This window comes from Bubalus kerabau, chromosome 17, assembly GCF_029407905.1.
Source record: "Bubalus kerabau isolate K-KA32 ecotype Philippines breed swamp buffalo chromosome 17, PCC_UOA_SB_1v2, whole genome shotgun sequence".
NCBI classification, from domain to species: domain Eukaryota; kingdom Metazoa; phylum Chordata; class Mammalia; order Artiodactyla; family Bovidae; genus Bubalus; species Bubalus kerabau.
This window is the reverse complement of record NC_073640.1, coordinates 49,234,569-49,305,699: the sequence shown is the minus strand read 5'-3', so window position 1 is coordinate 49,305,699 and position 71,131 is coordinate 49,234,569. Positions and strand designations below refer to the sequence as shown.

The 71,131-nt window shown below is 46.2% G+C and overlaps 3 protein-coding genes, 1 long non-coding RNA gene and 1 pseudogene across 4 annotated transcripts; 2 read left to right on the top strand and 3 right to left on the bottom strand.

Annotated features, from left to right (window-relative positions):
- Positions 1 to 4,391: 4,391 nt before the first annotated feature.
- Positions 4,392 to 5,381, bottom strand: LOC129630790 (free fatty acid receptor 2-like). Its single transcript, XM_055551269.1, has one exon. It carries the CDS (start codon positions 5,379 to 5,381, stop codon positions 4,392 to 4,394), a length of 990 nt encoding a protein of 329 aa, XP_055407244.1.
- Positions 5,382 to 40,316: 34,935 nt separating this feature from the next.
- LOC129630633 (free fatty acid receptor 2-like) lies at positions 40,317 to 41,911 on the bottom strand. Its single transcript, XM_055551140.1, has one exon. It carries the CDS (start codon positions 41,280 to 41,282, stop codon positions 40,317 to 40,319), a length of 966 nt encoding a protein of 321 aa, XP_055407115.1. The 5' UTR covers positions 41,283 to 41,911.
- A 4,181-nt stretch (positions 41,912 to 46,092) lies between these two features.
- On the top strand, positions 46,093 to 53,880 carry LOC129631221 (uncharacterized). The gene is made up of 3 exons (XR_008703937.1): positions 46,093 to 46,192; positions 53,491 to 53,563; positions 53,682 to 53,880. It is a non-coding gene; the product is annotated as an uncharacterized LOC129631221 (long non-coding RNA).
- Positions 53,881 to 55,006: 1,126 nt separating this feature from the next.
- Positions 55,007 to 55,738, top strand: LOC129630632 (nucleoplasmin-3-like; annotated as a pseudogene).
- Positions 55,739 to 69,093: 13,355 nt separating this feature from the next.
- FFAR3 (free fatty acid receptor 3) lies at positions 69,094 to 70,074 on the bottom strand. Its single transcript, XM_055551368.1, has one exon. The coding sequence runs from the start codon at positions 70,072 to 70,074 to the stop codon at positions 69,094 to 69,096; it is 981 nt and encodes a 326-aa protein (XP_055407343.1).
- Between the last annotated feature and the right edge of the window lie 1,057 nt (positions 70,075 to 71,131).

Sequence of the window (71,131 nt, the reverse complement as noted above, 5' to 3'; positions counted from 1 at the left end):
TCCTTCACCGTCTCCCGGAGCTTGCTCAAACTCCATTGCATCAGTCACCTATTTGTCAAGTAGATGTGTGATAACTTATAAGGCCTCCTCCTGGCTGTTTGGTTCTTGAGTGGCCAGTTCTAATGAAAGAGGAAACCGCCTCACTTTCACGGAGTTCCCAGCCTGGTGTTTGCTACTTTATGGTTCTTAACTCTGTTGAGCATATTATCTCCTTGATCCTAATAACCGTCTCCCTTCAGTGGTAGGCGCAGATGCCACATCGATCATCTGAAAATGGAAATCAGATGATTTCACCCTCTTGCTTCAAACTCTAGAATAGCTTCAAAAATTCTTGCAATAAATTCATGATTTTATCTGGAGCCTCAAACACATATCGCCTGGCCCCTGCTGGCTTCCTTGACTTCTTCTTTCACTCTCTCCCCATTTCACAGGATTCCAGCCCAGTGGTTCTCAAAGAGTTGTCCCTGAAACACCAGTGTCAGCATCATTTGGGATTGTTCGAAATCCAGATTATCATCCCAGACCTACTGATTTGGAAACTGAGGGGAGGGAAGACTAAGCTAGGCTTCAGCAAACTCTCCTGGGGTTTCTAAAACATGCCTGAGTCTGCAGACCACTGCTCTGTCCCCACACTGAGATGGGGGCCGCATCTCTATGCCCCTGAGAAGCTTAGGTTTTCTCCCTCCTTACGGCTTTTGAAGCAGGGGTTCCTATTTCTAGAATGCTCTTCCCATGGGCCTTTGTATGGCAACTCCTTCTTGTTCGGGTCTTACGTGACCATCATTGGCTCTGAAGAATCTTTTAAACCTTCTCAATCCCTCAGTATACTTTCTCCCATATCTCTGTTTTGGCCCATTTGTAAAAACCATTTGCCACACTCTGAAATTACCTTATTGTTTGTTTACTTGCTTATTAACTATTTTTTCCCACTAGAATGGAAGTCCCAAGAAGGTAAGTACCTTGTCTCTTATACACTCTGCACCCCAGTCCCTAGAAAAGTATCTGGCTTCCAATAGCTATATAAATAGGTTAAAAATCAGTACATATTTGGTAAGCAAATGATAGTAATTTCTCAGTAAAGATATGGGCTATATATGAAGTGACTTGATAGAGATCAAATGCTTGTCAGTGAGTAGCTAAAATTTCACCCTGAAAGGCTCAGAAATCCATAAATTTTCTTGCACTTTTTAGCAAGAGCAGCCATGGCCCTAAAACCCTGGGAATCTCTGAGTTGGAAGGAGTCTGGCAATTAACTGGTTCAGTCCTTATTGGATATGGAAGTTTGCTCCATATCTAAGATGAGTGCCTTCTACTTCAAAATTCCTGGAGACTTGGGAGTGATTACCTTGTTGAGCCCTGACTGTTTAAGATGTAGCTGTCTGCTTCTTTTGCCCATGATCCTTGTTCTTCTCTGTGAGGGTACAAAAAAATCCATCCTCCATAAAATGAACTTATCTTGTCCCAGCCACATATTCAGCATTCTCTTACTTGCTTTTCACATGTCAGTGAAAAAAAAGCAGGTACTTTGGAGTTGGGAAGACCTGAATTCAAATTCCCTTTCACTATTGACCTTGGAAAGTTCCCTTAATTGTCTCAGGCTCCTTCTCTAGAACAGTGCCTGGCATTTAATGTGTGTTATTATTATGCTTTAAATCTCCAAAGCACTACAGTTAATTTTTCTGGGCCTGATTCCTTGGATTAATGTCCTTTTAAAAAATGCACTTCTTAGTACTGAACATGCTACCAATTAGACCTCAGTAAAGTGGGATTATCATCAACTTATTTAGACTCAATTTCTTTTAATGCCACCCAAAATAAAATCAGCTTTCTTTTTTTTTTTGGAAGGTATAATGTATCACATGTGCATAGTAAGCCTATAGTCAGCTGAAAATCCAAGAATTTTTTGTGACACGTTACTGTCAAACCACCCTACATAGCTGACTATATAATATATTATTTCCATAACTTTAAATGTTCTACTTACTATGCTTCTTTTGAGTGGGAGTACATCTGTGTTTCACACACATTGATATCTTATTTTTTAAGTTTTATATTTAGTTATTTAATTTTGGCTACACTGGGTCTTCCTTGCGGTGCTCAGGCTTAGTTGCCCCAGGGCATGTGGGATCTTAGTCCCTGACCAGGGATCAAACCCGTGTCCCCTGCATTGGAAGGTGGATTCTGAACCACTGGACCACCAACCTGTGAAAGTCCCCCGCGTTGATATCTTAGAGTTAATTAACACTCCATAGTTTCTCAGCAGTTTTATCTGTGCAATCTCACTTGAATCCTCAGACTCACCCTGAGAGGCATATGGCATCCTCATTAGTATGATTTGGAAACAGTGGCTTGGAGGTTGTGACTTGCTCAGGGTCATCTAGCTACTAAGCAGAATCAACAGTGAGACCATAGTTCTTATGACACCAGTACGGTATTGCCTTGAAGAAAAATGGAAAATGAGCTCTCAGTTGAGTGGGAGTAATAAGGGAAGTCTCTCTGGAGAAAGTACATGTTGAGTGGTGTCTCACAAGAGAGGGAAAAACAAGCAATAAGAAGATGGCACGGTATGGGTTTGAGGAAAAGGGGACTTACAGGCAGGAAAAGGTCTCTGAAGAATAATTTCTTGGGACCCTGAGCAGTGTGGTTTCTGACCTGAGCTGCCTTTCATGATCACCTGGGAAGCATCTTAAAGCTCACCTGCTGGGGCTCCACCCCCAGCAATTCCAGGTCAGTAGTGTGAGGTGGCTACTTGTAGAATTTTTATACCTCTACATGTTATTCTGATGCGGAATGCGTGCATGCTAAGTTGCTTTGATCGTGTCCAACTTTTTGCAACCCCATGGGCTGTATGTAGCCCACCAGGCTCTTCTGACCATGGCATTCTCCAGGTAAGAATACTGGAATGGGTTCCCATTCCCTTCTCCAGAGGATCTTTCTGACCCAGGGATCGAACCTGTGTCTCCTGCAGCTCCTGCACTGGCAGGTGGGTTCTTTACCCACTGAGCCACCAGGGAAGCCCCCTGTTGGGGAGCCTCTGTTGCAGACCACTAGGTGCTGGAGGAACCATTAACCCGGGAGCACAGTCTAGGGATCCTTCTTGCAGAGAAATGAATGAGGCAGGTGGAGTTGGGAAGGAAGAGAGGATACAGGGCAAATGTAGGGTGATGAGATGTGAATTCTTGGGAGGAAAAGTTTGGACGAAAGGAAAACGCTGCAGGTTTCTAAGCAGAAGGATAACATGTTTAAAGCCTCTGAGATACACTGATAGCTTTGAGCAGGGACTCACCCCAGTCCTCTTTCTGAATCCAATTTCTATTCATCAGTCTAGGCAGGAATCCATCCATACTTATTCTGCTTACTCATTCCACTCTGATGACATCTTTATCTTAACAGATTCTGTGGTTTCAGAGGCAGCACCCTCACCCTACCACAGAGTCTAATTCTCCATCCCATTTTTGCCCTCTTTGTGCTTGCAGAAATGTCACAAAAATTGTGGACACTCTCTTCAGAGTTTTATAATCTTTATTTTCAGTCATTTTTTTTTTTCTGGCCACACCCTGTGGCATGGAGAATCTTAGTTCTCCATGCAGGATCTTAGATCCCTGACCAGGGATTGAACCTGTGACCCCTGCAGTGGAAGCACAGAATCTTCACCATTGGACCACCAGGAAAGTCTCTAATCTTTATTTTTAATCTGGCAGACCAGATTGTCTTTTCCTGTGCTAGCAAGAGTTGAGCTCTAACTGATGGGTACCAAGCTAGGTTCTGACCTGCAGAAAGCACCATGGAAGAATACCTCCCCAGACCTCAGGTGGCTCCCAGTTTATTGGGGGAGACAGGTACACACACGAAGACAGGATCATACTTACAAAGCAGCAGGTCAGATGGATATTGTCCACACCTCAGTCATTAGAGGTCTAAATCCCCGTCCTCCCTCCTAGTCCCCTTGGTTCAGAGCCTTCCTACATCTTTGACCTTGTTTAGTATTTCTCTTCCATCTTTTCCACGGGCTTCTTTCCAGCACCACCAACTAGCCCAGCGTGTAGGTATTGTCGCAAAGCTGGTAGCAAGATTGCTTTAGCTTCAGCTACTAACCACCTCACAAGGACTGCTGGAATCTGTATTAGCTACATTGCTTCAGAAACTCTGGTCTGATAGTGCTTCTTGCCCAACTGTTTCTTCTTTAGTCCTGGAGCTATGCTCCTTTGGGAAGGAAATTCAGTCAGGAAGGGATATGGAGCTGGTGAGAGAGATTTTTACAGTCCCCAGGAGTGGATTGGGTCTGGGCCGGGGGGAATCCCTGAATCAGGGCCAGGAACTCGTGTTCTCCCTCTCCAAGCCTGCTCAACTCCTACGAAACTCAGAGTTCCTCCGAAGGTCCAGGAACATCCCTAGTCCAGGGTGAAGTCCGAACTCGGGGCTCCCTCTGCTTGACTCACGCCCGGGTCCTCATTCACTGCCTCCGCTGTTTCTTTGCATCTGCGTCCCAGCAGGGAGGAGCCCCGATGGTGCAGTGCCTGCAGCCCTTTCCCAAAGGACCTGCGTACGACTGAGGAAGAGAAATAGAAAAGCAAGGGGTCCAGACTGGCATTGAGGATACCAAATACGACAGCTTCCCTCCGCCACTTGGGGCTTGCTTTCATGTAGAACCCCACCAGGTGGGATATGTTATAGGGCCCAAAGCACAGCAGGAAATTAAGGAGCGACACGATGGCCAGCCCCATGGCTCGGCGCCGCTTCTGAGCCCCCATATGGGGCTGGGAGAGCATGATCCACACAAAGCGCCAGTAGCAGAAGGTGGTGACCACCATGGGGAAGAAGAAGAGGAGGAGGCATATCTCCAGCCGAATGGGCAGCAATAGCCTCAGCTGCTCTTGGGTGAAGTTCTCGTAGCAGGTGGTCTCATTCTCCTTTGGGGCCCTCTGGGTTGAATTCAGGTACTGAATAATGATCACCACGGTGCCGTGACCAAAAGACATGACCCAGGCGATCAGAGCAGCGATCACTCCGTACACGGGCCGGCGGGACAGCTTGTACTGCACGGGGAAAGCCACTCCCAGGTAGCGCTCGACGCTGATGCCTGCCAGTAGCGATGTGCTGCAGTAGATGCTGCTGTAGAAGCCGAAACCCGTGAGGGCACAGGCTAGATTAGACAGCTCCCAGCGGAAGTCAGACGCGGCTTCGATGATCTTGAAGGGCAGCAGCAGCAGCAGCAGGAGGTCGGCCAGCGTCAGGCTGAGCAGGAGAATGTGGACAGGTGCGGGGTGGGGCTGGCGCACGCGTCCCAGGAAGGCCCGCAGCGCCAGGAGGTTGGCAGGGAGACCGGTGAGCAAGATAATAATGTAGGCCGTGAGGATCAAGGAGCTGTTCAAGTTTGGCATGGCTGTCCTGGAAGAGGATGAAAAGGGGCAGGGGGCAAGGTCAGGTGAACCAGATTACAGACTGCAGACCCTGGTCTGGTTCAGTCTGTGGACATCTTCCCTGGCATGCTCCCTTTCCCAGGCCAGGGCTTTCTGTCCCCACCACTGCTTGTTCACACCACCTGCCAGAACTGCCCAGAGCAATTATTGACTTTGCTTGGGGCGGGATATTAAGCAGCAGTTAATACGTTTGCCATCATGTGTCTCTGGGGGAGACCAACCCTTGGCTGCCCAAGGGAATTCCCCCTGTGGTTCTCCCAGCCTCTCTCCTTCTCTCCTCCCGGACACAGGAAGTTACTGTTAGCAGTCTGCAACCTTCCTCAAGTCCTTTCCCCAGTCAGAGACCTGCAGGGAGAAAAGGCAAGCCTCACCCCAGCAAGGAGGGTATTGGAAGACTTCTGTCAGGAGAACTCGGGCTCTGAAAACCCAGGCCCTGTGACCTAGGGCTGGTTCCTCCTCAGGACCCTGCCACTGGCCCAGGAAGCAGGTGCCCAGCCCCCCATCCATCCCCTTACCTGTTTTCCTCTCCTTTTGCAGAACACAAATTCTTCTCCACCTCTCCCTCCCCAGTCCAATACGGACTTGGACTCGGGGACTAGATTGCAAAGAGGAAGCCGGAGAAGTGTGGGGAGGGGGCAGAAGGAGGAGGAGGGGTGAGCCCACAATATCCTATGGTCTCTTGTCCCCCAAGAGACTTCAGAGAATATTCAGAAAAGCACACGGGCTGTCACTGCTCCTGAGCCGGGTGTTTTGATAACAAACAGAGCAACTCTTCTTAATGGGGTAACAGTTTCCGTTTGGCTTGTCAGCCTCACTGCCCGCACGCTGTCTGGCCCCTCCATCCTCTCTCCAGGGTTAGCGTCTGCTCCACAATTTCTTGCCCCCGTTGGCTGCTGTTTCTGGGTTTGATCCTCTCACAGTCAGTTTCCTCCAGCCACCCCCAATGCTTTCCCCCCCATTTCTGATCCTGGCATCACTTCCCAGAGTGCAAGCATTAAGCAAGCTGCCTTGCCTTGTCTTCCTTCAGGATAAATGGCTTCTTGGGATTAGTCTTGAAGGAGAGGCTGAAAGCTTCTGGGAAAGAGGAACAGAGCATTAGCCATGGCTACCACTCATTTCACACAGCAAAAAGTGGTAAGAAACTTGGCTGGTAGAAAGCTTTTATATCAGCAATGGTCATGTGACTGAAGAGGGGAAGCTCAGTAATTGAGTGCTGTCTCCTCTTGAACCCAAAGGAAAGGATGTGAGCATCTTTACTCCCCACCACCTGCCCAGAGATCCTCACTCTGATTTCCAAACCCAGATTTTCTGTCCTTAGTTCCTGAATTTTTTTTCAATCCCAGGCATTTTCACCCCCATTTCCCAAGTCAGATTATTGCATCGTCTTCTCTTTTCTAGGAGATTTCTTCTGTAATTCTACTCAGTCTCCAAAAAGAGTTTTATACTTCCTTTTCTTCTTCAATTTTCCACTTTCTGTAGAGTTTCCTGCCCTCTGCCCCCAACAAGTTTCTTTAGCCTTCCCAGTTGAAACTGATTGCTTTCTCCTAGCCTATGTCTTGTTGGGGTGGAAACAGTGTGGGATTTAAAATCACGCAGTGAAGTGAAGTGAAATGCACTCAGTCATGTCTAGAATCTTTGCAACCCCATGGACTGTAGTCTGCCAGGCTCCTCTGTCCATGGAATTCTTCAGGCCAGAATATGGGAGTGGGTTGCCATTTCCTTCTCCAGGGGATCTTTCCAACCCAGGGATCAAACCCAGATCTCCCGCATTGCAGGATTCTTTACAAGCTGAGCCACCAGGAAAGCCCCAAATGAAGATGTGGGTGCAAATCCAAGTCCCTTCATTGTGACTTTGAGGCAGATCAATTTTCTGAACTTTGGTTTCCTTCATATTTGAGCAAGGACGGAAATACTTACATCCCAGGACTTCTGTGAGGGGTCCCCAAGGCAGCGTAGATAAAGGATACAAGCCAGTGCTTTACACGTAATGGATGCCCATAAGCAGACGTGATCCCTTCTCCCAAGCCAGTTGGACAGCTTCCTAGAGAGTGAGCCACCTGGTAGACTATCGGGAGGCTGAGGACACAGACATGCCATCTGACTTGGGAAAGCAGCAGGAACTCAGGGAACTCTGTGCGCCTGCATGGCCCTTCCTTGGGGAGTGGTGTTCAGGCTGCATTCCCTTCCCCTGTATAGTTCCTATTCCTGCGGGCTGACTCGACCTCCTAGCCACCAGTGTTCCTTTCTCACGATTTCTCCCTCTCTGACTTATATAGCTCTGGCTTGGAATCTCCTCAAAGGCCTTCTGAAACACACACCTGAGGAAACAAAGATAATCAGAATGTGTTTTCTCTTGACACAGGTAACAGGTCTCTGGTTTCCCATCTGTGGTCTTATCCCTGCTCAGAGAATCTCTGTTCTTTCCTTAGGGCTTGCATTTACTCCTTATTTAGTCATTAGTTTTGTGGCCTAGAACTCCAGGTCCAGGTATTTAAAAACATTTTTTTATTAATCTTTTTAAATTGGAGTATAATTATCATCAACAAAACAAGAGAGTTCCAGGAAAACATCTACGTCTGCTTTATTGATTATACCAAAGCCTTTGACTGTGTGGATCACAGCAAACTGTGGAAAATTCTTCAAGAGATGGGAATACCAGACCACCTTACCTGCCTCCTGAGAAATCTGTATGCAGATCAAGAAGAAACAGTTAGAACTGGACATGGAACAACAGACTGGTTCCAAATCAGGAAAGGAGTATGTCAAGGCTCTATATTGTCACCCTGCTTATTTAACTTATATGCAGAATACATCATGTGAAATGCCAGACTGGATGAAGCACAAGCTGGAATCAAGATTGCTGGGAGAAATATCAATAACCTCAGATACACAGATGACACCACCCTTATGGCAGAAAGTGAAGAGGAATGAAAGAGCCTCTTGATGAAAGTGAAAGTGGAGAGTGAAAAAGTTGACTTAAAATTCAACATTCAGAAAACTAAGATCCTGGCATCCGGTCCCATCACTTCATGGCAAATAGATGGAGAAACAATCAAAACAGTGAGAGACTTTATTTTTCTGGGCTCCAAAGTCACTGCAGATGGTGACTGCAGCCATGAGATTAAAAGACACTTGCTCCTTGGAAGAAAAGCTATGACCAACCTAGACAGCATATTAAAAAGCAGAGATGTTACTTTGCCAACAAGGTCTGTCTAGTCAAAGCTATGGTTTTTCTAGTAGTCATGTATGAATGTGAGAGTTGGACCATAAAGAAAGCTGAGTGCCAAAGAATTGATGCTTTTGAACTGTGGTGTTGGAGAAGACTCTTGAGAGTCCCTTGGACTGCAAGGAGAGCCAACCAGTAAACCCTAAAGGAAATCAGTCCTGAATATTCATTGGAAGGACGGATGCTGAAGCTGAAACTCTAATACTTTGGCTACCTGATGTGAAGAACTGACTCATTTGAAAAGACCCTGATGCTGGGAAAGATTGAAGGTGAGAGGAGAAGGGGATGACAGAGGATGAGATGGTTGGATGGCATCACTGACTCGATGGACATGAGTTTGAGCATGCTCCGGGAGTTGGTGATGGACAGGGAAGCCTTGTGTGCTGCAATCCATGGGGTTGCAAAGAGCCAGACATGACTGACTGAGTTCATGGGCCCTGAACTCAGTGACTGACTGATAATTGCTTTACAATATTGTGTTAGTTTCTGCTGTACAGCAATGTGAGTCAGCTGTATATATGCATATATCCCCTCCCTCTTGAAGCTCCCTCCCACCACCACACCCATCCCACCCCTCTAGGTCATCATAGAGCACCGAGCTGAGCTCCCTGTGCTATGCAGCAGCTTCCTACTAGCTATCTGCTTTACACATGGTAGCGTATATATGTCAGTGCTACGTTCTCAAATCGTCCTAAGTATCTTAATATTTCACTTCTCTTTCTCTTCAGTTCTCCTCTGCTCTAGAACCGAGGAGTTCTATCTTTTCATTTAATTCCTTCCCCCCCACACACACACGCATTTCCCAGATTAACTAGGGAACTAAGGAACAGACAATTCTCTGTTGCTTGCTACCAAATTTATTCATGTCGTTTTGCTTTTATGATTTCCTATAAATAGTCACAAGGATCTGGATTTAATTGCACAGTGGAAGCAGTGGAAAACAGGTGCTGAGTGGTTAAAACTGCTTCTTGTCTCTGCCTCTCTTTTCCCCACCTCACACTTCTCCCATACCAGTATTGTGTGTCACCTGTGTTGAAAGCTCCCCATAAACTCCCTTCTCTATGTTCACAGTAGTTATGAAGGTGGCATAATGAAGGAAATTTTTGAATTCTTGATTCACGATGCTCACCTATGTCACAAGAGAAGGAAATGCAACCTCTAGGGTGAATTCAAGGGGTGAGCTTTCACAGAAGTCATATCTTTCACAATCTCTCCCAAGTTCAGTTTTCTGTCATCTTCACGTTTATTATAATAGGAAGTTAGACCCATTATCTAAAGTTACCTAGAATTACCTTCTCCACTTCCTTATTCCTTAGTCATCCCTCAGTTCAGTTCAGTTCAGTTCAGTCACTCAGTCGTGTCTGACTCTTTGTGACCCCATGAATCACAGCATGCCAGGCCTCCCTGTCCATCACCATCTCCCGGAGTTCACTGAGACTCATGTCCATCGAGTCAGTGATGCCATCCAGCCTTCTCATCCTCTGTCGTCCCCTTCTCCTCCTGCCCCCAATCCCTCCCAGCATCAGAGTCTTTTCCAATGAGTCAACTCTTCGCATGAGGTGGCCAAAGTACTGGAGTTTCAGCTTTAGCATCATTCCTTCCAAAGAAATCCCTCAGTCCACTCTAATCTGAGTTACATCCCTGTTTTCCCGTAGGATCTGCTCTTAAGTAGTGACTCTCTGTTACTAAATTCAGTGAACATTTTCTTCCTATTTGATTAGCTTTCCACACAGTTTCCACACCCTCCTTGAGATATTCTCTTTCCATGAGTTACAATATGTTGTGCTCTTCTGGTGTCCCTGCCTTTTCTTTGGTCACTTCTTAATTTCCTTGACTAGCTCACCTTTTCCTACTCACCCTCTAAAGTTTGGAGTTCCTTAAGACTTGGTTCTAGGTTCTTTCCTATCCTCGTCCATGCTCTCTTTCTAGTCTGTTGCATCCATTTCTACAGCATCAATGACTGCCTTCATAACACCCAATTTTGAATCTCTGTCCTGGGCTTCTTTGAGCTTTCACATCCACACTGTAACTACCTAGGACGCCCTGTCATTTGGATGTCTCCCAGGCACCTCAAATTCATTGTGTCTGGACCTCACTTTAGACATTATCCACCAAATTAAAGCTTCTTCCAGCATTCTCCATTCTCCATGCTAGGTAATGGGATCTCTTCCCATTTCATCCCTGAGCCATAATCTTAGGGGCAATCTTAAAGTCAGTCTTAACACCATTTTCTTCCTTGTGCCCTGAATGTAGCTCAGCATACTTCTCAAATGCCTAACGAAATCTGTCCATCTCTCTCCATCTCCATCATTCCATCTTGGTGTAAGCCACCACCATTGGTTACCTTCAGCAGAGGTCATGACCAGCTCGCTCAGAGCCACTCACTGTCCAGAAAGTCAATTTCAGTCATACTGCATTTAGTAGGTTCTTTCTTTTTTTTTAAAGATTGAAAGTACTTTAAAAATATAATTTATTTATTTGGCTGTGCTGGGTCTTCGCTGTGGCGCAAGGTACTCTCTAGTTGAGGTGCAAGGGCTTCTCATTGTAGTGTTGAGAACCTCTCCTCTCTAGTTGGGGAGTGTGGGCCCTGAAGCATGCTGGCTTCAGTAGTTGCGGCTCTTGGGCTTACAGAATTACAGGCTCGGTAGTTGTGGTACGCAGGCTCAGTTGCTCCGAGATATGTAGGATCTTCCTGGATCAGGGATTGAACCCGTGTCTCCTGCATTGGCAGGCAGATTCTTTACCACTGAGCCATCAGGGAAGCCCATAGTGGGTTCTTTCTTAAAATGTCAAGCCAATTATACCACACTCTTTTAAAAAATCCTTTCAGAGGCTTCTTACTGCTTCTAGAATAAATATCAGAACCCTTCACAAAGGCTATAAGGCCCACCTGACATGGCCCTTGCCAACTTCCAGCCCTAACTCATATCACTCATCTCTCTGCTTGCTCTGTTAGCAGCACTATCTTTCACTTCTGTGAATGTGACATCTTTCCTTCTGCCAGGGCCCCTAGCCTCTGCCTGAAATGCTCTTTATTCCTCATTACCCACTCCAGCCTCCCTACTCAATCCTTAGTCTTTCTGGTATCTTCTTCTTCCTTCAGAAAACCCTCCCTGACCTCCTAGATTGAGTTAGATTCCCTATTTATATGTTCTCATCACATATAAAGCCTTTAAGAGGCTTTATATTTTATGTATGCATCTACCTGTTGAAAGACATTTGTTCTTTCCTTCAGTTTTTGACTTGTGTTAATGAAGCTGCTCCGTATTTCATTGTTCATGTCTTTATGTGAGTATGTTTTCAGTTCTCTTGGGCAATACCTGGGAGTGTATTGGCAAGATAGTATGGAAAAGTGTTTGTTTGACCTTTAAAGAACCTGCCAGTTTTCCCAGCTGGCTGTACCATTTTTATTCCCACTGGCAATGCGTGATCATCTGGTTGTTCCACATCTCACCAACACTTTATATTGGTTAGTCTTAAGTTTTAGGCATTCTTGTTAGTGTGTTGTGCTATCTCATTGTGGTTTTTATTTGCATTTCTCTGCCAACTGTTGATGTGGAGCATCTTTTGAGTACTTCTTGGCAATTTATTTATCTTCTTTTGTGAAGTGTCTGTTCAAGCCTTTTGCTCATTAAAAAAAATTGGATTATTTTGATGAGTTCTGAGAATTCTTTAGTATCTGGGTACTAGTCATACATTAGCTATATGTATTGTAAAGATTTTCTCTTACTCTATGGACTTATCTTTTTGTTTTCTTAATTGTCTCTTGAAGAACAAAAGTTCTGCATTTTGATAAAGTCTAATTTATCTAGTCTTTCTTTTACAGTTTGTGCTTTTATGTCCTAAGAAACTTTTACCAACCTATACAATTCCAGACTTCCTTTCCCTGTTGAATTGCCTGGGCACTTTTACTGAAAATGAATTGGTTGTATGTATATGAGTGGACCTATTTTCTTTCTTTTTTTTTTTTGGACCTATTTTCTTAAATATCTTTTCTGCTCTTAGTGATCTTTATGTCTTTCCTTCCACCATTTCCACACAGTCTTGATTACCATAGTTTTATAATAAGTCTTAAAGTTGGTTGGTGTAAGTCTTCCAACTTTGTTCTTCTTTTCTGAAGTTGTTTTGTCTTTCCCAGGTCATTTGCATTTCCATATAAGTCAGTTTCTACAAAAAAGTATGCTGGGATTTTGACTGGGCTTGTGTTAAAGCCATAGGTCAATTTGGGACCATTGACACTGGAACAATATTAAGGCTTTCAATCTATGAACGTGACATATCTCTCCATTTGTTTAGGTTCATTTCTCTTGGCAGTGCTTTCCAGTGTTCAACATAGAGGTTTTCCACATCTTTTCTTAAATTAATTCATAAGTATTTTTCATGCTGTTGCAGATTTCATTTCTTAAAAAATTTTGTTTTTCTCATTGTTCGTTGTTCTCATAGCACCATTTACTATTTCTTCATAGCACATATCTCATTTCTTCATAGCACATATCTACACTTCTTTGTGAGAGGATTTGCTTAATGTCTGTCTCCCTTTTTATCCATAATGTCAGGGAATATGGCTGTTTTGCTCCCCATTGTATCCCCAGGGCCTGGCATAGAGCATGGCACATATTAGACACTTAATAATTATTTCCTGGGTGACGTGTGGATGGGTAAGTGGAAGAATTGGAATAGAGAGGAGTTGTTTTCAAAAGCTCATAGATATTTGTCCTCAGATGCCTCCATTTATCTTCTCCTGGGACCAGCACAAGAGATTCCACCCAGTAATCATTTGGGAGCTCTCTTGTAGATAAAGGGACTCACAATACTTTTGCTCCCTGGAAAATGGCAACCCACTCCAGTGTTCTTGCCTGGGAAATCCCATGAACAGAGGAGCCTGATAAGGTACCATCCACAGGGTCACAAAGAGTCAGACATGACTCAGCACTGCAGCAGCATTATTTTGCTGGAAGCTACAGGGATCCTTCCTCACCGTCAACATTGATAATTCAGGCTAGTGTACCTTTATTATGTAGATCTTGCTTAGCAAATAAGAGGAGGGTGTAGATATAAAATATCCAAAAGTTAAACGGAATGCAGGATTTTACCAGTAGCAGCACCGACAATAAGTAAGGAGCTGTTGTTTCATTCACTCACTCAACAAACTTGTATCTACTCCCTGCTGCTGCTACTGCTGCTAAGTCGCTTCAGTCGTGTCTGACTGTGCGACCCCATAGACGACAGCCCACCAGGCTCCCCCGTCCCTGGGATTCTCCAGGCAAGAACACTGGAGTGGGTTGCCATTTCCTTCTCCCTAGGATGTGGTGGGATCTGTGCCAAGCACTGGGGTTATCGGGGGTCAAAAAAATAGGCGTGGTCTCACACTCATGGAGGGCGGTCACATTCTAGTGGAGGGAGATAAGCAAACAAGCAAATAGGAATAAAGGAGGAATCACACAGTTACTATGAATGAAATGAACCGGAATGATGACAGAGAGAGTGGTCACGGGTGGCAGGAGTCAGAGAAGCCGTTTCTGAGGTTACCGTTGAGCTGAGCCGACATCTGCTAGGTTGAGCTGAATTCAGTGAAGGGGCTGTGTCAAGTTCGGCAGAGGAGTGGTCTAGGTGGAGAACCCGCAAATGCCAGGCAGAAAGCACCCTAACGTGTTGGGGAGCAGAAGAGCCAGTGTGATTGGAGCATGGTGAGCCAGGCGAGACTATGCAGGGCCTTACTGATCACAGTAAGAAGTTGAAATTCCATTCATAAGCTGTGGAAAGTCACTCACGGGGGCCATAAGAGGAGAGTGAGGGGATGAGATCTGAGAAGCTCAGGGAGGCTTTATGTGAAGAAGGGTCTTCAGGGGGATGAAGCTGGAAGCAGAGAAATCAAATAGAAGTACATAGGAGTCATCTGGGGAGGACTGATGATGATGTGGATTCAGGAGAAAGTACCAGTGGAGGTAGAGAGGATCCATTGAAATTTGGGATTTTTGTTGTTGTTGTTGTTTAGTCTCTAAGTCATATCTGACTCTTTGCAACCCAGTGGACTGTAGCCCACCAGGCTCCTCTGTCCATGACTTTAAATAAACAACAATAAATGGAGAGCTTCAGGATGCCAGGGAGAATGGAACTTCCCTGGGGAATGAGAGGGAAGATGATTCTAGACCAGCACATCCAAAACAGACTTTGAGATTTTGTTGCTCTGCTGTGCCAGTGCAGTTCAACCTACTCTCATGTGTGAATTACCCTTTAGAGCCCTGAAGTGGCCTTATGATAGTATGGAGGACAGGCTACACCCTTCCCCACTTGCATCTCCTCTTCAGCTGCCTCTTATCCAGTGCTTTGCTGTCATCTCTCTAGTGATGGCCTCCAATCCTGCACCCTTTACATAGCCATCCTGAATACTGGCACACTCCTGAAGAAGAGAAATAAGAAGGAGCAGGTCAGGACCAGCATGTTGGGAGTTGTCTGCAGACCCTGTTTCTGTTGGCCTCTGCTGGGGGCATTGTGGGTTTTTACCACATACCACTGGTAACCACACACCAACCTCCCTCTGCAGAGACCTCTCCCTCCTTCACACTCTTCACATTAACACCTGCTTGGTGTTAATCAGACTGCACTCTTGGGCAATAATACCAACTGTGATGGCTGAATAATGATCCCTCCAAGAGATACCCACAACCTAATCCCATGAACCTGTGAATATTACATTACATGGCAAAGAAATGGATTTTACAGGTATAATTGAGAGTGCTATGATGGAACTCCAATGTTCACAGCAGCACTATTTGCAGTAGCCAGGACATGAAAGCAACCTAGATGTCCATCAACAGAGGAATGGATGAAGAAGATATGGTGTATATATATATATACATATATATATATGAATATTACACAGTCATTAAAAAGAATGCATTAATGCCATGTGCAGCAATATCAATGAACCTAGAATTGTCATGCTGAGTGAAGAAAGTCAGACAAATATCATATGATATCACTTATATGTGGAATCTTTAAAAAGGGTACAAATGAAATTATTTACAAAATAGAAGTAGAGTCACTGATGTAGAAGGCAAATTTATAGTTACCAGGAGGGAAAGTGGGGGAGGGATACATTGGAAAATTGGGATTGACATGTACATACTACTATATATAAAGTAGATAACTAATAAGGACCTACTGTATAGCACAGGGAACTCTACTCAATACTCTGTAAGCCTATATGGGAAAAGAAACTAAAAAAAGAGTGGATATATGTATATATATAACTGATTCACTTTGCTATACACCTGAAACTAACACAATGTTGTAAATCGACTATACTCCAATGGAAAAAAATTTTTTTAAGAGTTCTGTGATGGAGAGATTATTCTAGATTATGTGGGTGAGCCTTATACATCACAAATGTTCTTATAGGAAAGAGGCAGAGGTGGATTTCTGACATAAGAGGAGAAGACAGTGTGATCATGGAGGTAGAGATTGGAGTCATGTGGGCAATAAGCCAAGGAATATCAGCAGCCACTAGGAGCTCAAAGAGCCAGATGATGGGTTTTCCTCAGCCCATTGATACTGGTTTGGGATTTTTAGCCTCCAGAACTGTGAGAGAATAAATTTCTGTTGAGTTAAGCCACCCCGTTTGTGACAGTTGGTTAGGGCAGACATAGGAAACCAGTGCACCAGCCAACATTTGCTGCCCATTCAAATGATACTATGCACCAGGCACTGTGCTACGAGTTTGGCATTTAATCCATAAAAACCTTTCTGTAAGGTTGGCATGCTCATCCCCATTTTACAGATGAGAAAACTGAGGGGATAAAGAAGTTAAGTAATTTGCCTGAAGCCACATAGCTGTTAAATAGAAGAACAGAACTCTACACTGGGGATTTAGGTAGTCTGGCTGTGGAGTCCACAGGGACCATCACTGTGCTATGCTCCCCACTGTACTGGGAGGGTCCAGGTTAGAACCAGTTTCCCTGGCAGCCCCCAGGAGTCCTGTAAGTCCCACACAGGAGGACACAAGGATGCAGGCCAGGGTGTAAGGTCATGTTATCTGCATCCCACAGGGAGTGTCTGCATGGTTGCCAGCCTTCCTGGGCAGCTGTGGCTCCTTCCCTGAAACCATAAAGGAATGACATTCACCCTAGTTTCCTAGGGTTCACCTGCAGCTCTCAGCCTTTCATATGTTCTCGTTCCTGCTGTAACCCCGGATCCCACAGAGTACAGAGGGGAGACGCCATTTACTGTTGCTCCCTACTAAATGTGCTGTGTCATTTAGCATTTGTGAGCAAGAATGTTTACAAGGGCTGGGATTTAACTGTGGAATAGAAATAACGACTTGGGAGAGGACTCTTCCTTCATTCCTGGAATCTTGAAGAGGTTGTCTGACCTTTTCCTTCCTCCCCGACCCCTCTTCTCCATGGCTGTCCCTGCAGAGCTGACCTTCAGAGGAAGAACAGGACTAAAGAGCTGCCTGCTCCCACTCCCCTTGGCCACACACAGCTTCCTGCCCAGACCACCGGGGAGCTTTCATGGGCTAATGCCACCCTTGGAAAAGACCAGGAGGCTGCTGCCTGCATCCTTGGACTGCCTTTCAGTATTGACCCTGAGTTAAGAAGGAGAGATAGGAGAAGTAGAATGGGGACAAATTCTCTTAGTAAAGCTAGGAGTGCTTGCAGTCAGGTGCTGGCTGAACTTGCAAAAGTTGAGCCAATTTGAGGCAAAACCAAATGCTTTGCTTTCTTTTTTACAGCCCAGGCTTCCTTCCACTTTTCTCCCTTAATCTGCTTCTGTCACGTATATAAGTCATCTTCCCCTACTAGCTGTGGCATCGCTGGAGTTTACTGGGGTAACCCCGGTTTGCAGAATCTTAGGAAATTTAAATTACACAGCTGATTCTTAACTGATTCTCAAGAGGCGTGGGGAGAGTAGCAGGAACCCTCGGAGGCGGGCAGGGGAAATAACAGAACATGTGGCATTTCCCAGGAGAGGAGAAAGCTCTGAGTTTCTTAATGCAGTCTATAGAAAGTACAGTTTGTGTTTATGGGAAGTGGAAGTGGTTAAAAATAGATTGAGAAACAGTGATGCAGTTGACGTAATACTTTACTACTGGTTCTCAGAAAAGTTTATATGAACCAAGATCCTCCTCACATTCAGTCATCCAAAGCCAGTTCCTTCCATTGCCAGAAGAATTCAGGTCCCCCAGTGAAAAATGAACACTTATCAACAGAAGGTGGGGCAGAGAGGGGAAGAATGCGGGGAGGGGATAGTTAGGGAGTTTGGGATGGAAGGTCTACACTGCTATATTTAAAATGGATAACCATCGAGGACCTATTGTATAGCACGTGGAACTCTGCTCAGTGTTATGTGGCAGCCTGGGTGGGAGGGGAGTTTGGGGGAGAATCAGTCAGTCAGTTCAGTCGGTTGGTTGTGTCCAACTCTTTGCTACCCCATGGACTGCAGCAAGCCAGGCCTCCCTGTCCAGCACCAACTCCTGCAGTTTACTCAAACTCATGTCCATTGAGTCAATGATGCCATCCAACCATCTCATCCTCTGTCATCCCCTTCTCCTCCCACCGTCAGTCTTTTGCAGCATCAGGGTCTTTTCAAATGAGTCAGCTCTTCATATAGGTGGCCAAAGTACTGGAGTTTCAGCTTCAACATCAGTCCTTCCAATGAATATTCAGGACTGATTTCCTTTAGGATTGACTGGTTGGATCTCCTTGCAGTCCAAGGGACTCTCAAGAGTCTTCTCCAACACCACAGTTCAAAAGCATCAATTCTTCGGCGCTCAGCTTTCTTTACAGCCCAACTCTCACATCCATACATGACTACTGGAAAAACCATGGCCTTGACTAGATGGACCTTTGTTGGCAAAGTAACATCTCTGCTTTTTAATATGCTGTCTAGGTTGGTCATAACTTTTCTCCCAAGGAGCAAGCGTCTTTTAATTTCATGGCTGCAGTCACCATCTCCAGTGATTTTGGAGCCCCCCCCCAATAAATAAATAACAGCCCCCACTGTTTCCCCTGTTTCTCCATCTATTTGCCATGAAGTGATGGGACCGGATGCCATGATCAGTGAGGATCAGTGCAAAGAAAGTAGGGGAGAATGGACACACATATATGTATGGCTGAGTCCCTTCACTGTTCACCTGAAACTATGACAACACTTTTGATTGGCTATACTCCAAAGCAAAATAAAAAGTTTAAAAAAATTGAAGGGGAAAAAAATGAGAGAAGGTGGGGGTAGGGGATGTTCCTAGTGGTTCAATGACTAAAAACTCCATGCTCCCAATGCAGGGCATCTGGGTTCAATTCCTAGTCAGGAAACTAAAGAACCCATATTGTGCAACTAAGACCCACCACAGCCAAATAAATAAATAATTTTTTTTAAAAAAGAAAAGATGGGTTGGGACCTTTGCAGATGAAGTCTTCTTCTTTTGGCAGATGTCTTCAAGATCCTCCTTTTTTATTTTGCTTTGGGCCCTTGCCTGGAGAATCCCAGGGACGGCGGAGCCTGGTGGGTTGCTGTCTATGGGGTCGCACAGAGTCGGACACGACTGAAGCGAATTAGCAGCAGCAGCAGCAGCTTGCTATGCCATAGCATGAAGCTTGCAGTGAATTAGCACCCCAGAGTCCCCTTCTGTATCAAGAAGTCTTTGCTACTGTGTATAAAGGTGAAAAGCTTGAATCTTAGTTGGGGATTGTCAGATGTGCCCGGAATGCCACGTAACAGAGACTGACACACACACAGATTTCTTTTTCTCTGGTCACATGAAGAAAATAGGGAACCGAAGGCTGGTGCTGCTGCTCCAGAGCAGCCCTCAAAACCCCACACCCCTTCTAGCTTTTCTGCCCCAGCATCCCTAGATTTTGGCTTTCTGCTTCATAATCTTAAGAAACATCTATATTCTGAACAGAAAAACAGGGGGTGGACAGGACAGAAAGCAAAAGACACAGAGAGATCTATCCCTTTAAAAACGTAAAAAAAAAATAGACTTAATTTTGTACAGCAGTTTGAGGTTCACAGCGAAACTGAGCAGAAGGTACAGAGGTTTCCCACCTACCCCCACACACATAGCCTCCCCCACCAAAGCGGTAACGTTTGTTACAACTGATGAACCTACACATCATCAGCCAAATCTACCCCCTTTTTAATCAAGAAAAATATAGCTTTTCTAGAATCGCAACCTAGCTAATTTCTGCCTAGTTCTCATTGGCTAGCACTGTATCTCATGACAACTCCTGGATACAAGTGCATCTGGGGAAATGATAAATTTTTTAAGTATTTATTTTTCATTGAAAGATAATTGCTCTACAATATTGTGTTGGTTTCTGCCATGCATCAACATGAATCAGCCATAGGAAATGATGATTAACTGAGCATTCTCCAAATCTGACAAAATTGGCTTAGGAAGAAAGGGAGAGTATCAAAATTATATAAATCTAGAGTAGCAAATACGGTAAGGAAGAATACAATATTTCTGGTAGCCCTAAAAAGGTGTGGGATTTTAGAGAGGGTTTTGGAAATTGCTTTGATTGAAGGGTAACATATATATACAATAAAGTGTACTAATCTTAGGGGTAAGCTGATGACTGTTAACATATGTATATATATTTGTGTGACTAGATGAAGATAGAAACCATTTTCAGCATCTTTTGAAGGCCATTCATGCTTCCCTAAGTCAACACCTCCTCCCTCACCTCCACTGAGATAATCCCTATTCCAGCTTCTACCACTTAGAGAAGGATACTAACCATCACAAAATGTTGGAAGGAAAATAGATGATGGATAGAGAGGAAGGAAAGGGAAGAAAAATAAGGCCAAATAAATGGCTCCTTTTGTGATATTGCTGTTCTCCTTTGCCTCCTAAATTATTCTGATTCCATTTTGAAAGTGAAAATTTAAATGTCATGAAAAAAGTCATAAAAAACTGAAGATCAAAATTTTACTTTGCTGTAAAGTTGATATATGCTGAAACTTCAATCAAGACTGGATTCTATTTAGCACATAATATAACAACTCTAGGTAATTAATAGTGATATAAGTAAGATATAGTTATATTTCTCTGTCACATAAAAGCAGCCTGAAGATATGTAGTCAAGGACTGTTTTTGGCAGCCACAGGAAGACTCTGTAGCTCTCTAGCTCTCTGCTCTTCCAATCTTAGGTGGCCCTCATCCTCATGGTCAAATATTGAAGTTGTAACTCCAGTCATCACATCTGTGTTCCTGGAAACAGAATAGAGGAAGGGGGAAAGAATCATTCACCCCTTCTCAATTTAGCAGACTTCTCAGAAGTTCCACACAATACTTTTGCTAATAACTTACTGACAAGAACTTAGTCACATAGCCACACCTACCTGCAAAGAAGGCTGGGTACGATGTGTTGCTAAAAAAAATCACACTTTTTATGAAGTGGAAAAGCTGGTAGTCTCTTCCAAGCTGCACTTCTGCAACTTTTGATCCTCCCCTTCTCTTAATTCTTCCGCCTTTGCATTGAATCCCCAAAGGCATGTGAACCCATCTTAGCCCAAACCGCCAGATCTGCCCTTCTCAAGAAGGAAAAAAACAGCTCAGCGGATGGGAGAGATATCTTACACAGGCCATTGCAACCAGCCACACTACTGCCTGGTTCTGTGGTCCCTGGAGTCCCTCTTGGGGTTGGATGAGTGTAATTCAAACCACGTTCTGATGGCAGCAGTCAGTGTTGTCTTAGGGACACAAGATTAGATGTAAACAGTCTGTTAGTATCCCAGCCAGCTCTCGGTGGGCAAAATTGAGATGATTTTTATTTGTATTTTCTTTGACATAAGTGCCATTTGTTTCTCAGTGAAATAACCCAAACACAGTTCCATGGGATAGGAGCCAGGAGCCTGGTCGCTGAAGCAGCAGCTGCCACACGTGGCAGGTAGAGGGAGGGGCCCTGTTGTCTGGGAAAGCCCCGCTGCTGTATCCTCAGTGCCAGTCCAGCTGAGAGCCATGGGCTCCAGAGGATGCTGCTGTGGAAGCAGAGGCAGGACTGGGTGAAGGCGAAGGCAGAGGCATCTGAAATGGGTTGTGAAGGGGTAAAGTGGCACGTCTGGCAGTATTTGGCCAATGACGTAGCTGAGGTCACCAGGTTGGCCATAGATGCAGAGAACTGAGGAATCAAATGAAGCTCTCTGAGAATGTTCTGCTTGAGTGGAGAAAACTTAGGATAAGGCACCTCCCTGATTTTATGTACCTTTCCCCCCATGCTTGACTGACTGAGCTTCTGTCATTTGCTTCTTTGAAACATCTCTCAGGCCTCCTTTCCCACTTCCTAATAGAAGGGTTAGTGACATCCTCAATGCAGTAGCGTCAGCTTGTCAGAAGTCCTATCCTGTGTCCCAGGAAAAGACTGAGTCCTTACTTGCCCTGATTCCTCTCCTTGTTTTCGGAGAGCTAGCAGTGAGCAGTGGTTTGAAGTGAAACCTTAGTTCCCTGCCCAAGAATTAGACCTAGGCAGCCTGGCTGAAAACCAGGAATCCTTGCTGCTAGACCACCAGCGGTGAGAGGTTAGAAGCAAAGCTCCCCTGGCTCTGGCCCTGTTTGAAAAATGAATTTCTCAAAGAGGCAAAAACTGTAAAATCAGGCACAAAGTTTATTATTAGAGATGTAACACAATGAGTGGGAGAGCAGACGAGAAACAGTTTGTTTACATAAGACAGAAGCAAGGCAGAAGTACACACCTGGAGAGAAAAGGGTGTGGGCATCCTCCCTGTTGAGGAAGAGCACAGAAAAGAGGCAGTTAAATCATTTATATAGGGCAGTTCTTCCGGGTCTTTATTTACTTTTGGCCAATTATCTCGTTTCTTCTCAGCAACGGACCTGCCCTAGGACCCTTCCCATATGCGCGCGCATCTTTTTGGCAAGATGGATTCCAGTGCAGAGGCCTGTGGAAAGTTTGACATCACTTATTGTGGGGAGGTTCTCCCTCCATTTTTGACCTCTGAGGAGCCTACCTGTACAGCTGGGGAGGTTTTCCTGACCTAGGAGTGACAGATGTGATCATTTTATCTCTACTCTGGCAGAGCTCAGCTCCTGCCACTAACTGTGTCCTTGGAGTGTCTAGGGAAAACAAAGCTCCAATTTACTCCACTTGACCAACTCCAGCTGAACTGCACAGGGGTTTATCTGTCTCCTAACTCAACCTTAAGGAGAAGGCAATGGCACCCCACTCTAGTACTCTTGCCTGGAAAATTCCATGGATGGAGGAGCCTGGTAGGTTGCAGTTCATGTGGTCGCTAAGAGTCAGACATGACTGAGCGACTTCACTTTCACTTTTCACTTTCATGCATTGGAGAAGGAAATAGCAACCCACTCCAGTGTTCTTGCCTGGAGAATCCCAGGGATGGCGGAGCCTGGTGGGCTGCCGTCTATGGGGTCGCACAGAGTCGGACACGACTGAAGTGACTTAGCAGCAGCAGCAGCAACTCATCCTTACACCTCAAACAAGAAATATTCCTACAAGGATTTTAAAGTTTCAAAAGTGCCCTCCAGCCACAAAAGTGCCAACTTGTTGCAGTGGCAAGCTGTACCACTGCCAAATTCTGTCTGGCCCTCCCAGACGCCTCTTGGGCTCTCCAGAGAAGGGTGAACTGGGTTTGAGGGAAAAGAAGAGTTCGATGGCCCTTTTCTCAATAAGGTTGTTCCAAGTGGTGGTCTTTAGTTGTATAGGGTTACAGCCTGTGCAGAGTGTCTCTTATGCTGAGGTCCCAGCTGGGATCTCAAGGCTGGCCTTGCTGGCCCAGACTGGTTTGACCACCACACATGCCTGCAGCTTGTCATCAAAGCCGGGGGTCAGCCCTGCTTGAACCACAGAAAGTAAGAGTGGGAAAAGTCAAGTTTCCAAAGTACCAAAGGAAGGAGTTCTATGTCAGGACCTGCTACTCTCAGATCCTGTGCAATCCCCAGCCCGCACCGTGATGTTCCCCCTTCTTTCTCTGCAAAGTGTAGTGAAATATTCACAACTGACAGTGACACTGTAACAGCTCACCCTGGATCTGCTCATTTCTTTGTTTACTTGACCTCACAAACTCTGGTCCTTTCCATTTTACCAGGAACCACTAACTTGGGCGTCTTGCCTCTGGTTGCACATGCCAGTGTGTCTTTAGGGAAACTCTGAGTTAGAGGACCAGATGAGCGGAAAGACATTCTGGCCTGGCTGGGGATGGACTACTCTGCCTGGGGCTTCTGTCTGCCCGGCACCCATGTAAGCATCTGCCTGCACTCGTATTCAGACCCCACCTATTCTCTTCACTGCTGCCACCTCTCAGGTTCCCCCAGATCACTTTCCACTGAGTCTTCCAGAAGTCCCAGTGCTTACTGGTGTGTGCTCTGCACCCCACTTCCTTCCAGGGAAAAGTTACCAGGCTTCTGGGAGGGAATGCAGGCTTGCAAGCACCTTGCTCGCCATTCTCTTCGGGACCACAGAGCTTTCCCATCCGCAGGAGTCACTGGTCAAGAGGAAGAGCACTGATGAACTCTTCTGAGGCTGGCAGGCAGTCTGCTTCCCCTCAGACCTTTGCCCTGGGGAGTCTAATTGCTCTCTCAGAATGCAAAGACTGACTGTTCTCCCAGGCCTCTCTTTACGTCATTACCCACATAACCCAGATTTTCTTCTGAAGATTCTTTCAGGTCATTTATTTATCTTTTTAAAAAATAAAATTTATTTATGTATTTGGCTGTCCCAGGTCTTACTTGCAACATGTGGGCTCTAGCTCCCTGACTAGGGATCGAACCCAGGGCACTGAGGGCACAGTCTCAGCCACTGAACCACCAGGAAAGTCCCATCTTTCAGGTCATTTCGATTTACTGTTTCTTACCCCTTCCTTCTGTTCTTTCTTCACCTCCTTTCCTCTCCACCCTTCCCCAAGGCTATACCAGGTTTATCAAGTTCCTGTTCCTTTCCCAGCATGATCCAGTCAAAGCAGGTTGATCTTTCCAGTTTCGTGTCCTTTGAATAGCAGAGTATATTTCCTAGAAATTGGGGGTATTGGCTTTCAAGTTCAGGGATTCCAACCAGCCCAGAAAAAACATCCTGAAGTCCAGGTGGCCCCACTAAGCCCCATGCGGTCTGGGGAATGAGACTTGACACTTGCTCTCATGCCTCTTCTCTTTACCAAGTTCTATGCCTGGTTTCTGTGCCACCTCCTTCCTTCTCAGTGTCCTCTTCCTGAGCTTCACAGGCTCACGATGCACCTGCAAGTCTTTTGGATCAGGCAGCTGAGGGCAAGGTGACAACCAGATCATGCATTTCACCTCTCTGTGAATGAATGGGGCTGGAGCATCAAACAGGACAGACATCATTCTTCATGGAATTTATATGCAAGTCGTTGGAGTGAAACAGGAGGTGGGGAGAATAGAATAGTATCTCCATGAACATAGAGGATAATTTTTTTTTTTTTTTTGGTGGCACAGTCTATGAAGGAAATAAAATAGGATGATATAATAGAGCTCCAGGGGAGGGGTGGGAAGAGTGCTCTAACTTAGTGGGAAGAAGTGCTTCCGGATGAGGTGACACTTGAGCACAGACCCAAAGGAATCCTGCTGGGGCTGTGGAAGAGCAGCAGGAGGACAAGATGGTTTGTGCGAAGACCCTGAGGCCACACAAAGCTCAGCATGATGGAGGAACTGAAAGGAGGCCAGTGTGGCTGCGGTGGACTGTGCCTGAAGGGGACTCATGGAAAATGAGGTCTGAGACATGACATCAGGGAGTGAAAGTTCATCGCTCAGTACAAGGTGAGGATTTGAGTTTCATCCTCAAAGCAATAGGAAACTACTGAAGGGCTTTCCGCAGAGAAGTGAAGTGATCTGATGTGTGTGTGTAGCCTTTGTAATTTACTCATTTATTTGGCCATGTCGGGTCTTAGTTGCGGCATGGGAGGTCCTCCTTGCATCATGCAGGGTCTTTGTCGTGGCGCATGGACTCTCTAGTTACTGCGTATGGACTCTGTTGCTCCATGGCATACAGGATCTTAGCTCCCCAACCAAGGATGAAACCTTGCAATGCAAGGTGAATTCTTAACCACCGGGCAACCAGGGATGTCCCTGATGTGTGGTTTTTGAAGGCCCCTCTGGTTACCTGTTGGAGTAAAAGAGTCTCTTGCTTTGCTGTCTGCCAGGGGTTTGTTCCACCACCCCCCCCCCCCACCCAAGCACTGGGGAGGCCTAATGATGCCGGTACCCCAGCAGGGGCCTGGGGTCTGTCATTCACCCCTCCATCTCAGTCTTCAGGCTTCACTGGCCTCCAGCACAGGCCCACTTTCTAGACTTGTAGAAGCATAAGGGAAGACACTGTTCTTTGTGTCTCTGGACTAACTTTACTTGCATCATTTTGCCTTTTTTATTGTCTGCAGATGTTTGTGACATTCAGATTTTAAGTGAATGACAGAACATGGACGAGGAAATGTCAGGAAGAAGAGTGGCTCCCCTCCTTGAGTCTTTGCTTGCCACCCTCTCTGGTGTGAATATGACTGAGGAGTCAGTCTGGAGCTGAAGTCAAGTCACAAGTGGTTCCCAGGATCCTTTGACCCTGGCTGTTACCTCGCACCCGCCCGTGGTTGCCTGGGGACGGTCTATGCTGCTCCTGTCCAGGTGTTAAGGCTGGATAAGCAGGAAGAGGAAGACCAAGCCGGGACAAAGCTGCCTTCTTCCTGCTTTCCACCCGCCCCTCGCCTCCTCCTCTTTTACAGCCTGGCAGGCTGATGTGGAATGAGAAACGCTGCCCTGCCGTGAACCACCCCACCCCCGCCCAGTGCCTTCCTGAGATCCACGGAGATTCCTACTGAAAGCAGACTCTACTCTGGCCTGCAGGGCATTGAGACACTTCTATATAGGCTAGTGTTTGTTCCCCAGGCCTGGCGGATCCATCCCCCCACCTTTAGTCTCTCTGAGGAACAGAGGGTTGTGGGGGTACTTGAGGAGAGAGGGTGTGGGGTGGGAGGGAGTAACTGCTTTGAAAAGGCATATTTGACTTAATTTTATATTTCAAAAACAAAAACAAGGGACTTCCCCAGCGGTCCAGTGGTTAAGATTTCGCCTGCCTATGTGGGGCAGGGCGGGGAGGGTGGGGGCAGGTGGTGACAGGTGAAACTTATACCAGTTGTTACTATTTTATCTTTGTTTACGATAAGGCTAGATTATATCTGAGAAAAGTCGATTTTTAAAAAAATCCATAAGTAAATCAGGTGGTGTGTGGACACAGTAAAAGTTGTGATCCTGCTTTTCATAACTGAAGTGAAACTCGAGGCTGGGCCACAGCATTCTGTCCTCTCCTTCACTTCTCACTGCTTCCCACTGACTTTCCATCTTTTCCTGCTACTTCTTTACTGGATTTTCTGTTGTGTAGAAAACCAGCTCCTTAGGTCTCTGTTGAAGTCTTTCAGCCCTCTCATCTTTTCTGCTTCTCTGGCTGAAGAATTATTTTCACGAGGATTCCAAAGTCTTATAAGCACTCTCCCCTCCAGGAGGGGAAGATTCCTGGTATATTACAGATCAGCGGTTCTCAAAGTGTGGCCTCTGGGCTAGTGGCATCAGCATCACCTTGTTGGAAATGCACAATCTTTATTAAAAAAATTATTTATTTATTTTTGGCCATACTGGGTCTTCACTGCTGTGTGTGGGCCTTCTCTCGTTGTGACGAGTGGGGACTACTCTTCGTTGTGGGGCACAGGTTTCTTATTGTGGAGGCTTGTCTTGTTGTGGAGCACTAGCTCTCTGGCGTGCGGGCTCAGTACTTGCGGCTTGAGGATGCTAAAGCTCGAGTTCAGTAGTTCTGGTGCACAGGCTTGGTTGCTCTGTGGCATGTGGGATCTTCCCAGACTAGGGATCGAACCCGTGTCTCCTGAATTAGCAGGTGAATTCTTAACCACTAGACCACAAGGAAAGCCCAGAGATGCACATTCTTGACCCCTCACCCTAGACCCGCTGAATCAGAAACTCTGGGGGACCTGCGGTCTGGGCTTTAACCAGCCCTTCAGGAGATTTCAGTGCACACTAAGGTTTGAAAGCCACTGTCACAGAGGAAAAGTAGGTCCAGGGGCTGTTGTGGGGTTGTGCAAGGTCACAGTCCTGTTCTGGGCACCTGGCGTTCATGGGAAACTGTCAGGCTCGATCGCAAAGGCAGGGACCGGAGACAGAAGAGTAAGCAGACAGAGAGCCAGCCAAGCACTGTGAGTGCCTTTTAGCCTGGTTCCCTCCTGAACCTTCCAAAGGCAGAGGTCAGTGATGTCAGCCAGGCGGTTGGGAAGACAGCCTGGATTCCCACGTGGGCTCTGTCTTGATTAGCTGTGAAGTCTTGTGGAGTCACATAACTTCTCTGGGCTTCCTGGTGGGTCGTAACCCTCTGTGAATAGAGCAGGATTGTTTGGGGAAATAAATGAGGTAACATTTGTGAAAACACGTGTGTGTGCGTGCACTCAATTGTGTCCGACTATTTGTGACCCCATGGACTATAGCCCACCAGGCTCCTCTACCCATGGAATTTCCCAGGTAAGAAATACTGGAGTGGGTTGCCATTTCCTCCTCCAAGGGATCTTTCCTACCCAGGGGTCGAACCCGCGACTCTTGCGCCTCTTGTATTGGCAGGCAGGTTCTTCAGCACTGTGCCACCTGGCAAGACTGAAAGTACCTCTCTTCGGTAAATTGTAACCAGACAAATAAACTCTTTACTGGACAGAGTCTCAACTCTTCCCCAGTGGCCACACATGGGACAGATTATGCTCACATGCTGGACAAACTCCCGGAGCATTCCAACTGCAACTTCTCCCGTTCGTCTCCTGATCAACAGAGAGAATGTTGACATCTGAGTCAGAAGTTCCAAGGGGACAGAAGAGATGTCTCTCTGCCCTGTGGCCTTGTCCTTGTCCGTCCCCTCTCCCCTCGCCTCCAGAGCCCCATTCAGCACTGTGCTGTCTCCCTACTAGCATCTCTCTAGCCCTTTCCTAGAACACAAGCAGTCAGCTAAGAACTTTGCTTTATACTGATTTTTTACTGAGCAAGAGGGTGGCTGCCTCCTAAAGGAAGTCTCCAGGCTTCTAATGAGGCAGCAGAATTGGGGCTTCCTCTCCTCACCTGACTCTGCTCCAGGGTCACGCTTTTACCACGATGGCCATGTCATCAGCAGAAAGCCCACAGTTGATGACTTCTCTGTCTTTCCTTGGAAAGCCCTGGCAACCCCATCTAAAGGAGTCCTCTCCTCCTTGTTAAGATACTGTTTGATTTTCTTCATTGTGTCTTACCAAAATCTGAAATCATTTTGTTTACGTTTATGGTCACCAGTTCTTGGTGACTGGGAGGTGCTACTCAGGTCACAGTCTTGGTTTTATATTGCTTCCAGTAAAAGCTTTTCATCAACTCGAAGGATATGAGTTTGAGTAAACTCCGGGAGATAGTGGAGGAGAGAGGAGCCTGGCGTGCTGCTGTCCACGGGGTCGCAGAGTCAGATACGACTTAGCGAATGAACAACAAATAGAAATGCATACCCAGGCATAATTTTAGGTTAGGCAAACAAGAATTTTTTGTCTTGTTTTGTTTTTGTTTTATTTGCTGCCTTTCAACCCCCGCCCTTGGCTCGGAAACAAGGAGGAGGAAGCCATACTTATGTTATCAAAACAACTTTGTTAACTATCTGGAGTCTTCTATTAGTTTGGTCACAGAGTAATTATTTACAGTTCGTCTCATCCCGGGAGAGTCCGCATGCTAGACCTGAAGGGATCCTCCAACTCCAGCTCACTTCCAGAACGTAAACCTCGTGCAAGCTAGTAGCTTCTCTGTCTCGTTGACAATTGCATTCCCCAACCTTGAGCAAGTCCTGAATTGGAGCAAGTACTCTGTAAATACAGTTGAACGACAGAATGAAGGGCAGACAAATAAGAATGTGGGCAGTTGTCTCCATCTCTGAAGAAGGAAGTGGTCCTTTGTCTTCCCAAAGCCCTGCAGCGAGAGCCTTTGGGGAGCACATGAGTCTTTTAGAACAGTGCCAAGTCCACAGAAAGTTCTTCATAATGCTTCCTGTTGACAGAGGCCCCAGAAGACTCAGTTCCCCTCCCAGGATCCTAACATTCAGCCCCCCATCCTCTTTTTATGGCCATGCCCCAAGGCATGTGGGATCTTATTTCCCTGACCAGGGATCAAATCCGTGCTCCCTGCAGTAGAAGCAGAGTCTCAACCACTGGACTACCAGGGAAGTCCCCAAACATTTAGCCCTATAGTCTTCCTTGCACCATACCAAGCTGCTTTTGAACAAAATTCTGTACTCCTCTCTCTGAGTTCTTCCCAATAGCTCCTGAATTTTCAGAAAGCTGGTGGAATAAAAGAAGCCCTGGACATGGAGGATCAACATAGATTCTGGTCCAGGCATGACCACTGTCTGGCTGTGTATCTTTGAGGAACTCATTTAGCTTCTTTGGAACTTGGAGTCCTTGCTTATGTAGGAAGCATAAGAAACCAACTTCAATGATTATCGTATGAGTTGAACCATAGAAATACTTTTAAAACTGCAGAGCACATTTCTTCTAATTTTAGTTCTTGTTGTTAACCAGGCATGTGACCTATGAAAGCAGGAAAGGCAGCCCCCAACATACCTAGAACTGCATGCTGTTCCTTATCCATATGCTGTCCCTCTAACCTTTGCATGTCAAAATGCAAATGAGTTGGTGAAATTATGAGACATATAGCCTCAAATATGCTCTAATTTATTTAAAAATATCATAGAAGATATATTTCAGAACTATTCTTTATTACTAGTTACAAACTGTTTACCAACTGTTTGTGTTAATGTCTTGATTCCAGGTGACAGAAACTTGCCCAGGCTGATTAAGCAAAAATGAGAATTTAGGGCTGTGGAATTGAAGAGTCTGTGGTAAAGCAGCTTCAGAAATGGCTAGATCCAGGTGCTTAAATGAAGCTGCTGGCCAGTTGTCTCCAGGTTTCAGCTCAGTTTTCTTTGACAACTTCATTCTCAGGCAGAACCTTGAGACAGCTCTCTGAAGCTCCAGGATTACATTTTTCCAGCCTAACCACCCTGTGAAAAGAGTGTGCTTCTTTCCAAATCATTCTAGAAGAATCTAGAAATGATTGACTCTGGATGGACTGGCTTGGGCATGAACCCGAGTCTGGGTGACATGCCCTTCCCTGCAGCCAGTTGGGGCCAGTCTTTTTCCCCCAACCCCCTATCCTCTGCCACATGGACTGAGAGTAGAGAAGGAGTGGCTGACTAAGAAAGAGTGGGATGTTGTCACCAGAAGAATGAAGGAAGGAAGCTTGGCAGGCCAGGGATCCACTCACACATGACCACAGGAAACAGGCTCAGCACAGAGGCAAGGACTGTTAGATCAGTTAAATACCAGGGCGTTTCTCTCAGACAAGGAAGACCAGCTCTGCTGGGGACCTCCCCACCTTAACTTGTGTAATCTGTCCACCAGTTTATCTCTTCACTCAGTCACTCAGTTTTCTTGACCTTTACTCTTCTGGCTTCACCCGTTCACTGGCCATGAACTCCTCACCTTGGTCTCCTACTGGGTGACCCTGTAGTCACCCAGGCCTCTCATCTTCTTCCTTTTCTGGATCAGATTTTAGGGTGCCATCTCCTAGGGCTTACTTGATGTTTGGGGTGATGAGCCTCATCCCATTCCCAAGCAGAAGTCTGAGTTCAGCCCTGAATGGACATCTCCCAACTAGTGGGCTAAGGTGCAGAGACACAGGTGCTTCTGCCCTCTCAGGGTCTCCTAGGACATTTACACTTGAGCTTGTGATGTGTCAGGAAGAGGAAGGTCAAAGGTTGAGCTCTTTCTCAAGCCACTCAGCCCTCTCTATTTCCCCCAAAACTCTGTTCCCCAAAATCTAATTCATCTTCTCAAGCCATGATTATTCTTCCAGATGTGGCTTTCATAATTCAGGTATCCTGTTTTACATATTTTCCTGAGCTAATAATTTGAAATGAACTTGCATATGAGTTTGTTCATGTGTTGGAGAAGACCCCTGAGAGTCCCTTGGACTGCAAGGAGATCAAACCAGCCAATCCTAAAGGAAATCAGTCCTGAATATTCATTGGAAGGACGATGCTGAAGCTGAAGCTCCAACACTTTGGCCACCTGATGAGAAGAACTGACTCATTGGAAAAGACCCTGATGCTGGGAAAGATTGAAGGTGGGAGGAGAAGGGGATGACAGAGCATGAGAGGGTTGGATGGCATCACCAACTCAATGGACATGAGTTTGAGCAAGCTCCAGGAGTTTGTAATTGACAGTTAAGCCATGTGCTGCAGTCCATGGGGTCGCAAAGAGTTGGACACAACTGAGTGATAACTGACTGATGTACTCCTTTCTCTGCTCCTGGCCACACTCCCTGTTTGATTATTTTCCCTAGTCAGAATCCAGTTAAATTGGCTGTTCTTCATCCCTGTCTCACAAAACCACTCTAGAATCCCTAGACACATGCGCACCTAAAGATGAAAGCGGGGTCATGTGTTGAACTATCCCCCAGAGGGCTGGGGTTGTGACACAACCTGTCTCTGTGTGCAGGTAGGGCTTCTGATTCTGACTCCCAGTGTCCCATCTCCTGACTCCGTACTACTTCTGCCTTTTCCCCACCTCTTCTCTGCTTCAAGCGTATAAATCCAAGGTGACTCCAGTTTCCTTGGATTTGACAAAGACACATAAATACATGAGAGATCACGTGGTTCTATAGAAAATATGCCTGGTCATAGCCCATGTCATATAGTCTAGAACCAATAGGCTACATTCTCATTCCCATGAACCAAGATGCTTGACCCCCATCCCCATGCTCTAGATACACCCTCAGAGTCCCAGCATCTTATTTTCCTTTTACTCCATTGTCAACCTGGACCAAGATTTTCTCCTCTAGGACCAAGATTTTCTTCCAGGCACCATTTCTTCTCAGATCAAATGTACCTCCGATATAAGCAATGGAATGTGGGAGAAACACCTCTTTGCTACTATTTTAAAAATTCTTTTATTTATTTAGTTTTGGCTGTGCTGGGTCTTCTTGACTGCTCTCAAGCTTTTCTCTAGGTGCAGTAAGCGGGGGCTACTCCAGTTGTGGTGTGCAGGCCTTTCGTTGCAGTGGCCTCTCTTGTTGCAGAGCACGGGCTCTAGGGTGCTTGGGCTTCAGTAGTTGTGCTCTAGAGCGCAGGCTCAGTACTTATGACCCACGGGCTTAATTGCCCTGAGGCCTGTGGGATCTTCCTGGATTAGGGATTGAACCTGTGTCTCCTGCATTGGCAGGCAGATTCTTTACCACTGAGCCACCAGGGAAGCCCTCAGCTACATTAAAAAAAATTTTTTTTTTATTGTGGTAAAAGTTGCATAATATAAAGCATACTATTTTAACCATACTTAACTGTACAGTTCAGTGGCACTAAGTACATTCACATTGTTGTACAACTCTCACCATCATTCATCTTCCAAATTTTTCACCTTCCTAAACTGAAATTCTGTCCCGGTTAAACACTAACTCCTCCTCCCCTCTCCCCACCCCATCTCCATGCCACGGATCCTGGCATCTACCAATGCACTTTCTGACCCTATGAATTTGACTATTCCAGGTACCTCGTGTAAGTGGAATCAAACAGTATTTGTCTGTGCCTAATGAAAAAAGGAATACATTTTTAAGGTTAACAACATATGGCCTACAAACAGAATGTACCTTCTTTTTTCTCTCTTTCCTGCTGTGCAATACAGTAGGCCCTCACCAGCCATCTACATTTAACTGTGTTGTTGTTGCTGTTGTTCAGTCGTGTCCAACTCTTTGCAACCCCATCGACTGCAGCACTCCAGGTTTCCCTGTCCTTCACCATCTCCTGGAGCTTGCTCAAACTCATGCCCATTGAGTCAGTAATGTCATCCAACTATCTCATCCTCTGTTGTCCCCTTCTCCTCCTGCCCTCAATCTTTCCCAGCATCAGGGTCTTTTCAAATGAATCGGCTCCTCGCATCAGGTGGCCAAAGTATTGGAGCTTCAGCTTCAGCATCAGTCTTTCCAATGAATATTCAGGACTGGTTTCCTTTAGGATGGACTGGTTGGATCTCCTTGCAGTCTATGGGACTCTCGAGAGTCTTCTCCAACACCACAGTTCAAAAGCATAAATTCTTCAGTGTTCAGCTTTCTTTATGGTCCAACTCTCACATCCATACATGACTACTGGAAAAACCATAGCTTTGACTAGACAGATCTTTGTTGGCAAAGTAATGTCTCTGCTTTTTAATATGCTGTCAATGTTAGCCACAGCTTTTCTTCCAAGGAGCAAGCATCTTTTAATCTCACGGCTGCACTCACCATCTGCAGTGATTTTGGAGCCCAGGAAAATAAAGCCTCTCATTGTTCCAACTGTTTCCCGGTCTATTTGCCATGAAGTGATGGTACCAGATGCCATGATCTTTGTTTTTTTGAATGTTGGGTTTTAAGCCAGCTTTTTCACTCTCCTCTTTCACTTTCATCAGAAGGATCTTTAATTCCTTTTCACTTTCTGCCACCAAGGGGGGGTCATCTGCATATTTGTGTTATTAACTGGGTTATTCTACCTTTTTTGTTTGTTTTTTATTGAAGGATAATTGCTTTACAGAATTTTGTTGTTTTCTGTTAAACCTCAGCATTAATCAGCCATAGGTATACATATATCCCCTCCTGTCACACGAGTGTATGTTCCTCGGTTCTTTGTCTCGTCACGACAAAGATTTGGAGCGATGGACATTAAAGCCCTTGGTGTGTCACAGCTCTCGGGTCTTGGACAAACCGCGTTATAGCTCTTAGACAAATCAGTGTTACAGCTCTGTTTTATTTAGAAGATAGCAGGAGAATCCATCCTCGAAGAGTGAAGGCATGCTAACCCAAAGACTCAAAGAGAAGAGAGTGCAGGAGTGCGGGGGATGGAGAGAGAGTGAGAGAGGGAGAGAGAGAGAGAAAGAGTGCATGCACGCTGGAGAGAAAGTCAGTGAGAAAGCACTTTGGCTCCTCCTTTTATATGTTTTTCCTCCACCTGGGCCTGCCCTATGCAAATTGGGCTTAGCCAGGAATGCTGTTTGTTCTGCCTGAAGTCTTCACTCTGGTCCTCGGACCTTCCTTTGCCCTTCCTTGTCTTTCAGCCACCGCCATTTTGGGCTCCTTTTCCCTATTTTATCTACCTAACACCTCCCTTTTGAAACTCCCTCCCATCTCCCTCCCCATCCCACCCCTCTAGGTTGATACAGAGCCTCTGTTTGAGTTTCCTGAGCCATACAGCAAATTCCTGTTGGCTATCTATTTTACATATGGTGATGTAAATTTCCATGTTAGTCCTTCCATACGTCTCACCCTCTCCTCCCCTCTCCCCATGTCCATATATCTATTCTCTATGTCTGTTTCTCCATTGCTGCCCTGTAAATAAATTCTTCAGTACCATTTTTCTAGATTCTATATATGCTCTCCTTTAATGTTCCTGACAGTCTGGATTTGGTTAAGAAAGATGAGGCTTGGGGGGAGAGACCACTCCTTTACCCTAAGGGCCTGAAGAAGTTCTCTGCCCCACCTTGCCCATGCTGTTGCTGTTTAGTCGTTATGTCCAATTCTTTTGCAAATGCATGGACTGTAGCCCTCCAGCCTCCTCTGTCCATGGGATTTCTTAGGCAAAAATACTGGAGTGGGTTACCATTTCCTTCTCCAAGGGATCTTCTTGACCCAGGGATTGAACCCGAGTCTCCTGCTTAGCTGGAGGATTTTTTTTTTTTTAAACCACTGAGCCACCTGGGAAGTCCTGCCCTTGTGTATAGCTATACAATATATGGACATACCCACATAGTCCATTTACATGTACCTGCCATGTGTATATCTGGAGCATATGCCAATCCACTGGGTCACTTTGAGGGTCTCAGGCCTCATTTGAGCTCATTTTCCTGTTGGCAAGTAGCACATACCTGGTCTGTTCCCTCCGACTCCCGACTGTGTGTTGACTACAGGGCCAGTGTTGGAAGAAGAGCTGGTGGGAAGGTGGTCGTGGTAGCAGGGGCTTCTGCCAGCCTTTTCTTTGAAAGAGCTGGATTTACGCTATCACTTTGGAGAGAGTTTGGCAGTTTCTGCTGAAGCTGAAAATGCAGATGCCCATGCTCGCAGTATTTCCCTCCCTGGAGGAACGTTCCCACAAGTGCACAAAAAGACATGCACAGGGATGTTCAAAGTAGCATTGCTATGCTGGTGGAAAATCTTCAAGTCCACAAATCATTTTGCTCTTCCCTGCCTCCCTCTTATCACTCTGCGCCCTGCCCCTGTAGTGGAGTTTCCTCCTGGGAGTGATGTTGTAAATACTAGACCTGGGCTCTTCGGTGGACTTTCGTAATCCAGCAGGTCTCCACCCCAGTGGGGGTGGGAACAGAGCCTCTGCCAGGTGAGGTGAGAATCACAGGATAGTATGAAAGTAGGATGGCGTGGATGGCTTGAAAATACATGTTTAATATAATTTTATCTTTGCAAAACAGTATTTGTTTAATGTGACACAAATGACAGTAGTTAGCAACGTATCATCGTCAAACCGGCATGTGTTTCAAGGTTGTGGAGTGCTAATTGTGGGCGTGGTATCTTGAGCCCAGTTCAGAGACAGAGCTCTCACAGGAATTTACATAAACCAAGTGACTGATTTCCTTTCCCGTGGAAGCGCACCTTCCCCACCACTAACCTGAAAACTGGAAAGGCTGAGATATAGTATTGTTGCAGGAAAGCGGACCCGTTCCAGGGTCCGAAACTGGGCTCTTGTCTAACACTCGGAAATGAATTGTCTGAGGACACCCATGTGCTGACAAAGCGAGAGATTTTACTGGGAAAGGGCACCCGGGTGGAGAGCAGTAGGGTAAGGGAACCCAGGAGAATTGCCCTGCCACGTGGCTCGCAGTCTCAGGTTTTATGGTGATGGGATTAGTTTCCGGGTGGTCTTTGGCCAATCATTCTAATTCAGAGTCTTTCCTGGTGGCGCACGCATCACTCAGCCAAGATGGATGCTAGTGAGAGGGATTCTGGGAAGTGGACCGACACATGGTGTCTCCTTTGGACCTTTCCCGAACTCTTCTGGTTGATGGTGGCTTATTAGTTCCGTATTCCTTATCAGGATCTCCTGCCATAAAACAACTCATGCAAATGGTTACTATGGTGCCTGGCCAGGGTGGGCGGTTTCAATCAGTGTGCTTCTCCTAACAGTATTGCTAATGGTATCTTCAAACCTTCCTCTCCCCCCTCCCCCTTAACACAATGCTCCAGGAATTATGTATCAGCAGGTGCAACAGTTGTTGCATTGAATTAGATTATATGAACTAGATGTTGTTGAGTACTCTAACTGCAAAACTGGGGCTCTAACTGGGGCTCTGTGAAACCCACCCAAATAAAGGACACTAAGTGTGTTCATGACTTTTACCCTGATGAGCTTTCTTTAATCTTTGCTGACAAAAAAAAAAAAATCAAATGTACAGTTTTTTTTTCAGGATGACACTGGCAAATAGAATTAGTATTGAACCTTCCTTTCCTCCAGTTAATACAACTTCTCAAATCAGAAATCCTGTCTATAGTTTAGATCAACATAGTGAAAGTGTTACTCACTCAGTTGTGTCTGCCTCTTTGTGACCCCATGGACTCTAGCCTGCCACGCTCCTCTGTGGAATTCTCCAGGCAAGAATACTAGAGGGGTTAGTCTCTCCTTACCCTAAGGCACTCCTAACATATTAAAATATCTGAAATAATCAGTACAATAAAAAAGACAGAGCATATAATTTCAAATCAGTATTGTGAGAAATCAATATGAGAATGATATGAGAAATGAAGGGAAATAAAACAAAAGGAAAAAAACCAACTTAATCCTGGAGGAAGGCAAGGGAAGATAAAAAGAAATATTAAAATATGAGGAAACCAGAAAGCACAAAATAAGATGGTAGGTGTTTTTTTTGTTTGAATATGTTCATGGTGACAATTCATCTGACCAGTACACTTATTATCAGGCCATGTATGATATGCATGTATGTTTCAGTATGTATGTATACTTCAATGAAAGTGTTTAAAAATAAGACAGCAGAAGTAAATCCAAATATGTTGGAAATTAATTATGACACAAATATAAATGAATGAAAGGGTATAGTTAAAAGACAAATACTTTTGAATCATAGGACTGGATTACAGAATATCCAACTACTGTATGTGTTGCTTATAAAAGACACATTTAAAACATCAGGATATTGAGAGTTTGAAAAGAAAAGGATGGGTAAAAATGTACTAGGCAAATACTACTAAGAAAAAGTAGTACTACACCACGCATATTGGTGTGGCTGTATTCATATCAGACAACATAGATTTTAAGGCAAATTAATGTTGAAAGACATTCAACATTCTCAGAAGACTGAACTACAGGGAGAAATAGACAAATTCACTGTCATAGAAGGAGCCTGTAACCCACCTTTCCATACAACTGATAGATCAGACAAAAGTAAATAAAGGTTATAAAGATTTGAATATTCCAAATTAACAAGTTTGATCTAAAGTGTATATCAAGAACTCATCAACAATTTCAGAACCTATATTCTTTTCACAAATGGAACATGAGATAGACTATATTCTAGACCAAAAAACAATTTTCAACAAATTTCAAGGAACTGGTACTATTAAAATAGTATTCTCTGATGGCAGTGTGATTTACTTAGCAATGAATAACAATAATAATAATAGGGTCAATTAAAATTTATATGCTTAAAAATTAAGAATCATTTCTAAACCCAGGAGTCAAAGAAAAGAAAATTAGGTGGAAATTAGAGCCTATTTAGAACTCAAAATAATGAAAATTCTGCAAATCAAAATTGTGGCATCTCCCTAAAAGTGCTCTTATGTGCATGCTAAGTTGCTTCATTCGTGTCCGACTCTTTGTGACCCCATGGACTGTAGCCAACCAGGCTCCTCTGTCCATGGGATTCTCCAGGCAAGAATACTGGAGTGGGTTGCCATTCCCCTCTCCAGGGAATCTTTCTGACTCAGGGATTGAACCCGCATCTCCTGAGGCTCCTTCATTGAGGGAAATTAATAACCTTATATGGGGCTTCTCAGGTGGCACTAGTGGTAAAGAACCTGCCTGCCAAAGCAGGAGACATGAGAGACATGGGTTTGATCACTGGGTCGGGAAGATCCCCTGGAGGAGGGCATGGCAATCCACTCCAGTATTCTTGGCAGGCTACAGTCCAAGTCTACAGGGTCACAAAGAGTCAGACACAACTGAAGCGATTTACCACACATGCAAGCAATAGCCTTATATACTTACATTAGTGAAGGACAAAGGCTGAAATAAATGAGTATCCAACCTTAAAAAGTAAGAAAAGGAACAACTGAAAAGACTCAATAAAGTAGAAGGAAGGAAACAGTAAAGATAAAATTAAGACATTAATGAAATAGAATACAGAGATAAATGCCAGAGAAAAGCTGGGTTTTTGGAAAAGACAAATTAACAGACATCTAGCAAGATTGATCAAGGAAAAAAAGCATATAAATACACAGTATTGGGGATTGAAAATAAGACATAACTACTAAGAAGTATCCTGACCCAAGTTTCTTCACACCACTACTAACTTTTCTCTCAAGGACTTTTTTTCTTGCCCATTATAGACCTGAGCCCTCAACTGCTTTAGTCAGGGCTCACAGGCAGCATCTTATCTTGCTCTGTAGACCTCTGCCTGTGCTGGATGTTCAGACCCAACATGTGGAAATCACCCACTTCTGATTCAGGGCAAAACGTAGGGCTAAAGAATTCTGTAGTAGATACAGCATACCTTGGCAATAAGGAGGTTTTGTTTCTAGACCACTGCAATAAAGCGAATGTTGCAATCAAGTGAGTCATGAATATTTTGGTTTCCAGTGCTATGGGGTCACACAGAGTTGGACGCGACTGAAGCGACTTAGCAGCAGCAGCAGCAGCATGGTGGCTCGGTGGTAAAGAATCCATCTGCCAATGCAGGAGACGCAAGAGATGTGGGCTCAATTCCTAGGTCTGGAAGATCTCCTGGAGTAGGAAAACGGCAACCCACTCCAGTATTTCTTGCCTGAAAAATTCCAAGGACAGAGGAGCCTGGCAGACTACAGTTCACAGGGTCACAAGGAGTTGGACACAACTGAGCATACACACACATGCACACAAAAGCTTATACCGTACTTTAGACTGTAAACTGTACAATAACATTACATCCAAAAAAACCCAACAACCCAGTTTTTAAATTTAGAAATACTTTGTTGCTTTTTGCAAAGTATTGCTCTCAGAAATACTTTATTGGCCATATACGGTTGCCACAAACCTTCAAATGGTGGAAACCACAGTATTTTGGAAGTATAATGTAAGGAGGTATGCCTATTACTGAACTCTGCCATCTTACAGACACTGGGTAGGGAAGGCAAGGAATTTCACGGCTCTGATATCCCAGGATAAAAGGGCTTATAGTTTACCACAAGCAGTACTAGCCACGAATGAGGAAATGTCATAAACCACAGGGAACAAAATGAAAACCCTCACCCAGTGGATGAGATGGATTTAAGAGACCCACTGCTCTTCTTTGCCCCTTAAGCTCGGCACTGGAGAACTTGCCCTGGTTCTGTTTCATTGTTCCCCTTTTTGAGCCCCCTACTCCCCAAAACACAGTAACCCAGGCTGGCAAATCCAGTCTCATATGGCCGCACCTAAGCTCCCATTTCCTCTCTCTGCAGTTGGCTGTCCGGCTTGCCTCCTCCAGTACCCTGCCAGGGAGGCGCCCCCGCTCTGCAGCCTTTTATCAAAGGCTCTGTGCACAGCTGAGGAGGAGAAATACAAAATCAAAGGGTCGATGCAGGCATTGAGAGCTGTGAGCATCACGGCGCAGACCCGCCACCTTTCGCTGGTCTTATGGAAGAACACCACCACGTGAGATACATTGTAGGGCCGGAAACAGACCAGGAAATTGAACAGCGTCGCAACAACCAGCGCCACAGTTCTCCAGTGCTTCCGGGTCACCACTTGCGACTGGGAGAGAAGGATTCGCACCAAACGCCAGTAACAGAAGATGGTGACCCCCATGGGGATGAAAAAGAAGGGGAGGCAGAGTTCCAGCCGCACCAGAAGCACCACGCGCAGCTGCTCTTGGGTGAAGTTGTCATAGCAGACAGGGCGGCTGTTGGCCTCCCGCGACGAGTTGGTTGGTAAGTACTGGACAATGATCACAACTCTACAGTGTCCGAAGGACAAGATCCAGATGGCCACGGCAGCGATCACTCCGTACACGGGCCGGCGGTTCAGCTTGTACGGCACGGGGAAAGCCACGCTGCAGTAGCGCTCCACGCTGATGCCCACCAGCAGCCACGTGCTGCAGTAGATGCCACAGTAGAAGCCGAAACCTGTGAGGGCACAGAGCGTGTTCTCCAGGGGCCAGGCGAAATTATGCACAGCCTCAACCATCTTGAAGAGCAGCAGCAGCAGCAGCAGCAGGAGGAGGTCGGCCAGCGTCAGGCTGAGCAGGAGGATGTGGATGGGTGTGGGGTGGGGCTGGCACACGCACCCCACGAAGGCCCACAGCGCCAGGAGGTTGGCAGGGAGGCCGAAGAGGAAAGATAGAAAGTAGACAAGGAGAAGTCCCAGGTTTTGGGGACTTGGGGCCATCCTTCCTGAAGAGACAAAAGATGCTGTCTGAATTCTCTCTGACTGAGTTTCCTAGCCCCAAACCAAGGTGAATCAGACTCTGTGTCTCCCCTCTGTGTTTCACTAAGGAATTATTGCCTACCCTGCAGACCGAGCACTATTCTTCTTCCTGTGTGTTAGGGAGAAAGAACTTGTCCTTCTTCACAACAAAATTGTGCTTTTTTGCTTCACAACAAAATTACTTCTTTAGAATCTACACAACAGAATTACCCAAGAAAATTACTTCTTTAGAATCTTCCTCTTCTCCATTTCTGCCCTGCAAATTGAGAGAGAGAGAAAGAGTCTTAAGAATTTTGATGTCTCAGAAGCTCCCACAGGAAAAGTTCTGAGGTCTCCAAGTCCCCAGTAGAAAGGGGGACTTCCCTGGTGGTCCATTGGTTAAGAATCTGCCTGCCAATGCAAGGGACACGAGTTCGATCCCTGGTCTGGGAAGATTCACCTGCCTCTGGATAATTAAGCCCATGTGCCCCAACTACTGAGCCTGCACACTCTAGAGCCTGTGCTCCACAACAAGAGAAATCACCACAGTGAAGAGTCGGTCGCCCCCACTCGTTGCAACTAGAGAAAGCCCCCGCACAGTGACAAAAACCCAGAGCAGCCAAAAACAAATAAATTTTTTTTTTTTAAAGAAAGGATACATGTGAGGGCTGTGTGGTCCTCTGTCTTAAGTACCTAGAACTGTGCCCGACACATAGCAGGTACTGAATCAACTTCTGTCCGTCAATGAAGGGCTGTGTGAACTGTAGTTCCTCACGAAGACTGGGTAACCCCAAGACTATCTCTGAACATTTCCAAATTCTACTTGACCTGCCTGTGGCTTTTTCCTCTCCTAATCTTTGACCTGTTTTCTTTTTCTTTTCTCTCCCCAAGTCGCAGGGCTTGAACACAAAATTCTCAGCTTCAGCTCTGAAAATGGGACTTTGGTTGAGCTTGAGGGGAAAACACCTCAAGCCCAAGGTGAGCCTCAGATGCCCCGCTTCTCAGTTCTATGCGGAGCCATTCAAAGACAACCTGTAGGTTCCGGGTAGGGTAACAGAGGGGCCTGACTGGGACCAGGATTCCAGTCCAGGCCATGCCGTGGATCAGTCATGTGACTCTGGGAATCATTCTAAGTCCTCCCAGCATCGGCTTGTTTCCTTCTGCTTCACATATAACCAGTGATTTCACCAGAACCACCACAGTTCCCATGCCAGCCAGTTCACCCTTTCTCCCCCTTGAAGAAAGCATGTACGTGAGATGTATGTCAATCAAGAATAACCTTTAAACTCCTTGTACACACTATTATGTGCTTCATAGGTGGCTCAGTGGTAAAGAATCTGCCTGCCAATGCAGGTTGGATCTCTGAGCCTGGAAGATGCCCTGGAGAAGGAAATGGCAACCCACTCCAGTATTCTTGCCTGGAGAATTCCATGGACAAAGGAGCCTGGTGGGCTACAGTCCCATGGGGTAGGAAAAGAGTCAGACATGACTTAGCAACTAAACGACAACAACAACACACTGCTGTATCTGAGACGGATAGCCAACGAAGTCCTACTGCATAGCACAGGGAACTCTGCTCAATGTTAGGCAGAAACCTGGATTGGAGGGGAGTTTAGGGGAGAATGGATACACGTATATGTATGGCTGAGTCCCTTTGCCGTTCACCTGAAACTATCACAACATTGTTAATTGGCTATACTCCAATATAAAATAAAAAGTTAAAAAAAGAGTAACATTTAATCTCCTTTCATTCATCATTTACAAGTGTATGTTTAAAATTAAACTTGAGTCCCTAACCTGTTACTGGTAACATATTACTGGTGGCCCACCCGTGTATCTCACTTCTAAATTGGAAAAATCTCAGAAGTAGAGGGCCCTGTGAAAAGGGAGATGACCCAACTCATTGAGCTCACCTTTTCTATTCCTCCTCTGCTTACCTGTGCCCTGGCCCTCACCAGCACCCTCTCTCCCTAGACTTATCCTGGCCCCCTTTCATTTCCATGACCTTCTTCCCTCCCCTCCTTCTAGAGTAAACCCCATACTCTGCTCACTCTTCCTAAATTTATCTACCTAAATTCCTTCCATTCCCTTTCCACCTTTGTTTGTGCTCAGCTCTTCCCTGAGCACAAAGTCAGGAGCCTTGCCTTTTCCTGGAAGCTGATGGATGGCTTTGCAAATATGTCAGGTCTCAGAAGCAAGTGGAACGTTGTCTAACTGGGCCACCTTTCCACCTCCCCCAAAAAACAACAGTTTTTTTATACCTAGAGGAGTCACGTGGTCAAAAAGAGGAAAGTCAATAGTTGAGCTCTTGCCAAGGCAACTCGACCTGGATCCCCCACCAAATTCTGCCCCACCAAACATATTTCTTCCAGAATCCAGATCGTAATCGCTTTTTTTGAGCTTTCTCCTCCTGCATTCCAAGTAATCTCTTCTCTCTCCTTTCTGTGGGCCATTATTCCAAACAATTTTGCACATGCATCCACTTCCTGCTCCCTCTGCTCTTTCCTCACCTGTCTCCCCCCACCCCATCTTTTCTCTCAAGGCCCCTGACCTGATCAATTTCTTTCTAGGCAGCTCTGGCAGAATCTGGTTAGCATCTTGAGCATTGCCTGACTTCCTCTGGCCCATTAGGTCCCTTCTTAACAGATATTTTCTTCTTTGGACCCAGACTATTCATGTAATATGGATTCAGTCCATGTTGCTGCCAGGCAGCCTATTTCTGGCTCTTCTCCTCTCCCTTCTTCTCCCCTCCGGAGTCATTCCCCTCCTGCCATGATCTCTGCACTGCTTGACCACCCTTTCTTCTCATTGTTCTCTCATCAAACTGTGTAGGGCCCACATTGCTCCCTGCTAGCATCTCAAGGCAGACATACAAGATGCTTGTCTCTCCTCAGGAAACGTGCTTGTCTGTCCACTGGCTGCCCAACACTCCCAACAGAGGCTCTGGTTCTCTCCCCATGACCCAGGAAACATGACCCTCAGCCGTTTCTCCTCCAGAAAGGATCTCTTCTCACTTAGTGCATCACTCCCCACCTTGGTACCCACATGGTCTCTCTACATTTCTGCCATTTGTAACCCACATGGTGTGTATCCTAGAATGGGCACCTATAAAGTGCTTTTGATGCTTGATACACGGGAGACGAAGGCAAGATAATTATCTTTCATTCTCTACCAAGGTATTTTATGCTGTTTTACTGTCTGCATGTGATTGAGCAACAGAAACTTACTGGAAAGGTGAAGATTGCTGGATAAGGATAAGACTGCTTTCATTAGCTTAAAATGCTAAGAGAGGGACCCCTTTTCTCCATCCTCATCCCCCAGCCATCCAGACCTGCAGAACCCTCTCTTCTAGCAGGTGCCAGGACCCTGGGCCATTTCCGAAGCCTCAGGAATCTCTTAGGAAACCCCCCTTTTGCCTTGGAAAATGGCAGTATCTCCCGAAGTGAGTCTAGGTAAGGTTGGATCTTCTGGAAATGACTATTTTGAAGTCTGTCCTCAGGAAAAAAAAAAAAAAAAAAAAACTAGCACAGTCCCTTGATTATGATAATTGCTGTTGTTTAGTGGCTAAGTCATGTTCAAACATTTTGTGGCCCCATGGACTGTAGGCCCCCAGGCTCCTCTGTCCATGGGATTTCCCAGGCAGGGATACTGGAGTGGGTGGCCATTTCCCCCTCCACAGGATCTTCCTGACCCAGGGATTGAACCCGCATCTCCTGCATTGGCAGGCAGATTCTTTATCGCTGAGCCACCAGGGAAGCCCAGGCACTTGATTACTTGTGGCTGGGAGTAAAAGGATTGGAGCTGGATGTGCCTGTGAGAGCTTATTAGCTGATGATACTAGAGGAGTGAGTCAGAACTCGTGCTTTTTACCTTCTTTTTAAAGTCTCCATTCTGTTCTCCAAGTCACCAGTATTGGGAAATCCTTGGTGTCCCTAAGACCCCAGCCTTGTGGGCATTCAGACTAAGTTGTTAACTAAATCACAGAGCTTCAGTGACCCCACCCAGTGGCATCATGGGAGTGGGCAGTGCAGCATCTCCAGTCCAACTCAACTAAGTTTACCTGGGAGTGAGTCACACTGCTCCCCACCATGCCACACCTGTCACCCCGCTTCCCAGCCATCAAAGGCCCTGTGCAAGGTGTGGTTCTGGATGCTGGGGACACGAGTGAGCAAGACATAGGGTAAACAGGTAAACACACAAAGCAGGTGATTTCAAGTGAAGGAAGGAAGCAAATCTAAAGAGAGTCTGGCATAGGGCTTTCTTTAGGTGAGGCTGTCAGGACAGGCCTGCGCTGAAGAGGGGTATTTGAACTGCTGAGCCAGACACATGAAGGGCATTCCAGGTAGTTGTTCAGTCGCTCATTCAGTTGTATCTGACTCTGCGACCCCATGGACAGCACCATGCCAGGCTTCCCTGTTCTTCACTATCTCCCGGAGTTTGCTCAAACTCGTGACCATTGAGTCGATGATGCCATCCAGCCATCTCATCCTCTGTTGCCCCTCCTCCTCCTGCCTTCAATCTTTCCCAGCATGGTTTCAGGTAGAGCGGATGGCAAAATCCAAAGCTCTGCACCAGGAACAAGACTGCAGTATCAGGGGAATTGAAAGAAGGCCAGTGTGGGTGGGCCTGCAAGATATGCTGGGCTGCACAGCCTCTGGGCCCCACAAGAGCACACGGGGTGAGCCTGGGTGTGTTGGCTTATCTGGAGTTGTTTGACCTTGGATGACAGTGTCTCATTTGTTGATCTAATCTTCCTCTCTGAGGATTAGCTATGTCCCCGGTAAACCTCTGTGGCCAGTCAGAATCTGATAGCTTCCTTCTGGTTCAGAGTCTTCCTGACCTCTTGACAACACAGAGCCACCACTGTCCTCTTCAGCTTCCAGCGACAACAGGTGAGGTGATGAGCAGAGGTAGGGTTGCAAAAAAATGGAGTGACTCGGAAATGGATTTTTTTTTGATGATGCAATTCTTTTATTTTTTGTTTCAAATTAATTTTTATTGGAGTCTAGTTGCTTTACAATGTTGTGTTCATTTCTGCTGTACTTTTTATTTTAGTTTTTGGATCTAGTTCCCTGACTAGGGATCAGCTCGTGCCCCTTGCACTGGGAACGCAGAGCCTTAACCTCTGGCCTGCAAAGGAAGTCCCGTCTGCTGTGCTTTTTAAAATGATAGAGATGGAGGTGTGCAGCCCAGCACGTACCAACAATGGAAATAAACAGAAAGGAGGAATGTGGGCCTGACCCGGGAGCTGGGCTAGAGTTAGCCACTACCGTCATTCAAGCTGGGCCCCTGACAGATCCGTGAAACCCCTTTGAAACCACACAGTCTAAGATCAGGAAACCTTATCTGTTAGGAAGTTGAAGTTCACCAGATGCCTCCCCCACCCTCACGTCCAGCACCTCAGGAATGGACTCCAGGGACATGGACCTTGCCACCCCATCCTTCTGGTTGGACAGACCAAAATCCTGAGAGATCCCTTTGACTCTTTGAAAGTATCTCTCAGGATCTGACTACTCCATCAGCAAATCCTCTCCACTCTATCTTCAGAATATATCCCCAATCCAGTCCCTTCTCACCACATCTCCGGTGCCACCTGGTCAGGCTGGCATCGCCATCTCTCACCTATGTTCCTTTGTTTTCTCCTGTCTGGCCCCTTTGCATCTGCTGTCCCCTTCAGTCTGTCCTCCACACAACAGCCAGAATGATCATTTAAAACATGAGTAAGTCTGTCTCTCCTCTGCTCAAAATTCCATGATCTCCCTATCTTACTCATCAAAGCCCTAATCCTTACAATGGCCTCCAAGTTCAACTGTTTTGGCTTCCTGCCTGTCATACTCTGACCTCATCTGCTATGCCTCCCTCTCCGCTTGTTACTTGGGACACATCTCCACGGGTGCAACTGGATGACATCTCTCAAACTTAAAAACTTGATATCATCTAACCCAGCAAGTTGATATTCATGAGTTTATTGTGTGGATATACTTTCTCATGTGCACAAAGAAGTATATTCATCACAGTGTTTTTTGTTTATTGGTTCTCTGATAATAAAAGACTAGGGACAACCTCTGTCCATCAACAAAGGGTCTGGTTAAATAAAAACCATGGGCATCCAATCAGTTGAAATACTGAGCATCTGTTACAAATAATGAGGCAGGTCTACATACGCCATGGTAGACCAGACTTTGAGGCTTATTGTTAGATGAGAAAAAGCAAGTTGTGAGACTAGTGAGTTGTAAGAGAGAACAGACCTACACCCACATATTCACCCAATGAGTTCTTTCTGAGAGCCCTTAGGTAACAGCACTAGCTGTTGCTGGGGAATCAGCGGTAAACCGACCTTACCTCCCGGAGCAGATGTTCCATTGTGATAAGACAAGAAATAGATTGATAAACAGATACATAACCTCAAGTTGGGGGCCAGGCTGGTGCTAAGAAGGAAGATGGAGGTTGGAAAAACAGAGTAAAGGGGCAGAGAGCTAGGGCAGTCCAAAAAGGGCTCTCAGAGGATGTGATATTTGAGCAGAGCCCTGCAAGAAAAAAGGGCTTCCCTGGTGGCTTAGATGGTAAAGACTCTGCCTGCAATGCAGCAGACCTAGGTTCAATCCCTGGGTCGAGAAGATTCCCTGGAGAAGGGCATGGCAATCCACTCCAGTATTCTTGCCTGGGAAATTCCATGTACAGAGGAGCCTGGCGGGCTACTAGTCCACAGGGTTGCAAAGAGTCGGACACGACTGAGCGACTAACACCATACACTGCAAGAAAGAAGAGCATGAGGGTGAGACTGTCGGGGGTTGGTCCAGGCAGAGCATGGCCAGCCCTGAGATGAGCCACAGCGTGTCAGAGGAGGTCAGGGAGGCCAGAGCTGCTGCAAGAGGGCTGAGGGAGAGTTGTGGGAATAAGGTCAGGGCAGTAGGCAGGGCCCAGAGTGTGTGGGGCCCTGTGTCTGAGGTCTGATGGGCAGAGGTGTGAGGTAACTTGGTCCACATTTCCAAAGGATCCCTCTGGAAGCTGCTGGGTGAGGGGTAGATTGCAGGAAGGGATGCCCATGGAACTGTTCACAGTGGTGTGTCTCTGGGAAGGAGAACTGGGTATTGGAGGGGTATTGGGGTAGAAGGGAAAGTTACCAATCTCCATGTATCTTTTGTACTGTTAAAAAAAAATTTCTTTTTTCTGAGTGTGTGTGTGTAAGTTTACTCAAAAAATAAAAGCAAAAGAAAACATTCATAGCTAACATTTGTTGGGCATGTATTATGAGCTATACTGCTTGTCACAGTGAACCCTTAGGCTTAATGGAGCTGAGACAGTCCATGTAAGTGGTCCTTTGTGTGGTCCACACCACCCAGCCACAGCCTTTTCTTCAGTTGTGCTGTTTCAGGTCAGAGAGGGGATAAACCCAAAGTAGACATAAAAAACAAAAAGGGCAGAGTAACAGCCTCGCCAACATTGGATCTCTGAACCACATCCCCAGCCAGACTCAGCTTTATCCAGTTTCTGTGTTGCTTTTTTTTTTTTTTTTTTTTTTTTTGCCGGTTGAATGGATTTCCAGCAGTGTCTCCTTGCTGTTTTAATGCAACTCCATTTTTCTGATTAAGAATAAGTTGAGCACCTCTCAAGAGAACACAGGCTTTTTCAGCCCATAATCATTGTGCCACTCAGTGTCTAAGTGATGGCTCTTAATTGAAGCAACAGAGGTCAACTCTGGCTAATTTAGGGATTATCTGATAAGATGTTGGATAGCTTAGAGACTTGGCAGCAAGGCTGGAGAACCAGGCTTACAGAATAAAGGAAGCTATGTAGCCAGGACCACTGTAAAATCATGCCTCAGATCCAACCCAGTGAGGATTCAGTAGCCTTTCCCTCAACACACACACACACACACACACACACACGCACGCACACACACACACACACACACACTACATTGAACCTTGGGCCCCAGAGCCACATTCCTTCTCACCATGACTTCCCTCCTCTGTACCACACTGCAACCTCACATTCAGAATTGGGGCAGGTGCACTTGAGGGGCCAAACCTAATAGGGCTGCTCAGAAAATAGGCTGATGTAGGCCCTGATGTAGGCTCACACCAGGACCTACAGCTATCAGCTTCTCCAGTGGGAGCAGGGCTCTGCTTCTCACCAAAATTCAAAGTTCACATGTGGGCAGTTTCTTCAACACAGAAAGGATTTCAAATGCTAGGCAACCAAAGGGTGACCAGAGGCCCACAGTGGGGCCTCTCAAAGGTCAGGACAGTCCAGATCATTTCCATATTTTGAGGTTCCCAGTATATGAAAAAACAAGTGATGAAATGCCCAAATGACATTTAATAGTGGGATGGCATTCCTAACAAGAAAGAAATAGAACCAGACCATAAAGAACGTTGAGTGCCGAAGAATTGATGCTTTCAAACTGTGGTGTTGGAGAAGACTCTTGGGAGTCCCTTGGACAGCAAGATCAAACCAGTCAATCCTAAAGGAAATCAACCCTGAATATTCATTGGAAGGACTGAAGCTGAAGCTCCAGTACTTTGGCCACCTGCTGCAAAGAACCAACTCATTGGAAAAGACCTGATGCTGGGAAAGATGGAGGGCAGGAGAAGGGGACGACAGAGGACGAGATGGTTGGATGGCATCCCCAACTCAATGGACATGAGTTTGAGCAAACCCAGGAGATAGTGAAGGACAGGGAAGGCTGGTATACTGCAGTCCATGGGGTCAAAAATAGTCAGACATAACTGAGTGACTGAATAGCAACAATGACTCATAAAATAGTTTTAGAATTTGTTTTTTTTGATGGACTTCTTTACAGATATAGAGCTGGAAATGGGCCACAGTTTCAAAGTCAAGTCGTGTCAAGATAGTCCTGCAACTTTACATTTATCTTTATTAAGTGTTCACATCAGAAGAGTGATGCTGAGCCCTGGGCCAGATGCCTTCCAGGCTGGTGCTTCCACGGGCCCTGGTGTGGGTAGATGGTCCAGGGTCTGCTCCCGGGCAGCAGCCCCTCCCTGCACATGCAGTCTGGTCCAGCTGGCCTCAGCCAAGAGCTGCCCTGGATGTGTAGATGCCGCATACCACAGAGGATATTACTGCACCCCGAGGCCATCTGAAATGAACGCACACGTGCTCAGTTGCTTCAGTTGTGTCCAACTCTTTGCAATCCCATGGACTGTAGTTCGCCAGGCTCCTCTGTCCATGGGATTCTCCAGGTAAGAATACTTGAGGGGTCACCATTCCTTTCTCCAGGGGATCTTCCCCACCCAGGAATTGAACTCGTGTCTCCCGGGACTCCTGCATTGCAAGCTGATTCTTTACCACCAAGCCACCTGGGAAGCCCCTAAAACAAATATAACCATGTTATTCAGTGGACTGGACTGGGCAGGTTCAAGTAAACCTTAACTTTATTTTCCCCTATATCTCTTCTTCCTACAGCTTGCATGGCTCCTTGGGTGCCAGGGCTTCTTCAGACACTCAAACAATAAAAAGTCCAGTCCAGTTAAATAATCACATAGCTCCAGGCCAGTATAACATCAAAATTCTTAATTCTATTCTAAATAGAGCTTCTCCCTGAAGCTCTGCAGTGCCTCTGGCTTACAGCCTGGAGAAGAGGGTGGGACACTGTCCGGTTTCTCTTTCTTTGCTCCATTTTGTCTCCTCTCTTCTCCTGCATGTTAATTTCATTTTGGATCCATTGAGGGTCCCACCCTGTGGACAGAGAGGAGGTGGAATGGGCAGTGGATGTCAGGCTGGCCTGGTGCATTTATGGCCTGGAACCAGTGCCCTCTGAATGGGACAGACATCTAGTGCCAACTCATTCTCCAATGGGGACCTTTCGCTGATCCTTGGACCTCCCTGGTCGGCACCTTTCCCTTGCATGTGGAATACCTCCTCCCCTTGGCATCCCCTCTGTAGGTCTGCATGGCTCCTCTAGGCTGCCCCATTGGATGGCATCATTTATAAAATGCCTTTAGGCTGGCTTCTCAGCAAAGTGCCCTTTTTTGGTCCAAGGGAGCCTCATACCTTTGTCCCATTGTTGGTGGAACAGCAGCTCAATCCAGTGTAGCTTCTCTCCCATTTTTGCCTCCCAGTCCCAGCAAGCTCTTCAGTTTTTATTTCTCCCAGCCAGCATCTGGCACCAGCCCTTGCTTCCCTAAACTTCAGGGGTAGGTTCGGTTCTGCCAGCAGCTGTCTTGACATCCCTCTAGTGTTATCTCATCAGTGAGCAGGAAGCTCCCCTGCTTCTTCCCACTGGGATCAGAACACAGAACACTCACAGCTCCTCCCTGCCTGCCTCTTCCACTTGCCAACTTCTTGTATTTGGCCAGAGTTGAGCTTATGTTCACAAAACCAGTTTCCAGAGTCTGCAGAGTCTGCATCGAAGATCTAACACCATCACGTTGCGGTTGTACTTCATATCTGTTGATTGATTTTGACTGAAACTGAAACAGCAGAGGTCCTCCTTTTTAATGCCCTGTGTCCATTCCACAGACCTGATCCTCTGTGCTGTCGTCTGTCAAGAAAGTGGAATGATGCCAACCCCTCAGAATTATTTTACAAGTTAGATCATCCCTGAGGAAAAGCTTTACCAAACTGTCAAGCCCTCCACCAGCTCTGCTGCTGTGCTTCTTTGGCAGACAACCTCATAGGTTAAGGCAATGGTCTCCATCCTTTTTGGCCACACTATGCAGGAGGAATGACATCCCCCCCCCCCTTCCCCGCCCCACCGCATGTGTATGTAACACCTGCCTTCAGGGAGTACAGTTTTGAGCAATCTCAAGTGCCTCAGTTATACCTTCACCTCTTCCCCCTCACTGAAAAATGTTTGTGAACCAGAGTCTTGCCACCAAAGTCCAGCTTTGGCTCTGCATTTTTTTTCCCCCTAAGTAACTTTTTTAAAATTCCACTTTCTAGCTGTTGTGATAGGACCCTCCTCCCCACAAAGTATGACACTGTACCTCACAGACTGTTGCCATGCATCTCAAGTCATTTCAGTTCAGTTCAGTCATTCAGTAGTGTCTGACTCTTTGCGACCCCATGAATTGCAGCACACCAGGCCTCCCTGTCCATCACCATCTCCCGGAGTTCACTCAAACTCACATCCATTGAGTTGGTGATGCCATCCAGCCATCTCATCCTCTGTCGTCCCCTCTTCCTCCTGCCCCCAATCCCTCCCAGCATCAGAGTCTTTTCCAATGAGCCAACTCTTCGCATGAGGTGGCCAGAGTACTGGAGTTTCAGCTTTAGCATCATTCCTTCCAAAGAAATCCCAGGGCTGATCTCCTTGAGAATGGACTGGTTGGATCTCCTTGCAGTCCAAGGGACTGACTCTCAAGAGTCTTCTCCAACACCACAGTTCAAAAGCATCAATTCTTTGGCACTCAGCTTTCTTCACAGTCCAACTCTCACATCCATACATGACCACTGGAAAAACCATAGCCTTGACTAGACGGACCTTTGTTGGCAAAGTAATGTCTCTGCTTTTCAATATGCTATCATCTAGGTTGGTCATAACTTTTCTTCCAAGGAGTAAGCATCTTTTAATTTCATGGCTGCAGTCACCATCTGCAGTGATTTTGGAACCCAGAAAAATAAAGTCTGACACTGTTTCCACTGTTTCCCCATCTATTTCCCATGAAGTGGTGGGACCAGATGCCATGATCTTTGTTTTCTGAATGTTGAGCTCTAAGCCAACTTTTTCACTCTCTTCTTTCACTTTCATCAAGAAGCTTTTGAGTTCCTCTTCACTTTCTGCCCTAAGGGTGGTGACATCTGCATATCTGAGGTTATTGATGGGAGCCCTTTAATTTGGGGGAAATCTCATGCCTGCTCTTTGAGGGCACCTGGAGACCAGTCTGGGAAGAGATCAGGAGCACATGCCAGAAATCTGACTGCCTTTTGAACTCATTTCTGATGATTTCCTGTGACTGGTTCCCTGGAGACAAGCAGACAGGGTTCTGTCTGGGTGTGATTCTCCTGATACCCTGTGGATGCATTTTTTTTTTTTTTTCTTTTAAAGTCGGTTTTATTGAGTTGTATTTTTCCTAGAACTTTGCCCTTGTAATCTTAAAAAAAAATTTTTTTTATTGGAGTGTAGTTGTTTTACAATGTTGTGTTACTTTCTACTGTACAGCAGAGTGAATCAGCTATACATATCCGTATATTCCTTCTGTTTTGGATTTTCCTTCCCATGTAGGTTGCATTTTCTGTATCACTGGGAGAAATGGCGGTGTCCAAGGGCATTCGTGGGCTGGCGCTCCGCATGAGAGGTAATGATGTTCCCAACACACATTTCCTGTGCATTCACCCTGGTGGTCATTATTTGATGACCCTCCCTGCTTGCCACTCCCATTTTCCTTAAAGAAGCTCCTGCCTTCCCTGTTTTAGGTTTGATGGCAGTGTAGCCACCTCACCCTTCCCCAGCGCTAGGGGTGGACCCTTGGAGTCCTGAGTGGGTGGCGTGATTCATCTTCAGTCCCAGCTGACCTCACAGTGGCCCGTGCGAGTGTTCAGACAGCTTGAATCTTTGTGCCCTGTTCTCTGATCTAGCTTGATCAGATCAAAGTGATGAGTGTTCTTCCATTATTATTTCTGTATTTTTAAAAAATTGCATAAACATGTTGTCTTGGCCAAAAAGTTCATTTGGGTTTTTCCATTTTTCATTTTTCCATTTGAACTTTTTGGCCCACACAATACATGAGTATATTCTTATTATAAAAGCATCCAACAATACAGAAGTCAAATGTGAAAGGCAACTTCACTTCTTCCTGACATTTCTCCCTTCCTAGTAAACATCTCTTTTGTTTATACCCATATATGTACATATATAAATATAGAATTTAAGAATGGGTAAATGGAATCATACTATATATAATGTTCTGAAATGTTTCATTTTTTACTATAAAATATGCCTTGGTGATTTTTCCATGTTAGTACACATAGAGCTACTGTATTCTTTTTTAAAAATATTTGTTTACTTATTTGTTTTTATTTTTGACTGTGCTGGGTCTTCCTTGCCTTGGGCTCACAGCCTGCAGAGGAGGGTGGGACACTGGTTTCTCTTTCTTCACTCCACCTTGTCTCATCTCCTTTCCTGCATGTTAAATCTGCTTTGGATAATCCATTGAGGGCTTTTCTCTAGTTGTGGTGAGCGAGGCTTTCTCTTGTTGTGGAGCATGCGTTCTAGGGCACTCAGGCTTCAGTAGTTATGGCACATGTGCTCAATAATTGTGACACATGGGCTTAGTTGCTCTGAAGCATGTGGAATCTTCCCGGACTGGGGATCAAACCCATGTCTCCTGCATTGGCAGACAAAGTCTTTACCACTGAGTCACCAGGGAAACCCTACAGTATTCTTTCCATTAGCTACGTGGTGTATTTTTTAGGACCGTCCTCTAATGAATGCAGTCATTTAGGGCCCATTTTCACTTTTCCATTCCTTTGTCATAACAAACAGTGCTTTGCCGAATAACAATCTATCTGTCTGCCTAGACCTGTGTGAGTATTTTGGTTAGATCGATTTTTTAGAAATGTAATTGATATAATTCCTGGGTCAAAGAGATGTACTTTCAAATTTTTGGTAGATATTTTCATATTACCTTCCCCAAAATGTTTAGTAATGTACATTTCCCCCAACAGTGTATGAGAGTACCTATTTCCATAACCTTCTCTAAAGCTGGATTTTTTGAATCTTTAACATTTTTGCTCATAGCATGGGTAAAACATTTTATCTTGTTTTATATTTTGAGGAGACATTCAACTTAAGTGATCCAAGTCCATTTCCGATAACTATGGGAAAGGATAGGGTATTTAGTAAGTAATGTTGGGGTAGTTGACTGCCTATTTGGAAGAGTTGCAGTTAGAGAGCAAAAGTAACTTCCAGTGTTTTAAAGATCAAATATATTTTTTAAACATACAGAAATGTGGCTGACGGCCTTTGCCATGTGGCTGGCGGTGCTGCCATCTTGGCGTTTCTTGAGTTAGAAGAGTGGAGCCTGGCAGGGAGGCGGGGGAGCGGGTGCTGGCTCCATTACTATGGACAGCTTTTCTTCATCTGTGAACTCCCAGGCCACACCTGCTCTTTCATCTTCAAGGTAGAGGAAGAGGATGGTGCAGAGCATATTCTGGTTTTGACCATGCTCTGCCTCACCAGGTTGGGGGTGGGCAGGGCACAAAGAAGAGTGTAACATTGTAGAAGTCATGGCCCGGAACCATGATCACCAGGAGATCACAGTACCTGTGGCCAGCCTCAAGTTGTCCTGCCAACCTATGCTGTTCGGATGACTTCCAGCTTCAGCTACCTGTAACCTTCCACCTCTTGTCAAGTTCTGGCCCTATGCAGAACCAATGATGTTTCTGAGGAGAGCATAGGAGAGGGGAGTGAGGAGGAGGAAGCTGAGCTGTTCACCATCCTGCCTGCAAAGAAGCAGGGGGACAAGCTCTAGTCCTCCTGGTCAGCTAGCTGCTTGCCGCCTGCACCATGTTCCGCGTTCCTGTACAAGTTCGATAATTTTGTGTGTTCTCTGTTGAAGAGAATGGATAGCCGTGGGGTGGAGTGGGCGATGTCTTAGTCTGGTGCCAGGAGAAAGAGGGTCCCTTTCTCCATCGGGCCCTGGTGTTCTCATCCTGTGCCACACCCGTAGCTTCCCTTTCCTCCAGGAAGGGGAGGAGCTCTGACCTTCTATCCTGACCTTCTCTCTCCACTTGCTTATGAGGTTGGAGGTGAACATCGGATACTCAGAAGTACACATTTTTTACATTTTTGGATAAAGGTTGAAATAAAGTGGTGTGGAGAGTTTTGTGGGTTTTTTTTTTTTTTTTTTTTGCAAATATTGTAGAGAAGTTGTATAGATATTATATAGTTTTTAAATTTATTTATTTACTGGCTGCACTGGGTCTTCCTGTTGCCTGCGAGCTTTCTCTAGTTGTGGTGAGTGGGGGCTACTCCTTCTTGCAGTGCTTTGGGCTTCTCATTGAAGTGGCTTCTCTTGTTTACACCATAGGCTGTAGGCACACAGGCTCAGCAGTTGTGGCACTTGGGACTTTGTTGCCCAGAGGCATGTGGAATATTCTGGGAGCAGTGATCAAACCCATGTTCCCTGCACTGGCAGACGGATTCTTAACCACTGGACCACCAGGGAAACCCTACAATCTTTAAGCTTTGTAAATGAGATGACTTGTTCCTAGTGTGATATAAACAGAGAAGTCATCAAAGAAATGACAAATATGAGCACATAAAACTATAAAGCTGTGGAAAAAATCGTTAACAAGACTATCTACATACATAAAAAGGGTTTATGTACTAGTATTCAAAGAGCTTCTACAAATCAAATAAGAAAAAAGCAAGTGTAGGTAGATAAAAAACAAATTATTGTATACAATATAATATTCTCTACCTCAATTTTCATCCAAAAAATTAAAATAGTACTGATTATGATGTTTAATTTTATGTTCCACTTTTCTGGACCACAGTGCTCCTACATATATTTGATCAAACATTGTTCTAGATGTTTCTGGGAGGATGTTTTGGGGGTGATATTTAGGTTTAAATTTGAGTAAAGCAACTATCCTTTTGTTAATGTGGGTGGGCCTCTTCCAATCAGTTGAAGACCTGAATAGAACAGAAGGTTAACCTCCCCTCAGCAAGAGGGAATTCTCCACTAGACCTCATCTGCCCCATAGCTCTTCCTAGATTTCCAGCAGATGGCCTTTGGACTTGAACACCAAGCCCATCCTGAGTCACCAGCCTCCTGTCCTCCTCTGTCAGGTTCTGGACTCACCAAACCACTGCAGTCTTAATTGCCCTAAACTGCAACAACTCAATGTCCTTCACAGGGTGTATGAATAAGCAGGTTGTGGTCTAGTCATACAGTGGAACAGAGTACTCAGCAATAAAAGAAAACAAACCACGATGGTATCAAATGAGATGAGTATCAAAGGCCTTATGCTGAGTGAAAAAGCCAGTTTCAAAAGGTTAAAAACTATAACCTATAAGGTGTCAATTATGTGGCAGTCTAGAAAAGGTGACACTGATGACAGGGAGCAGCTCTGTGGTTGTCATTAAGGGCTGAGGGGAGGATGTGACTCTGACTGCTCTTTATCTTGATCGTGGTGGTAGTTAGAGGAATCTGTGTGTGTTAAAATTCACAGAACTGTATGTACATCTCCCTGAAACAAATTCCTTTTTAGAGTATGATTATTTTTTAAAGGAAAAAAATTAAATTGTTTCTTTAAAAAATAATGCCTGGGTGTCTGGCATGGGCAGAAAAGTAGAGTTCATCATTTACAGAGGTGGGATAGGCTGGGTGGTGGGGCCAGATCTGGGGGAGGAAGTGAAGGGTTCAGTTTTGTGCCGAGGTCCAGCCCCGGCTGATCCAGGGAGTTTGAAGCGGGGACGGCGTCGGCGAGGATCAGGATACAATAGCTTCAATTAGATATTAATTAGAGATGTAAAGAGTAATAGAATGAGGATAGCTCAGTAGGAAAATTCAGTGGAGAAAAGAGGCTGAGTAGCTTGGTTTACGCGGGAGACCAATAAAACTTGAAGACAAGTTTGCACCACTTACGTAGGCCACAGGCGTCCTTCCGTTCTTCCAAAGGACAGGAGACACTGAGGCCTCCCTGGTCGGATCTTAGAAGCCCAGGCATAATTAGTAAGCTTGGTGGCTTCCGCGCTCCAGATGGAGACTCAGCCAGAGTTTGAGAGAGACAGCGACATGGGGAGACCAGTATTTCGAGAAACTGATCCCAATTCTTTATTTTCTATGGTCTACTTTTATACACTGAGATGTTATGCAAAAGTCACATGGGGTCAGCAGTCCTGACTTTTATCAAAATCAGGTGCTTCATACGAATGTATACAGAGGTCTTAGGGGTGTGACATCATCTTCTGGCCAGGGGGCCTGCTGACGATTTATGACCCTCTCCTTGTGACAATGGTCAACCAGGACACTTATTTCTCCAGGGGTGATTATTCTTAAAAAAGACTCCACCTTCCGAAGGTACCAGATAAAGTTACATTCCTATAGGGTGAGGGTGTAGTGGGTTTTAATTAAGGAAAGAATTTACTTAGCCTAAGGTCTAATGTGATTAATATCAAAGGTTAATACTTATTTCTTCTATATATTCATTAATGTGTGTAAGGGCAGGGCATGTGGAGACTTAGCAACAAACATTGGCTCAACAAATGAAAAACCCTTCACCAATACAATTTCTAATCAGCCCACTATACTTACACTAATGGTTTTCTAACTTTTCTAAGGAACCTGTTTTTAGACGGTTTAAAGCATCTCGTGCCTCTCATGGTTGCGAGGCTGTGAGCAATCACATGTGGCCGGACAAGCCTGTCAGGGAGGCTAGAGAACCTTCAGAAGAGTTTGTAAGTTAAAACACTCTTGTCACGCCCAGGAGTTTTTATTAACTGGAGCTCTAAGTTAACTCCTTCTCCGAAAGAGGTGGTGGGGGACAGCTCCCCGTAAAGTCAGAAGTGTAGGTGAGAGCACAAAGTAGTAAAGTAGGCAGGCTCTGGTTATGGGGGTAGATGCTTGAGGATTTCCAGGAGGACTCCTGAGGCTCGATCCCGCCTTTGCGTATGTTGAGCCTCCTTCCTCATGACCTTTGCCACGGGCGGAGTGCCTCACGCTGGCCCCCAACAGTTTTGGACTTGTGAAGTGGGGATGCTCCCTGGACACAGTTGGGTACACAGGAGTCTGGGGCTGGAGATTTGGGAGTCAGCGATGATTAACACGGTGATGAACTAGAACACCTGGGGAGAGGCTATAGAACAAGGGCAAAAGGTGAGAGCCTTCCAGAACAATGTTTTCGGGAGAGTGAGGGCAGGAAGAGGAGCCAGGGTCGAGATGGAGGGATCTGGGGATGGTGGGGTATTAGGATCGCATCTCCTCTGCCTGACTGTGTCCTCCAGGGGCCTTCCCTGGGAGAAGGGCTGGTGGTGTGAACAGGAACTTCTAAATGAGAACGAGGGGCTGGTGAGAATGATTTTAGGAAGTCAGTGGTGGTCTTTGTGGCGTTCTGCCCTCAGATCTAGGCAAAATTCTCTCTGAGCGGAGCTTCCTCCTGCTTTCCTCCCTACCCGTCCATCCCCAACATTCTCTGCAGCAGAGGCCACGGACTGGAAGCCCAGGAGCCAGGCCACCACCCTCAGATCTGTTTTGTTTTCACCACACACAATCCTTTCACATTTTGAATTGGTTATCAGCTTAAAAGAATATAAAATTTCAGAAACAGCAATTTTTTTTTTTTTTAAATTTGGCTGTGTTGGGTCTTAATTGCAGCACTTGGGATCACAGGCTCTCTAGTTGTGGTGGGCAGACTTAGTTGCTCCAAGTCATGTGGGATCTTAATTCCCCAACCAGGAATCGAACCCATATCTCCTGCATTACAAGGTGGATCTTAACCACTGGACCACCAGGGAAGCCCTCAAAACAGCAATTTAAATAGCTGTATTTCCAACTTGAAAAATTGGAAGGTATGGCAGCATGGAGCCCACTGCGCTGCATGATAACTAAACAGGAATTGAGTTCAGATGTGCCGTGCACTCTCCACTCGGCCATAGTCCCTACTACTCCCTATGGTGGCGACTCACTAGGGAAGACCCTGATGTTGGGAAAGATTGAGGGCAGGAGGAGAAGGGGGAGAGAGAATGAGATGGTTGGATGGCATCATCAACTCAATGGACATGAGTTTGGGCAAACTCCAGGAGATAGTGAAGGGCAGGGAAGTCTGGAGTGCTGCAGTCCATGGGGTTACAAAGAATCGGACACAACTGAGCAACTGAACAACACTCCTTATAGATGTCCAGTACCAAGAGCTGGTTGCTATTTATCACTGTTTTGGGCCATGGTTTCTGCCCTTTTGTGTAACTTCGGTGGTTCCACAGCTGTCCCAATTTCTGCAGAGTGGTCCAGCAAAAGCAGAGACTTGCTTGGATTATTGAAACTTGGGAGGATTTTCTCTACAATGGTGAAAGTGAAAGTTGCTCAGTTGTGTCCAACTCTTTGCAACCCCATGGACTGTAGTCTGTGGAATTCTCCAGGTCAGAATACTTAAGTGGGTAGCCTTTCCCTTCTCCAGGGCACCTTCCCAACCCAGGTGTAGAACCCAGATCTCCTGCATTGCAGGCAGATTCTTAACCAGCTGAGCCACACAATAGTATGTACAACCAATCAAATGCACCTGAGGTGAGGTGTCCCATTTTTAGTCAACTGTTTTTGATTGAAGCTTAATTTGCATATTAGCCATTTTTAAAAATATTCATTTATTTATTTGTCTGCATCGGCTCTTAGTTGTGGCACATGGCATCTTTGTTGCATCATGTGGGATCTTTTGTTGCAGCCCATGGACTCTAGTTGTGGCGCCCTGGGTCTGAAGCACACTGGCTCAGTAGTTACCGTGTGCAGGCTTAGTTACTCCTCAGTATGTGAGATCTCAGATCCCAACCAGGGATTGAACCTAAGTTCCCTGCATTGCAAGGTGGATTCCTAACCACTGGAGCACCAAGGAAGTCCCAGTAGTCATTTTAATCAAAGAGTTCACTAACTTTTGATAGATCTGTGTAACTCCCACCCAAATCAAGTTATAGAGCATTTCCAACACCATAAAATGTCCCTCTGGTGTCCTCTCAGCACATCCCCTCCCAGTCTCATCCCCAGTCCCTGACAACCACTGATGTTTTTTGTCACTTAAAGGGGTTCTGGTACCAATTTCAAGCTGGGGTGTCATTTCCTCTGCACCACCAAGCCTCTCTCCCAATACCTGCTGAGTGTCCTACAATTCAACTCAATTCTGACTCCATCTACCCAGAGGTAGTGGGTCACTTCCACACCCACTCCCAGCACACCACTTTGCCCAACTCTCCATGTGTTCACCAACCCAGAAGCTCTCCAAAGTCCATCCCTTTGGGTTTTTATGGAGGCTTCCATAGGCATAATTGATTAAATCTTTGGCCATAGGTGACTGATTCAACCCCCAGCCTCCCTCTAGTCCCTGGAGGTCAGCAGGGGTAGAACAGAAAGTTTCAATCCTCCAATCACATAGTTGGTTCCACACGCAGTCAGCCCTCATCCTTCGAAAGTCACCTTATTAGCATAACAAAAGATAGCTTTATTGCTCTCATCACTTAGGAAATTCTAAGGATTTTAAGAATTCAGTGCCAGAAATGGGGATGAAGACCAAATATGTATTCATTATAAATCACAGTGTCACAGTCAGAGGTTATCCTGTTACATAAGTGACCAGTTTGTTACTTTTTACTGCCAAGTAGTATTCCATTGCATGGCTACATCACAGTTTTAAAATCCATTCTCTTTTGATGGACACCTGGGCTGCATCCAATTTGGGGCTCTTATGAATTAAAGTTGCCCTGAATATTTGCATGCAGTCTTTGTTTGGACAGGATGCTCTCATCTTCTCGAGTAATAGCTGGGAGGACACCACTGCTCATAACCTCAGAAATCTTGCCTCCGAAGCCCTCCTGTGTTTCTTGTCTCACAGAGCTGGGCGATTCCTCACCGGGTTGGTCGGCTTGCCATCTGCATGCAGCGGCAGGAGCTTGCTGGCCTGTTTGTTCGGTTCACTCTGCAGTGAGCTTTTCTGCTTACATCTTTTTCTGGCTGACCTCTTAATTTACAGCAAATAATCTGATTGTTTTCCAAAGGATAAGCAAACAAGGAGTTATTTCAGTGGAGGCTTAGGAAGAGAGGGTTGTGCTCTAAGCAAAGAGAACCACTAGAAAACAATTATTAGAAAGGGGGAGGAGACAAGGGAATCGGTGAACCGCAAGGCCATGATTGCATATCAATTACAAGTAAATTATGCATTCAGGAACACATATCCTCATCTTCATATGGGCAGAGTATGTGTGATGGTGACTTTATGGACACAAAGACTGCATAGCTCACCTGTTTCCAAGAACACACGCAAGGCCAAGTACCCTTCTATAGGGCAGCATCCATCATGATCTCCACCCTGCTCATTCAACCCTGTCTTGTTTTCACTGCAACCAAGATTCCATGTTGGAGAACAGTGTGGAGGTTCCTTAAGAAACTAAAAATAGAGCTACCATTTAATCCAGCAATCCCACTCCTGGATATATATCCAGAGAAAAACATGGTTTGAAAGGGTACATGAACCCCAATACTCATTGTAGCACTATTTACAATAGCCAAGATATGGAAGCAACCTAAATGTTCCTTGACAGAGGAATGGATAAAGATGATGTGGCACATATACACAGTAGAATATCACTCAACCATGGAAAAGAATGAAATAATGCCTTTTGCAGCAACATGGATAGACCTAGAGATTGTCATACTGAGTGAAGTGAGTCAGAAAGAGAAGGAAAAATATTGCATGACATCACTTATATGTGGAATCTAAAAAAAATTGCAAATGCACTTATCTACAGAGCAAATAGAGTTACAGATGTAGAAAACAAACTTATGGTTACTGTAATTAAGAGATAGGGACAAACTGGGAAATTAGGATTGACATATACATACTACTATAAAATGGGCTTTCCAGGTGGCTCAGTGGTAAAGAATCCTGCTGTCAAGCAGGAGACATGGGTTCTCTCCTTGGTTGGGAAGGTCCCCTGGAGAAGGAAATAGCAACCCATTCAGGCATTCTTGCCTGGGAAATCCCATGGACTATGAAGCCTGGAGGGCTATAGTCCATGGGGTCGCAAAAGAGTCAGACATGACTTAGCAACTAAACAATAACAACAAATATACAAAAATAGATAACTAATAAGAACCTACTGTATAGCACAGGGAACTCTACTTAATACTTTGTAATGACCTACATAGGGAAAGAATCTTTCAAAAGAGTTGATATATGTGTATGTATAACTGATTCACTTTGTTGTACAGCAGAAACCAACACAACATTGTTAGTATATCAACTATACTCCAATATATATATATATTTAAAATCCCATAATAAGCTTGGGAAATTTCATCAATAAAAGGAGGAGAGCTTGCAGTTGAGACTGTCAGTCAGATGATATTCAACCTTAGAAAGTGTCCATCTTTGTCTTATAGTGCTGGGTCCATGCAGCCCTAGTCAGCTCTCAAAAGCCCCTTTCTCAACAAGGGGGATCCCAATATCTTGATGCCAGAGCTACTGACTGGAACCATAAGAAATCTCCCCTAGTCCACTCGTAATAGGTAGAATAAGCACTAAGATTTCATAGCTCCTACAAAGCAAACAGAGTTTAGAAATTCTAGAATTATAAAATAATTTAAAATAAGAGAAGACGTCATTGGATAGGTTCCAATAGGATATAGGATGCTTTGGGGTACAGGCTTATCCATTAGAGTTAAGATACATTTGGCTGCAAGTTAGAGAATATCTTGCCTATAACAAGTCAACCACAGGGTGTTTGGAGGTGGTGATCCCAGCTCAACAAGCTCAGCAAGGACCCAGGCTTGTTCCATCCTTCTTCTCTGCCACCACTTATTACATTTGTTCTTCAAGTATGTGGTCTTAAGGCCCCAAATGGCTGCTGTAGCTTCAAGCATCACATCTTCACATAAAAGCTTCCAAATCAGGAAGGGAGAGGGCTGTTCCTCACACATCTACCTCCTTTAATAAGGAGGAAAGTCTTTCCCAGAGACCTTCAGCAGACTTCTTACAATTTTTTGGCTCAAAATGGGTCATGTATCCATCCTGAGACCAGTCACCCATAAAAGGGAACAAGATTGTCATGACTAGTTTCAACTGCGATTCACCCCCTGGGGCTGGGGGATCTGCAACAGGGGATGATTAATTTAGTTCTCTCACTGTACCCTTCTAGTCTGAATTCAGTGAAATCACTCTTATCCAAAAATATTTCTAATACCCCACTTCCTGTTTTGTAACATTTCCTCTCCCCTAGTTCCACGCCTCCATGGGAGTCAACTCCATGGCCCTTCCCACTTCCAACAGTGTTTATCAGATTTCATTCCTTCTAGCCCATTCTTTTTCTGGTATGTGATCCTTTTCCCAGAACATGGACCACCATCCTGATGCCTTGATCTCCCTCCATATGGTTTTTCAGAACTGGCCTTAAAGGGAAGTCAGAAGGTTTCCCACTTCTCTTTGCAGTTTTAGGGTCCACAACTACCTGTATTTCTTGGGCCTTTTTTTTTTTTTCCAACCTGAGGTATCATGTCAGAGATAGGAAGGTAAAAATTGAGCACTCTCTCACACTATTTCACTCTATTTGTTCCCCCACCCAAGACTCTGCCTTCCACCTCTGATTCTCCCTCCCAGAATCAATGGCCTGACTCTTCTTCCATGCCACTTTCTACTTTTTATTGCTGCTCTGCTTTTTCCTTTTGGGTGATTCTTGCAACTAATTCTGCAGACTCCCAGGCTTCTTACTCCTACTCTCCCTCCCCAATCTGTTCTTCGCCTCCCACCTCCTTGCTCCCCCAAACACAATCGGGTCTAGTTTTTGCCCCATCCCAGGGTTCAGGTGAAGCAGACTTACCTCTCCTGCTTTGCACCACAGCTTCCCCGGTCCCACCGGGCACAGACACACAGTGGGAGGCTACTTGCTAAACTGTCCACAGGCTCTGGTCACAGGTGATGTATTCAACTCAGCAAAAGGCCTAGCTTCCTCCCTGCTCCCTGTCTGGCCCTCTGCCCTCCTCTGACTGACACAGGTTCATGGACAGTCTGAGCTGCAGTGGTTTCACCACTCGCTGCCTTCAGTCAGGCCGCAGTGAACCATCTTTGCCAGTTTCCTAATGACTTCTTCGGTGGCTTCCCTAGATTTCTGGTCACACTTGGCTATTTAAAGCTCCCAGCCTCCTCCCATTCCCCTATTAGCTGACACTTCGGAACCTATGACTGAGATGAGTCAAGCCTACTCTTCCTTTCATCTTTCTGGGTTGCACTGCCCCAGGTTTTTCTGGGGGTAGGGGGAGAGTGACCTTTCCTTCTAGGAAGGAAAGTTTCCTACTCTCATGGCCATCAGTGACTCCCTTTTGTAAGCCTTTAAAAACTTGTTTTGTTAATTAACAAAATTTAACTGCTAAGAAATCTAATTCTTAAAATCACAGACTGGGAATTCACTGGCAGTCCAGTGGTCAGGATTCTGTGCTTTCACTGCTGGGGCCCAGGTTCAATCCCTGGTCAGGGAACTAAGATCCAGGAAACAGTGTGGCATGGCAAAAAAAAAAAAAAAAAAAAATTATAAATAAATAAATAAAATTAAAATCACAGACTGTCAGACGCATGGCTGTTTGAAATCCCCTCAGTGAGAATGGAACATTCCACTGCTGCCTAGAGGCACTGGGCAGGAGCCTGTGACACAGAGAAGCAGCCTGGCTTTTCAGCCTCCAGAGCGTCATATGAATTTTCAGACACAAAATTCCACCTTTATCTTTATTTTGTGTTTTCCAGAGAAATAAGACCCTGGGTCTGCTTCTTGGCGCAGCCCTGAAATTAACCTCTTTTCACCCAGGCCTGCTGTGTTTTGAGCCTATCAAATATGGTGTCATCAAAACATCACCTAAAGGTCACCCTCATCCCAAACCTCTAAGAACCTAGTCTCTTCATTTGCGAGATGCCCCACGCTTCCTCTGAGGTGTATGTGGTCTCTTTTGCTCCAGCAAGATAATGAAACTAACTTTGTTGGGCTGTTGCATGAGACAGGCTTTCTCACTCTGTGAATGATGAGACCTGTGCTCCAGCTCATGCGTTCTCCACAGGGGCAACAATTGTTCCCAAAGACGTGAAAATGTAGTTCTGGGGGAACCAAGAAGTCTTATAGTGGTTTATGGTCTTCCAAAGGGCTACACACATAGACAGATACAGAGTATGTCTGTTGTATTAAAATGCCAGTGGGGTGGTGGGTACTTTCCTGGTGATCCAGTGGTATAAAATCCCCCTAGTAAGGTAGGGTAAGTGGGTTCGACCCAGATCAGGAAGCTAAGATCCTACATGCTGCGAGGCAAATAAGCCCACACACAACTGCTGAGGCCACGCAACCCACCAAAGATTCCATGTGCCACATCTGAGACCTGAGGCAGCCAAATAAATTGTAAAAATTCTAAAAAATAATCATAAGAATTCATGGGCAGGGAAGAGAAGGTACTGAGTAGGAGGAAAATACCCAGAAAAGGTTCCTTGAGGGAACAGTGGTACAGATGTTTGAGAAACAGTGCTTTAGCTTTCATGCATTGGAGAAGGAAATGGCAACCCACTCCAGTATTCTTGCCTGGAGAACCCCAGGGACGGGAGAGCCTGGTGGGCTGCCGTCTCTGGGGTCGCACAGAGTCGGACACGACTGAAGCGACTTAGCAGCAGCAGCTGATACTGACTAGCTTTGGGTGCTTGCTGTGAATCAGGTGCCCAGTTGCTCTCTTTTGCAACTGGAATTGAGTTCTCCGAGCTCGGTCTTTGACCTCTTGCAGCACCAGTAGAACTGCCCCCTCCCCGCCCCTGTGCCTGCCATGTCCTCACCCACCGGAGCCTCACACCTGCGGGCTCTGCCGAGTGGGGAGAGTGCGTGATGCGCCGTCACGCACACGCATGCGCCCACGCCATCTCTTCACACGTCTCTCTCCCCTGCTTTGAAGGGCACAGGACAGCAGCCCCAAACCTACCCTCTACTGCCTGAGCACCCCTCTCCCTCGACTCCAAGAGACGTGGAAACACTTTCACTCTACTTTCACCACCACCCAGCCTCTGATGACTTTTCATCCTCCCCGCCCCTCAGTTTATACAGACTGGGGTGGGGGTGGTGCTGGGTGATGCTCGGCCAGCTAAGCTGCCTCTTCTTCCTCAGTGTAAACTCTGAGGGAGGAGTCAGATTCCTGTTCTCCACGGTTCTCTCTGGAATGCTGGGTTTCCAACTCCTCTTTGTCCTCAGACTTGGGTCCTCGCTACCACCCCTGGAGTTGCAGGATTCCACGTCACCTTTGTGCCCTTTCCGAAGCATGTACACCCATGTGTCCATGAAGGCCTGAGTGCCTTGGGACAGACAGGTGAACCATGGGACAGAAGGACAGCTCATACCTTCATCTCTACACAGAGATGATGTCTCTCTCCCTTCACCTGAGACTCAACCCCCACCCACAGCCAGTCCTCATTCCCCAGTGACCCTGGAAGAAAGCAGATGCTAAAGACATTAGTAAAGGGCTTCTCAGGTGGCTCAGTAGTAAAGAACCGGCCTGCCACTGCAGGAGGCGTGGGTTCGATCCCTGAGTCCAGAAGATCCCCTAGAGAAGGAAATGGCCACCCACTCCAGTATTCCTGCTGGGAAATCCCATGGGCAGAGGAGCCTGGCAGGCTACAGTCCATGGGGTCTCAAAAGAGTGGGACACGACTTAGCAACTAAACAGCAACAACAAAGACAGTAGTACTGAAATCCCTAAAGTTCTGAGCCCACCCATCTACACGCAATACGGACACGATAAATAATTTTGAGCTCAATCTGACTGAGTGTCAACCGTGCCAGCATTTCTCTGGTTGCTTTGCGGGACCAGGGGGAGGCCCTGACCAGCTCTTTCTCAGGTATCACCCACCCCTCTCTGGAAAACCAAAAGTTACTACATGATCACAGTTTGATAAAAATAGCTCTTAAGAACACACATTTGTCTTTTCGGTAACCTGAAGTCAACATGCTGACTAATTCTCTTATTTTTTTCAAGGAGGTTTCTTTACTGGGAAGAGGATGTATGATCACAGATAGTCCATCTGCTTTGCATCCAGTTCTGTTTCTCCTCATGATCTGTTTACATTTGTCCCAGTCAGTCTGCCTTGGCTGACTCTGGAAGTCTGACTGGGGCCTGCTTACCGATGACACACAGCTAGTGGCAGAGTGGCTCAGGGACCTGGGTTTTGGAGTCAGCTAATTTCAGCTTCCAGTCCTGCTTCAACCGCTTGTGGGCTATGGGGTCTCAGATAAGAGACTTCACTTCTCTGGGCCCAGTCTCTCACCTGTAAAACGGGAAGAGTAATAGTACCTGCCTCACAGTGACTGAGAAGACTGAAGACAGTGTCAGGCCAAGCTCTTAAGATAGGTTAGTTATTGTTCTTATTCTTCCAACTCCAGTCCTCTCTCAGCATCTAAGCATCTTCTTGTTCATCCCTTTTCTTTCAGAGTCTCGGTGTTTTATCCTTCCGTCCATCAATTTCACCTAAGATACACTCACATATACCAATCATATGGACCATTAAAATAAAAAAACACAGGTTAAGAAAAAAAAATTCTCTTTTGCTTGCCACCAAATTTATTTAGGTAATGTTTCTTTGCCATTTTTCATAAATGTCCCTGAAGATCTGAAATTATTGAGCAGTGGAAACTGTCTGGAAAATCCGCATGTGACAGCAGGGTGCTCCCTCCCACCTGCAGTCCTGTGTCCCTACCCCCACCAGCTTTGTCAGTAGTTCTGAAGGACATTCTTCCCTTCTTCTGTCCCAAGTCACTGGGCAGCTCCCTTGGCCCCTGAACACTGCTCTTAGCTCCTCTTCTACCTTCAACAAAGTTCAGGAGCTGGCCTGCTGCCATGGGAAGCTCCTTTTTTCTCCATAGCTCTTCCTCACCTTGACCACTTCCTGGGCATGTCAGGGGATGGGAAGGGAGGGCAGTGTGTGGTCAGATCAAGAGCTGGGCTTTTGTGGGCACATCCTGAGGAAGGCGGGGTGCCTGCTCTGCCCCGGATGGTGCCAGTCCCCAGTCTGCCTCTCCAGGGTCCTGCCTGACTTGAGCTTGGAGCTGCCCCAGGGATGATCCCCCTTGCAGCCCAGTCCACCTGCCACCAGCTCCAGAGCACCCACCTAGAGTTCGCTAGCTGGCCTCTATGTTGAACAGCTCCTGAGGTGGCCCCTCTCCCTCGCTCTTCTTCGAGGTCACGCCATTCTCCTGCCGCCAAGGGCCCCAGGACCCAGTCAGCCGCACCAGCAATCCCTGGAAGTCGGCTTGGAACCCAGATGATGAGAAATAGTAGACGAGGGGGTCGACGCAGGAATTCAGGGTGCTGAGGAGCAGCACGTAACTTCTCCACGTGGGGCTTTCACCCTGGATGTAGCCCACGATGTGGGACATGTTGTAGGGCCCAAAGCAGACGAGGAAATTGAGCAATGTGGCGGCCGCCAGCCCTGCCACCCTCTTCCGACGGCGATGGCTAGCTCCCCTCCCGAGTATGCAGACCAGGCGGCTGTAGCAGTAGCTGCTGATGAACAGGGGCACCCCAAAGAGGACTATTGCCATCTCTAGCCGGACGGGCAGGAGAAGGGCCAGCTGATCCTCCCGGAACTCCAGGTAGCAGGTCCCGTTGATACCCTGGCTGGGGGAGGAGTTCCCCGAGAATTCGATGACGTAGACCACGCTGCAGTGAGCAGCGGCCAGGAGCCAGCAGGCCCCACTGACCAGGCCAGCCTGCCCTGGCCTCGGCCGAGTCTTGTACCAAAGCGGGTGGGCCACGCTCAGGAAGCGCTCTATGCTCACGGCTGCCAGGAAGAGGGATGTGAGATAGATGGTGGTGAAGAAGAGAAACCTGGAGAAGGGGCAGAAGACGAAGGGCAGGGACCAGTGCATGGCACTGGCCGCCTCCACCATGCGGAACGGCAGGAAGAGCAACAGGACCAGATCCGAGAGGGTGAGGTTTAGCAAGAGCACATCCACGGCCAGCGGGCGGCGCCGCAGCTTGCCCACGAAGATCACCAGGGCCATCAGGTTGAGGGGGAGCCCCACGAGGAAGGTGAAGAGGTACACGGAGAAGAAGAGCCAGTGATTGCCGAGGAAGAAGGAGTGGTCTGGGTTGGTCATGGCCACTGGTGAGAGAGAGAGAGAGAGAGAGACAGAGATGGCAGCCCAGGTGGAGGTCTCACACCATCAGCTTCCCAGCTGTCACCCGGGAACACCCCCACCCCCATTCCCTCACGCTTTCCACAGCAGGGGCCGCCTGCCTCTCTTCCTGGTCACACCCGGTCTCCTGCCCCTTTCCTGTCCCTTTCTTCCTGGTCGCCTCCTGTCTCCTGTTCCCTCTCCCTGAGCGCCAAGGTGCCCTCCACAGAGCCCCTAAGGACCCCGTGCTCACCTGCTGCTTTGAGAACCCGAGGGCTCTGCTGCTCAACACCTTGCCGGCTCCTCCAGATCAAGTCCGGTGAGCTATTATCTGGCAGAAGTGATAAAAACCTGGCAGTGCCCATGACGTCACTCGCTGGAGAGCAACGGCACAAAAGATGCCTTTAGCTCCGTTAGCAGCGCTGCAGGGCCAGTATGCAAAATGAGGAGCAAATTCCACGACTGCCTGAATGCCTTGCTCCTCGGCGGCCTCACAGGGGATGTGCAGACTTTGTCTTCTCTCTGATCCTCCACTTGAATTTTATCTGCTCCTCTAGAATGGCACTCCTCCAGTTTGCCTTGTAAGGGCAGGAAGTGTGACACAGTCATGCAGAGCCTGGGCTCTGGATCTAGGCGGGGGTTCAATGCTAGCCCTGTCACTTGCTAGCTTCGTGATTTGGGGCCAGTGACTTAAGCCCTCTGTGCCTCTGCTTTCTCATCCATAGAACAGGATCATCAGAATACCAGTCTCATAGGTTTATTGTGTAAAGTGTTAGTTAATAACCTGTCAAAGGCTAAGTTAAGTGTGGTGAGCACTGAACAGATGTCAGTTGTCCTCACCCCACTTCCTGCGGTGGGCTTGTCTCTGGGCTGATAGTAATACTAATGTTGGTGGCAATGATGGTAACAACTACCTTTTAGGGGGCCGCATAATCTATAGCAGGGGCTTCCCTGGTGGCTCAGTGGTAAAGAATCCGCCTGCCAAGCAGGAGATGAGGGTTTGATCCCTGAGTAGGGAAGATCCCCTGGAGAAGGGAAT

Coding starts and splice junctions, on each gene's coding strand:
- LOC129630790 (XM_055551269.1), bottom strand. CDS start 5,381: ATGCCAAACTTGAACAGCTCCTTGATCCTCACGGCCTACATTATTATC.
- LOC129630633 (XM_055551140.1), bottom strand. CDS start 41,282: ATGGCCCCAAGTCCCCAAAACCTGGGACTTCTCCTTGTCTACTTTCTA.
- FFAR3 (XM_055551368.1), bottom strand. CDS start 70,074: ATGACCAACCCAGACCACTCCTTCTTCCTCGGCAATCACTGGCTCTTC.